The 71,918-nt window shown below is 43.2% G+C and overlaps 2 protein-coding genes across 2 annotated transcripts; one reads left to right on the top strand and one right to left on the bottom strand.

Moving 5' to 3' along the window:
* The first annotated feature begins 20,920 nt into the window (after positions 1 to 20,920).
* Positions 20,921 to 27,740, top strand: LOC146438663 (histamine H2 receptor-like). Its single transcript, XM_085059904.1, has 3 exons — positions 20,921 to 21,494; positions 24,661 to 24,837; positions 26,044 to 27,740. The coding sequence occupies exons 1-3, from the start codon at positions 21,238 to 21,240 to the stop codon at positions 26,714 to 26,716; spliced, it is 1,107 nt and encodes a 368-aa protein (XP_084916030.1). The 5' UTR covers positions 20,921 to 21,237; the 3' UTR covers positions 26,717 to 27,740.
* Positions 27,741 to 29,635: 1,895 nt separating this feature from the next.
* On the bottom strand, positions 29,636 to 71,543 carry EIF2AK3 (eukaryotic translation initiation factor 2 alpha kinase 3). The gene is made up of 17 exons (XM_085059519.1): positions 71,161 to 71,543; positions 64,357 to 64,486; positions 49,627 to 49,821; positions 47,838 to 47,968; positions 45,918 to 46,152; positions 45,502 to 45,664; positions 44,484 to 44,621; positions 43,873 to 43,995; positions 43,120 to 43,340; positions 42,673 to 42,785; positions 41,521 to 41,643; positions 40,144 to 40,293; positions 38,339 to 39,107; positions 34,249 to 34,416; positions 33,610 to 33,711; positions 31,340 to 31,402; positions 29,636 to 30,273 (listed from the first exon to the last, which is right to left on the bottom strand). Exons 1-17 carry the CDS (start codon positions 71,421 to 71,423, stop codon positions 30,097 to 30,099), a joined length of 3,264 nt encoding a protein of 1,087 aa, XP_084915645.1. The 5' UTR covers positions 71,424 to 71,543; the 3' UTR covers positions 29,636 to 30,096.
* Positions 71,544 to 71,918: the final 375 nt, after the last annotated feature.

Below are 71,918 nucleotides of genomic sequence, written 5' to 3'. Positions count from 1 at the left end.
TGACAATTCGTGTGGATAAAAGCCAGATCTGCCTGCCCAGCCTCATGGCCAGGGTTTGGTTTCGACCAATTTTTATTTAGCACTGTGTGGCTGAACCTCTGTGTGTGTTTGTGCACATGTGTGTGTCTCAGCCTGATCATAGGCACGACACTGTTTGCAGGAAAAACAGCCTGTGCACCCCACATCCCCAAAATCCACCATCCCAAGTGTCCAAGTGCACCCCACATTCCCAAAATCCAGCAACCCAAGTGTCCAAGTGACAGCTCCTCCTGATCAATCCCTTCTGCATCATACCAGACCTCCTGTCACCAGCTGCCATTTATCTATTACAAATCATTCATTAATACAAGTATTTTATCCCCTTGCCTTACACCCAGCTCCTGGAAGAGCTCTGCTTTGGGAGTTCCAGTTTTAATAGTTGGAGCCTTCTGGCTGCACACCTTGCTTGGTGCAGAACCTTTTACTGTGAGCCAAACTCTGCCCATCTTGTGATGCTCTCCAGACATTTATTCAGAGGTATTCACCAAGGATAAACATTCATCTCCTCCAGCCTGCGTCAGGTGCTGTCATCACTGAGTTTTTCTGGCAGCAGAGGCTGCAGAGAGCTGAAAAAGGATGAACACACACATGCCACAGCATGGGATGGAGCATATTTAACTGCTGGATTCCCAAATGGGGAGTGGTGATATCCATTAATGCCAGGAGCATCCCAGCAGTGCCTGCTTGCCCTTCCCCTCCAGGTTAGCAGGAATTGCTCTGCCAGGCATAGCCACACAGCACAGCACGCTGTGACAACGAGCAGCACTTTTCTTGTGAGGAAAGCTCAGGGATTTAACCAGCTGAACATAAATCTCCACTGGCAACTGGTGAAATCTGCATTTTCCCTCCCATTCTGTGTCCAGGGATACAGCACTTGGATGCTGCTGAAGCCTCTTATGGGTCACTGGGCACTGTGAAGTAGTAAAGCACTTTTTTCACTCAGTCCATTTATTGTGCCCAGGGCAGGATGGAGCTTCAGCTTTTCATGTTGTGAATAAAATATTAAACTCAATGAGTTTTGAGTTGTTTTGTGGGGCTGCCATATGTTGGTGGTTTTGTCTAACACTGAGCTGGGAACTTCAGTGCAACTCAACTTTATTCTCAGGCTTTTTCTGACCAATTTTTTTTACTGCAGAAGGATTTGCTTCCAGGTGTGAACCACTGACGGCCACCAGCACAGGTGTGTTTCACTGCTGGAAGGGTTTTGCCTTCTCAGGATTGTGTTGTACAACTGATACAATTTGGCACAGCAGCACCAGGTGGAGTCTCACAGGGTATAGTGTGAGAACCACAATGGCCAGAGATCTCACTGGGGACTTGAGCTCCTCTCAGGAGTTCCAACAACACCTTCAGGACCAGTAAGAGCAATGTAGGAAGGTTTAAATCCTTGATGCATCCCTCCTCAGACTCATGGCTTGCTTCCTCTAGGGGTTTCCAAGCTGCAGTGGGTGCCTCAGCCATTGCCTCTATGCCTGGATATATACACATATATATGTAAAAATATAAAAAATAAAAATATGCATAAATGTGTATAAGTATAAATATAAGTATGTACAAGTATAAATACAACTATGTGTAAATATAAATATAAATATAAATAATATAAATATATAAATATATATTTTTATCCATATGGATGTACCAATTACACAGGCAGCCCCTACATGCCGACACAGAGGATGGGGTCAGAGAGCTGTAGGTCAGTCCTGCTGTGCAGTTACCTGTTGTTTTTATGAACATTCCTCTGCATGCCTACAGGAGCCCTGCAGGCTCCAGCAGTTTCCTCCCCCATGTTTGTTCATCCCTGGCTGACCACGCTTGGCAGGCACTGTCAGAAGCATTTGCTAAAGGATTCCTGCAGGCAGAAAAAACCCAAACAAATTTAAAGTTGGGTTTTTGTTTTGGTTTGGTTTTTTGGGGAGGTTTTTTGTGTTATCATAGAAAATGTGTTTTATGGATGTGGGTCACTTCCCAAAGTGCCCCAGTGATTCAGAGGTCAATGGCTATGCCATAAAGGGATTTAAGCACACAAATTCTGGCTCTGAAAGCTGCTCCCAAGCAGTACTGCAGTCCATGTGCTCCCTGTGGTTTTGGTAGGAGGGGTTTTTAGGGAGCTGATCATCTGACAGAGAAACAGGATTATGGTTGTTCTTGAGAGATGATCTATGTCCGTCTATAATTCACATTTGGGACTGATGACCTTTTGAACAGAACCTGGCCTTGAACACCTGCTGAGAAGGCAGAGGTTGGGAACCAGGCTGGGTTGGGGGATTCTCTCCAAACTCTTCTGCTCCTCTTCACACTGAGCTCTCACCACAATCCAGGGCTGGCAGAACTGGTGGGGCCAGGAGCTTGCAAAGCACTAGAAAATTGTATGGCAGCAAGGTGCTCTTTGGGGAAAGAAATGCATTTCTGGGCCAGAAATGCTCAGAGCATCCTCTGAAAACACCATTATCCTCTTTCAGGCACTCATCTGCCTGGGTTTGGTTCCTTCAACCATAGTGCAAAGGGAGAATTGGGCATGTGGGAAATGTGATCCAGAAACAGTGGGAGAGGAAACAGCTGAACATCTCCATGGGGTTATGCTGAGCCCAGCTCTTCCCTGGGAAATCAACCATTTTCCCCTATTTTCATAGGCAGAAAGAAATTTCTTCTTCTGTTCATGACCTTTTCCAGGGCTGACTCCTGATGCTGGGATCTGGTGGTGAGGGCATGTCTGGGAGGAGATGACACCTGGATAGTTGTGGAAAAGCATCTGAAAACTGAACTCTGTTCATTCCTTCACCAAGTTTCTACCTGCTATCAGATAAAATATGTGAAACATTTGCTCCTCAGTTTAGAAATAAAAATTTCTTTGGGTTTCCTATTTCCTGTGTTTTTGCCAACTTGAAAAAGGCAGTAATGGTCCCACATTTAAATGCATAAAGGATGATGAACAAGAGGAAACTAAATATTTAAAAAACAAACAGGCTTTTTTGCTGAAAACACAGAGCTGGAAGGGTAAATTTAAAACCCAAGTGCTAAGTTGATACAGGCTATGTTTCATGTGTCAGAGTGTGAAATGAAAAATATAGATTGCCTCTCGCCACAGTTTTCTTTTATTCCACATTTATCCCTGGTAGGGATGAGGGTGAATCATGGGAGAAAGATGCCAAGTGTGACATTGTTCCTGGTAACCTACAAATTATACACTGAGAATTTCTGCTTGTTTAATCTTAGAGCCAATCAATACATTTTCTAGTTTGATGGAAGTTCATAGGCTCTCCTGGCTTCCTTGGGGGCATCTTTTGGGTGGGCATTGGCTCTGCTGATATTTTCCCACCTCTCAGGACTCACTTCTGCCTCTGCAATAAAATATTTCCATTATTTTATGCTACACCACAACCCAGTGAAGAGGTGCTGCCAGGTACCTCCATCTCAGGAGTCCAGAAAATCTTCAAATACATCCATTTTTCTCCTTTGAGAAGATATGAGCCCTGAATTCTCCCTTTATTGTTTTCCTATAGTTTTGCTTTACAGAAAAGCAATTTCACCTGAGATTCAACTGAGGTTAATGTATCTTTATAAAATATTCCTGTCTTTACTTTGGAGACGGTTGTTTTTCACTGTATGCAATTTGTTTCCCAACCAAATGAAAAGTATTTTTGTGCTTTAGTGGGATATTTCATTTTCTATCAAAATACATCAGCAGCCCTACCTGCAATCAAATTTATGAAGATTGAAAATACGTTTTCCTATCCCTGTTAACAAGAATGGAAAACTGGATTTCAGACTCATCCTACTACTGGCAATGTTTTCTGTATCCTGCTGTCCCAGCACTATGCAATTTTGTGGTTTTGGTGTAAGCACAAAACAAGAAGACTGAAGATTTATTTATTTTTAAATCAAAATCATCAGTTGCCTCTTCTAAACACCAAAGTCTCCTCCCAAGACATCGCACAGAGGAGACTCTGCAACAGTTTATTTTATCACATCTTTCTTCACTGGCTCTCTCCAGGCATTTTTTGCCAGGCTCAGTGTAGTTTTTCAGACCAGTTTGTTTAAAACATGGATTTATCATTCAAGAGGCAGTGGGTGCTGGCACAGATCAATTACTGCAGCAGCTCCTCCATCACCAGAATTGCAGATATTGGCCTTGCAATCCACAGAAGCACGATGGCCACAGATGAAACCCTGCTTATTTTTAAAATGACAGCATTTCTGTCAGAGGAACCTGGGGAATATGGTCAATACATAAATCAGCACGTTGGGAAAAAGAAATGGAGTTGCAAGGTTCTGCTCCGAGAGCTTCAATTTTGTGAGTCATGCAATTCACCAGCAAAGGTTAAAAATGTTCTTGGGCTTTAACTTGTTGTGATGCAGGGGCTGCCAAATTCTACTGGTTGCTGTGTCTCTTAAAAAAAAAAAAGGAAAAAAGAGACATTTAATATGCAAGATTCTCCTTCTAATGCATTTTAATTAAAAACTTAATTGGTTTGAGCTAAGTATTTCTGAGCTCTGGTAAAGTAAATGAATATTTAAAACTCCCTTGAGGCCATCATGACAAGCACAAGCCAGAAAAATAGGATTTCCTTTTGCCAAAAAAATAAAGGCTTTTAACAGAACACAATGAAGCACCAACAGCCCAAAGTCTGAAGGGCAATGGTGAGGAACATGATATTGCATGGGAGATTTTTCTCTTACCAGAAACTCTATTGTTTTCTGTCCCATTTTTTAATGTTTTGTTTGGTTGGGGTTTTTTTGGGGGGTGGGGGTGGGTGGGGTTCTATGGGATATTTTTTGTTCTGTTTCATGGAGTAGCATTTCCCAAGCAGTCACCTCACTGGAAAGCACTAAAATTGCTTTAATCAGAGCAACCTTTTGGCACATCCTGGGTGTTCATTAAAAAAGGGACAGCAGACAGTACTCTCCATCAATGCTCTGTGCAACATGAACTATATTAAAAAAAAAAAGAAAAAAAAATCAAATTATCAGAAAAAACATCTTCATGTGCATCTTAATCTTCTGCAATAATCTTTGCATGGCACAGGCTGGGCTCTGCCTCTTGTAGTGTTTGATTTCAGCACATCACAAACACAAGTCACCCACCATCACCTCCTCTTTCTTTGTACATTTGTCCCCAAGCTGCAGGAAGGTGCTTATCCCTCAGAGTTAACGTAGCAGAGAATGTAAAATGCTTTAAATTCAGTCTCTCACCTGAGCAGTGCTCAGATCCTCCCTGGGAGGTGCTCATCACTGAGAGCATCAGACCTGAAACTGGTCATGCTGCTGGGGAAGGCTTTGTTGTCTGTGCTGATGGCTTCAGCCCAGGTTATTTTCCTCATTTCATTCCTGGAACCATGTGGGATTCAGCCTTCAGTCCCAAAGGACTCTGCTTCAGCCACAGTTTTAATAGATAAACACTAATTTTTGACGATGAGTTTCTTTAAAATGATGCCACTTCCAGCTCATTGCCCAAACTCCTGGAGATGCTTTTCCAGCTGTGATTTCTTTGGGTTGGCTCTGCTGGTTTTGGAAGGGGAGAGTGGCACAGCCTGAGTGATCTGACACAGAGAGCAAAGCTTTGCTCCAGGTTCTGTTCAATCAGACCCAAACATGACAGTGCCTCCCCCCAGTGTCCTCATGAGCCTGAAAGTCACTCTGACCTTCATCTGCTTTTGTGGATGTACCTGATTTGGGAAATGCCAGATTTGTGGCTGTGGATGGTGTCAGATCTAAAGGGGGTGAGTGGTAACTTCATCATAAAGGTCAGAAAAATATAGTTTTGCAAAAAAGAAGAAAATATGTGAAACCAACTTACAACCTGTTCTCTTGTTTATACCTGATTCCTTTTCTATATTCAGATTTTCCTCCTTTACCTTGATTAAAACAGTCAAGCTGCTAACATAAATAGCCTGGATACCAATTCTTTGAATCCAAACTATATTTATCTGGCATAAGTCATATTTATCTGGCACATGTCAGTGTCAAATAAACAAACATACCCTGGCTTATATGAAGCCAGACATGAAAAATGGAATAACCAAAAATGAGTTTTAGTATTACAGATTAAGCAGTGGAAAGTAAAGAGATTATTATTGGGAAAGGAAGGTTTTGGAGGTCCTTAGGAGTCAGTCTGACACAGTTGTCAACAGAAATACATTTCTGGATTTTGTTCCTCAGCTATTGGCTAGATAAAGCAATCAGTGCTATAGTTCCACACAGAGACAGCACCTGGTGCACTGTTTTATGGGAATTCCTGGGAAACAATTACTGAGCTGGGAGATCAGGGGGAAAGGGGGAAAAGCAAATATGAGAAAGCAGTGAGATGATAGAGATCTGCTGGGTGGGCATGGCTGTCTGTCAAGGCAATACCAACCCCAATTTCTGTTGTCCTCATCAATGACATTGATTTTCATTCCCTTCCCCACTTTGCTTACATCTGTTCCTGGAAGAGATAAGGTTTTGACGAGATGGATTTCTGCCCTAGCCCTGAAGAGCTGTGCAATCCAGCTCAAAGTAGTTCATCACCTTAGCAGACAAGATGTATTTTCCTCTATTCAGCCTCTTCTATATCATAACCTACCAAATGAGTTTCCCTCTCTCTGGTCCTTGTGAGACCCAGCAGATGCAATTGTGGGCTGGCAGAGGGCACAGCTGGGCACAGCTGGGCACAGCTTGGCATCCCAGCAGAGGTGCCAGCATGCACACACACCCTGAGCAACCCACCAACTTGTGCAGAGATTCTTGCTGCCCCTCAAACAGCTCCATTGTTCCATCTGCATTCCCCAGCCTCGCATTTATATTCTATCCCTTCTCTTGCTGCCCACATTTAATGGCTGAGTAATATCCACACGTCCTGCAAAAAGAAAAATCCTTGGAGAATAACACCTAATTTCCACCACATGCTTCTTTAATCTCCCTGGGGCTTACTTATCTTCGGAGCAGAGCAGCATTTCCAGAGAGTGATTTCCCATCGCAGAGGAGCAGCATGTTCCTCATCCTGCTGCTTCAAATGCATCCTCATTTCTCCAAACACCTCCATAGACATTCAGATCAGCTGTGTGCTCTCAGCACATCCGTGGGCAATTATCCCACCATTCCCGGTGGAACAGCAAGGCTTTGACTGCTCTGATCAACTTTCCACCCATGGAGCTGAGAGGTATTTTGCAGCTTGAGTCAAGCTTAAGAAGATGAGTGAAGGGATTTTTTTACGTGAAAATGCACGTTGCACAAGTTAGTAGAAGTTTTTTTCTATATTGGCAAGGGATGTTTTGTTCTAAAGTATTTTGTAACTGTAATTGTGCCTAAAGTATTTTGTCACTGTAATTGGCATTTTATAGAAAAAGTTTTTAATAGGTAAAATGATGGGGAGGGGGGAAGATAATGTTCTTTAAAAAAATACAAACACCTTCCACTAGGCCAGACTGCACAAAGCCCCATCCAACCTGGCCTTGAGCACTGCCAGGGATGTGGCCTCCACAATTTACTGCAAAATATTGTGTAGTTCAGGCCTTAAGGCTTGTAAATAATTTTTACATCCTCAAGTGAAAATCCATATTAAGATGTGAAATATTAACCTTGCCAGACAACATTTTATTCTTCAGCCAATGAATCACATCTGTAAACAAGTCTCTTCTGGATTGAGGATGGAAAGCCTGGGGAAAAAATATTATTAATTTGCTGTTGCTGTGCTCCTCAGCATAAGGCAATCTACACTGTGTTTGTATTTATGCCACTGCACTTGCTCTGGGTGGGCAGTGACAGGATTTGAAAGGAGATACTTAATTAAAGCTAAAAATAAACCACAGATATATTTGTCAAATGACAAAAACACAACGCAGCTTTTTGTAGAGAAAGCACAATTTTGCAATGCAACGCAACATAGGATGGTCTCAGATTTAAACAGCTCGAGCTGAGCTCTTTTCCTGCCCAAAATCTCCTTGTCCACACCAGTATTTCTTCCTGATTTGTCATTTTCTGCTGTGAAACTTCTCTAAAAATAAGGCACCACTGCCCTGATGTCACCCAGTGAGATAAAATGTGTGCTCCAGGCACATGGAAGGAGCCAGGAATGCACACATTTCACACATTTCACACATCTCTCAGCTCAGGAACCTTCCCTGGCCTGAGCCAAGCCAGGAAATGCCATGCATGGGAATGGGACTGAATACTGTGCTTCAGGAATTAAACAGAGAGGGGATGAATTTTCAAACTAAAATTGTAAAATTGAAATGAGACTGTCTCTTTTTGGGACAGGTGCTGGCATCAGTGACGTGGAAGGAGAGAAAGAGCACTTAATAAGCACTTTCTGTATTTCTGTGTTTCAGAAATACACTGCCCATCTCACTGTGAAAGGATGAGTTTCTTCAGAGTTCTCCAGGGTTTCAGAAGTAACTTGGATTTTTAAAGAAGTTATCTATTTATTCAAGCCTGTCTATAGCAGATTCATCACTTCTGATGCTCTGAGACTGAGACTTACTCAGGATCCCATCTTCTACTCAGCCCAGGGCACTCTGTGGCTCTGCTCTGCCCTGACATGCTTAGAATCAGAGAATCACAGAGTGATTGGGGTTGGAAGGGACCTTAAAGATCAGGCAGTTCCAACCCCCTGCCTTGTTCAGGGACACCTTCCACTATCCCAGGTTGCTCCAAGCCCTGTCCAGCCTGCCCTTGGACACTTCCAGGGATCCAGGGGCAGCCACAGCTTCTCTGGGCACCCTGTGCCAGTGCCTCACCACCCTCTGAGTAAAGAATTTCTTCCTAATAGCCAATCTAACTCTGCCCTCTGCCAGTTTGAAGCCATTCCCAATTGTCCTATCACTCCATCCCTTGTCAAAAGTCCTTCTCCAGCTCTCTTGCAGTCCCTCTGGGCACGGGAAGGTGCTAAAAGGTCCTTCTCTTTGGGGCGAACACCCCCAGCTCTCCCATCTTGTCTCCAGAGCAGAGGAGTTCCAGCCCTCAGAGGCCCAGGTGATAAATGAATAAAGGCTTTCACAGTCCTTTCTTTAAAATAAAGGTTGTGTTTCTCCATCTCCTCTCAGCTGTACAAATGGCATCACCCTGCAGTGGGGATTGCCATGGAGGCACTGGATTGTCTTTCAGTGGTTTGTCTCCTGCACACAATAATCCCAGATGTCCAGTGAAATCTTCCTCCCATCTCCTCCCAATTACTCAGCCTAATCCTTGCCAGCCTGTAATTGAGCCAAGCAGCCTTGTGAGACACTAATGTGTTCTGTGATTGTAGTTTCCTTGCCAGCATTTATGACATTCGGAAAGACAGTGGTGAGTCATGCGAGACAAATGGTTAGTGCTGCCTCTTTTTTTATGTATGTATATAATTAGATTTTGCAGCACAAGAGAAAATAGCCCCTGTCCAGCTTGTCAGGAGGACAATAAAAAGGGGAAAGAAAACGGTCTTTGGCAACTTTTTTCAGCCTGACAAGTGGTTTCGATGATAAGTTTCTCTTTTGTTTCTCAGAGTTATACAATAATTTCAGTGCTGTTGCTAGACATACACAACAGAGCCAAGAAACGGGATTGTTGGAAGCAATTAAAATATGGCAGCTATTCAAATGGATTTTGTGTCCTGATACAGTGTCTAGGATATCCTGACTTTTTCCCTCCAGTGGTTTTGTCTGTGGGCGTTTAGTGCTCTCCTCTCTCTCAGGACACTGTTTTGTGTATCACTCTTGTCTTTTCTTGCAGGATCAACAAAAGCTTTTGCAACTCCCCTTGGTGGTCTCTGCAACAGATCTCTGGTGTGTACTCAGCAGCATTTCTGACTAGATTTATAATTCTCTCCATCCCTCACATCCGACATGGTCTAATAGATAGAACCAGGGGTTTTGCTCCAGACCATGACGTTGAGTCATTGTGCAGCTTTTGGCAGACAGTGAAGGCTTGAAAAATGTCCACTCATTCCTGATGACTCAGTTTGAGCATCTTCATTCCTCTTGGGTTTGAATTTCCTGATGGTCCTTGAGAACTCAAAGCACACACCAAGCTGAGTTGTACAACTGCTGCAAGCCCAGCCCAGTCTGGATGCTTGGGAATGCAGGAGGCCATAATTAGGGAGCACTTTGGGGAATGTAACCCACCAGGTTTCATTTTATTCCTTATAAACATAAGGGTAAAAATACCTTCTTGACAATGGGCTTCTGTTTGCACAACATGGGCAATCCTCAGGTGAAAGTGCCATGGTGTAAACACGGGAAGGGAGCTTGCCAGGGTGAAACCCCAACCATCTGATAACTGTGACATGCCCTGAGCAGGGAAAAACATTTTGCTCAGGAGCACCATCAAATTTCTGGGGAGATCTCCCACACAAATAAAAGTCATCTCCCCAACAGCTACCAGGAGATAAGCAAGCCACTTCAGAGATGCGAGCAAGCAATTTCACCAGAATCCGTGGCAGATGTGTGCACACTGCAGTGCGAGCTATCCAGAGTTCCCAGAGAGTCTGCTGATGTCTAACAGCTGGTCCTGCTGTAAAAATCATTATTGCTTCCCAGGAAACTCAGACACAGTTCCCTGCCCACCCTGGATACCTCTACATGAATTAAAGGATATGTCTCTGTTGGATTATCAGCTGGTGTGGGAGGAAAATGATCTGGCAGTATCAGATCTATTATCCTTCTGTGGGATTAAATGCCCAAGGTATCCCCAAGGAGTGATGAAGGTTCAGTTGGAATTGGTCACTCCTGTGTGGAGTGACACCAGAGTGTGGCTGAAGTGAAGCCACAACTAACAACTCAAACATTCAGGAGCACTCAGGAGCACTCAGGAGCTGTTGCAGTTGCAAGTCACGAGGCAGAGCTGGGCCATTCCTTTGTCTGAATGTGCTTTTAGAGCTTAGGAGTCTCAAAATCTTCTCTAGCTCAAGGGAAAACCCATAATAGGGCAGAATTTGGACACAAAACTTCACATACTAATTAAGTCAGTTCAGTATCTCCAGCCCTGCAGATGAGGGGTCATCAGCAGAATCATGGCAGAGTGACCAGAGGTGGTTCTGGCAAACACACACAGCTGGTTTGTGCCAATGAGAAACTGATGGAGAATGATAGGAAAAGGATTTTGAAACTCATTTTTGTCATCAAGCAGCTTCAAATGAAGCACAGACTGTTCCTTAGCCCTCTGCACTGCCCTGATCTCTGTCACATCTGGCCAGCCCTGCTCTGAGCCACAGATCACATCTGCATCCTGAGCACCAGGAAAGGCTGGGCTGAATGTGCACTTGGATGGGAGATGCCTACAGCATTTTAGGGTTTGGGTTTTGAAGATTTAAAGTATGATTGCTCTTCTTCCTCTCCAAATGGCCAATCCAATGACCCAAAATGGCCCTTAAGACCAAAATCATTGAGCATATCCATAAAAAACTCATGGTATTTACAAACACCAGCTCTCTTGAGCCAGTTAAAATTTTGAGGATTTTCTTTTTATGTTTTCTGTAATTCCATAACTGTATATTCATCTTAGTGCCTTGAATTGCTGATTGCTGTGATAATAAATGTCTGATAAACTGTATCTCAGGCTCCAGTAGTTCCCATGGATTTCACCAAGAATGTTTTGGGTCTTTCTAGTTCCACTGAAAATGGGGAGAATCCTGATTTTTCAGAGTGACACATGCTGCAGTTCAGCTGAGTAACACACAGAGACCTGGAGGTATTTGCAGGGTTGAAAGGGTATCAAGAGGAACATTGCTGGAAGGCAAAAGCAGAATGCAGTGGGAATTTATATTTATTTCCAGAATATAAATTGCTCACATCTAAGACAGAAAAAATTAGGAATGTAAGAAGCCTACATATCCACTGGAGAGAAGTGGGACCACTTTTGGGGTCTGAGGGCTGAGAGGAAGCAGCACAGAGCAGCTGAGCTGAGTTCCCACCACAGGCAACAGGAGCAATTTCTCATTTTAGGAGCGACTATGTCAAAGTAGAAAGATTACAAATCCCACCTGAAAAAGAAAATATAAATATACCGGGCCTGATGAAGGAAAATTGAAAGAGAAATTGTCAGGCAGAATTCATCAAGCCCAAGAAATGCCTCAGACACTACAGCAGCACACAAGATATTGCAAAAGCACAGTGAGGGAGCACAGCAGGTATTGTGTGTCAAAGGAACTTGGCTGCCTGGGCTGATGACTAAAACATTTATCCAGGGCTTAAGTGCAGCCTGGCACAGAGCACACCTTGCAGGCAGCTGCCACTGAACTGGTTAGCAAGCACCTCCAGAGGCTTCTGCTCAGAAACCCTGTCAGTCAGCTGGGTTAGCAAAGAGTAATTTAGCAGTCCAGGCAACTGTTGGTCCAGTTTCACACCTGGGTAAATCAAGACAGACAGGAAAGCAAATGCTCATTTCTTCCTTCTGCTTCTCCTGCCGCTGCCTTGAGAAGGGCTGGAGAGGAGGCAGTGCAGTCAGGGCTGGGAAGGAAAACACCAGAACAAACCTGCCATTCCCACAGGCCTACTTGCCCAATGCCATGTGATGTACAGGCTAATTTATCCATTATTCTCTGTGCATTTTGTAAATCTCAGTTTATCCTTTGCCAAAGCAGCACCTCCAGTGCTAAACCATGAGGTCTAAAACCCACAGAGTTTCCTTGGTGTCCTTTCACTTGGCAACACAACACACTGGTCTGAGCTCCTTCCCTCCTCCCCAGGGGAATTAGCTGTGATTTCCATGTGGCTACCAAGAGTAAAGGAAGCCTCAAACCATTCCTGAGTACTCTGCTCCCTGCACCATCTCATTTCCCAGTTTAAGGAGCTATACCTTGGAGTCTGCATAATCAGCCCCACTACTTCTCAAATTTTCTGAGAGCAAGCTGCTTTTGATAAGCAAAAGGCTCTGAAATGTACATTTCCTATTATCCTCCTTGTTGTAAAGATCAGAAAGCCAAATAAACTCTGTTTTCCCTCATTCCTCACTTCCCAGATAGCACTGAAAATACAATGTAAAACCAGAACCCCAGCATGAGACAACATCCTAGGGATTCTTGCTTGACAATATCCTTGAATTTCCAGTAAATGTTAAATTGTGTCATGGTTTTTTTGATGGTTTGTGACATGCTGGCAGGTGAACTGATCACAGATGACATTAACATGAGTGGCTGACACAGCATTTGCAGTGCTCTGTCCAGACCACTTCTTCTTGCTCTTTTCTCCCTCCTTTGTCATTTCTTTTGAGATTGGTGCTTTTGAAGAGCTGCAGGCCTTTACTATTATTCTCTACTCCATAAAAACTCAATTACTGGAGTCTGACAGCCTGCCTGGAATCTAGGAGGACAAAGAAAAGAGGAGCAAAAGGAGAGCCAGCAGCCAGCTGTGAGACCCTTTGGTACCACAGACAGTGGCACAGCCTCCTCCCACCCCCAGGAACAGACAATTAATGCTAATTAGGGAAAGAGGCAGCTTCCTTTGGGGTTTTTGGACTATTTTTGCACCATGAGTTTGAGGGACATAGAGGAGGAGAAAAAGGGGGAGGAACAGACCCAGGGAAGCTTTGACAAGAAGGACTTGGGGCTCCTGGGCAGGGCAGGGGGATTGGAACTGCATGGCCTTGAAAGGTGCCTTCCAACCCAACCCAACCCTTTCTGTGATTCTACAAAAAGGTATTTTTTAGGAAGGCTCTGTCAAAAAAACCACAACACCATAAACTACCCACTATTTAAAAATACAAGGTTTTTCTTGTTTCTGCAATTTTATATATTTATTATGCTTTTAATATATGAATATGAGACAAAATATAATTAATATCATATATATATAATTTAATTCTGTTTGTTGGTGTTTGTTTGTCAGCAACTGGAGAAATAAAAGAGCTTGGTACAAGCTTTTAAACAAAACTTCTGCCCCTTTGCTTATCTTCCCTGGTCAGATGCTCCTGTTTGGCTCAGTGACACTAACAGAGTGAGGAAGGAGATCAGAAAGTGGCTTCAAGAGCTCAGCTTGCAAGGAGGTTGGTGAACCTCTTCTTCAGGTTTGAAAATTGTTCTTTTTGATCAGAAATAAAATATTTTGCTCAAATTTCCAGTTTTCTATAAACTTTTAAAATTAAATCCAAATTAGAAGAAAGCTTTAAACACAAGAATTTAAAGTATTTTACACTGAAGTTGTCAAAGTTGATTTTTTTTCAGAAACACATGGAAGTTTGGGGTGACTAAAGTAATGGAACCAATCTAAATTCAAAGAATACTCTGCTCCACGCATTACTTATTTCTCCAGCTTCATAGAAAATATTTCATTCTTATTAAAGGAAAATACAGAAATGAGGTTGTGTTTGGGTGTAACTTTCTTCCTTCCTTCCTTCCTTCCTTCCTTCCTTCCTTCCTTCCTTCCTTCCTTCCTTCCTTCCTTCCATTCATTCCTGGAGTGGAAAATGCATGTTTTAAAGTAGATTTTGTTATGTTCAAAGGGCAATCTGCCATTTCTGAAGCAATAAATGTGACACAAAATGATCCAAACATGCTCTTCCATCACGGTTGGGTTGTTCACGTCAAAGATGAATCTGAAACTTGGGAGGCCAATGAGCTGGGCTGCTCCCGGGAGAGATCAGTAAATTTGGGTACTTTACTTTCCACCAACCCTGCTCAAGAGATTTCCTCTACAGACCCACTGAGGAAATTCTTCAGGGTCATTTTTGGTGGTGGGTGAAGCCACCTGTTCAAAACCTCTACAACAACCCTTGGAAAACAACTGGGAAAGGAGAGAGACTTGTGACAGCAATTCAGTGTGAAGAGCTGATGCACTTGAGTGAGATTTGGGAAGTTGTTTTAGGACAGGAGCTGTGCACGAGGGTTACACAAGCCCATCTTTGTGTGTGACACTCACCCAAGCATTAAAAGAACCAGATTTTGACACCTTTTCTTGCCTTGCTCATGTTCTGCCAGCTGAGTCAGCTCCCCGAGGAGCCCTAGAGGTGCCAATCTCTCCCTGAAGCAATCGGACCTGCAGCTGGGAAGAGGATTTCTGCTTTCCAGGCAGCCCATTCAGCCAGGCTTCCCCAGCCTGAAGAACCCACTGCCCAGTTCCCAAAATCCCACATCCACCGTCCCATCGCTCCCATCCCGACCAGACCCGTCGGCAAGGCAGAGAGGAGCTGGGCAGGAGATATCTCACCAACCTCGTGCTACAGGTTCTTCTTCCAGCCCAGGATTTTTCGGTTTAGTTTGTGAACAATCCGCCCTGTTTAGCAACACGGGAGCCAAACCCACGGAACGCCTCTTATTTTTTATTGCTATTTTCACGCATCAGGTCGCCGTGTGCCTGCAGCTGGCGAGGGGGAGTGGGAAGGGCTGGCTTGAAAGCAGGAGAAAAAGAGCAGCGTTTCCACGGGGAGCCCCGATTCCCGGAGGGAAGGGACATTTCCCGGCTGGAGCGGGGAGGAGCGGGCGGTGCGGGGCGGAGGAGAGAGCGGGGAGGCTCCCCCGGCTGCCTCGGTAAGTGCCGCCGGCGGAATCCCCATCCCGATCGTGAGACCCATCCCCATCCCCATCCCCATCCCCATCCCCATCCCGATCCCCATCCCCATTCCCGGCTGGGCTCCCCGGGCACGGCTGCCGCTGCTCCCCGCTCCGGGTGGGACCCCCTCTATCGCAGGCTCCCCCGAGGCACGTCCTGCACTCCCTGCCCAAAGGACAAGCCCTTCAAGCACTGTGTCCCCCCGGGAAGGGCTCCCCAGGTTCTTCCCCACCTCCAGGGCAGGTTCTCTCCGCGGCAGGTCCCCCCAGCCCCTCCCCGGGCTGATCCCGCTGCCCCGAGCTGATGCAGACGCAGATGTGCTCCACAGCATCCTCGGCGTTTTGCCCTACCTGGGGCTGGGGTTTTGCTGCCCTGGGGGTTGGAGCTTTTGCCCCCAGAGGTTTGGCGATTTTGAGCCCAGAAAGGGTGGATTTGGCACCTTGGGGCTATGGATTCACACCCCAGGGGTAGTGTCTTTGTACTCAAGGACTCGATGCTTTTGCACCCCGGGTTTTGGGGTTATTGCACCCCGGGTTTTGAGGTTATTGCACCCCGGGTTTGGGGGGTTTTGCACTCCAGGGTTTGGGGGTTTTGCATCCCAGAGGGTGAGGGGTTTGCCTCCCCCAGAGGTTGGGTTTTGTCACCCCGGCTCTGTCGCTCTCCTAACGCCAACGAGCATCCCTATATTTGCAGCGCGGCTTGAACTTTGCCTTGAGTTTTACTGCTGCGATGACGCTCCGCTCTCTCCTCTCTCTGGCTGGGAAGCCTTCCCGTCTGCCGGGAGATGATCCCAAACCGCTGTAGATGAGGATTCCGAGTGCTGCTTTGGGCAGGAAGCATCAGCTCGGCGCAGCCAGGCTGGGAGCAGCTTAGGGGAGGAATCCGCGACCCCTGCGAGCCGCCCGGAGCCCCTGGTACCCTGCAGCGGGGAAAGCACGGCGCTCCGGGCTCGGGGATGCTGCCGAGCTGCTTCAGCCGGCAGTTTTGGAGGTAAGGATTTTGTGTTCCGCTGTGTTTCCAGCCCCGGAGCTGGCAGGGAGGCTGTAGGAGTCGTTCTGCGCTGATTTGGGGGCGGAAAGAAATCGTGCCTTGAGAAATGCTGCCTTTACGATGGGAAAGTTGGATAGAGGAAGAGTGACAGAGTGACAGAGTGACGGAGAAGGGAAGTCAGTGCAGAGCTCACTCTCCGCCTGGCCTCCTCGAGTGTGTGCTGTGCTGGTGGCAGCGTCCCCAGGGATGCTTCCCCTCCTTGTCACCACCCACAGCCTTGCACAGTTCAATAAATTACTGAGCTGTTCAGCACATCACTGAGCTCTTGCAGTTTTCTCATGGTGAAGAGGAGGGAAAGGTGTGTGAGGTCGTGGGGCAGGCGTTGTTCCCTGCTGCCATGTGCTGCTTTCTACCTGATTTAGCTGAGGAGCAGAGGCTGGCAGAAAATGTATTCCCAGTAATGTATTTCCAATTTTCATCATTCCTCTCAGATTTTAAAGTGCAGTCAGCCTTGAGATTGCAGAGCTATTTTTTCCCCCTCCCTTGCCATCAAAATATGCCTTTTACAGATGAAATTAACCTTTAACTTGGGATTTGTCTGCTGAATAAATTAGATCAAACTTTCTGGGTATTAAAGGGAAACTGAAATGGTGTAGTTGCTCTGCTCAGGCAGCCTCAGAGCAGAATTCACCCCCATCAGTTTCTTGAAGGGAAGTAAAACTATAATGCCCAAATAGGAGCAATGCAAACCCTAAGGCATCTGAGAGCCCCAGGGAACCTGGGAAGACCCCACATCACGGTACAAGTGGGCATTTATTCTTTGATTTGGGAGAGCTCCTTACAGGAAAGACTGAAAGACTGATATTATAGAAATACTGTGGGCTGTATCAGCAGTGTAACCACATGGGCTGCTCACCACGGGGGAATTCAAAAGCTTCAACATTTGAAGCTGTGGTACTCCTGGGCACATCCTGGCATCCCTGGGAAGGATGACATACCCTGTTTTGTCCCAATAATTTCCAGAGAGAGGTTAAGAGGGTATCATCCCTGCTTTCCTGTGATAACAATTCTCCAGGTGGTTCGAGAGCAGCACTTCTTAGTTAAGTTAATTTAGCACACTTAGGATTGGCTCCTCAGTCAGAGGCAAAAGGGATCCAGACATCCAGCCTGGGCTGCTTGGCTGTGACAGAGACTGTGGATGAGCTTCCAGGGACTGTCTGCCTGGGGATCCTTAAAAGGGATCAGGAGCAGCAAGATCCTGTTGTCTGCACCCTGAATTAGAGTTCAGGGTTCAAAGCTGATGTTCCAAGCATCCATCATCCCTTCCTTTTGTTGTCAGAGTAATGGATGTCAGATAAAGACAGCCTTATTTCCAGTCTCTCAGTCCTAGTCTTGATTTAAAAAAAATACGACAAAAGAGTGTTTCTCTAATGTTTTTCCAGTGTGGGCACATCTGTGTGCTGTTTTCGTGCTTTGTTATACTTCTGGATGTATTCTGCATTAAGGAACCTGCTGTGAGTCTCTCACTTGAGAAGACCTTTTAACCCAGGCTGGTGGATGAGATGGTGCTTGAAGAGCACAGAGAGCTGGCAAAGTGGAATTCTAATAACCGTGTCCTACTTCTGCTCAAAGTTTGAGAGCTGTGTGTGTTCACAGAACAGTGTAAGTAATGATCTGCTCTAATTGGAATTGTGCTAACACTGATACAGACTTAATGACTGTGTGGGAACAGGCATTGTTTGCAGGAAGGTGTGACTTCAAAACCTTCTCGTTTCAGTGCTACATCTCAAAAACTCAAATAATTACTCCAGAATTCTCCTCTATCATTCTCATCTACCCATGGACAGAAATTTGACAGTGATTTTCTTAAAACCTTGAGACCTGATGTTTTAGACTTTAAAATTTGACATTGATTTTTTTTTTTTTTAACCATTGATTTTTCATCAAACCTGATTTTTTGCTGTTTATGTCTTAGGACCTAAACAATGCTGCATGCTCTCCTGGGAGAACCAGGGGCTGACTGGGTGGTCCTCAAGTGTTTAAAGTGGTTAGGGGTCACCTCGAGGTGGAGATCAGAGGGCATTTTCCAGCCCCTGTGGAGGTAGCAGAGGTGTGAGGACAGCAGCAGGTGTGGGAGATGAGCTGGGGGATGGATGTGGAGAATGAGAATGCCATTGCAGAGGCAGGTTTTGGCTGCTGTGTGGCCACATGCTGTCTCCATGTGGATTTCCCATCCGGCTGTCCCTGAGCTCTCTGTGTGGAACACGCAGGGAGGAGAATGGGCTGAACAATTTTCCTGCCACACAGGAAATGTGGCTGCATTGCAATCCAACTGTTCCACAGGAGCTCATCCAGCCTGACAACATCCTCAGTGGAGCTGTTAGAAAGAATGGCACAGATTATCCTCTTTTCTGTCAATTACAGGAGAGCTGGAGACAGGATTTTTTATTTTATTTTTACAGTGTTACCAGGATGTGGAATGCTGTCCAAGGAACATTTTCATTAAGACTGAGGCACTTAAGACACCCTGCAGGCTTTTAGCAGTGTTGCCTGAGGGTGCTGGCAAGGAGATGAAGTCCAAAAACAAATGCTTTTTCTCTGTGCTGGAGGAGCAGGATAGCTTCAGGTCTCAGTTAGTGAGTCCCAGCTCCAGTGAGAAAGGACTTTCCCTCTTTTTTTTTTTTTCTAGAGAGCTTGAGTCTTTTCTTTATTTTATTTTTCTTTTTTTTTATATTTAACTTAAAAGAAAGGAAACCACCAAATCCAGCAAATAAACAGAGGTCAGGGAACAGAGCTTAGGATTTGGAAGGATGAGTAGGTGCATGTATACATGATTACATCCAAGGACAAGGTCACTGTTGCTTTTGGAAAAAGCAGCCCAGCTTCACAACTTTGTAGGAATGCTTGGAAGAAGTCAGCAGGTGGGAAAGAAGCACCTAGGTGATGTAGGCTGCTTGGAATTCTGGAAGGTTTTCAGTATGGTGCCCCATGGTGGGGGCTTTTAAGGAAACTTAATAGTCCTGAGTTAAGAAGGAAGTTCCCTGTGTGAATAAATACTTGTCTGACAGGTGAAATGCAGGAGGGAAGTGGATAGTGAGTTACAGAGAGTTACAGTGATGCTCCCTACAGGGATAGGGGCTGGGATATGTGGGATTCTATAAACCTCCAGCTGGAAAAACAGTGAATAATGAAGTGGTGATATTTGCTGGCAAAAGAAAGTTTAATCAGGGCATGAGGGTTAATGTCTGACTTAATGAATTGAAAAAAAAGGTTTTATGAGGCTCTTTGAGCATTACAGTAGAAGAAAGAATTTGACTGTGAAGTGATGGAGTTTGGAGAAGATGGAAAGAACCTAATTTCGTCGTTTCATCCTATTTTCCCATCTAAAGCAGCAAACTCTGAGCTCCTTTTGCTGCTCAGGAAGAAGCCCTTTGGATGACCACAACCCAGGGCAAAGCCCATGATTCAGAAATCATTGAAACCATCTCCAGATGTAATTCTGGATCACAGGCTGCAGGAAGGAAAAAGAGATGTTGGGAACATTTTGCTGCATGCTTCCTTGTTCTTACACCCCTCCTAAGGCAAAGTTTGGCCTGAGATGAGGCATGTTGGACCACAGGGATGTTTATCCAGGCCCATCCTCACATTGTGCTCAGGAGTGAAGCCCTGGAGATGTGGGATTGACCTGAGGGTACAGTGGAAGTAGATCCCAGTCACAGGAGATGTGATGCTATTTAAATATAACAATCTGACATCTGGAAATATTTCTGTGATTCTCTTTTCCCCACAGGTTTTGTCTCTGGGTTCCCTCAGCTACACCAGCGAGCTTTGAGCTGCTGGAGTTTTTGCAGGGCATCATTTCCAACTTCCCACATGGCTGAGACACCACTGGGTCAAAGTCTGGGAACTGGCTGTGGACACAAGCACATGGATTTCCTCAACTGAAAAATCCCCCATTAGGGAGAGTATAATCTCCCATCTGGGCACAGAGAGAACATGAGACTGGGCTCAGGGCTGAACCTAAGACACGTCAATTTGATGATCTTTAAGGTCCCTTCCAACCCAATTCCACGATTCTACTCCCTGTGTTGTTGCTGGCAGCCCTGCTTGGCCATTCAGACTGGGGGATGGAGCTGCTCACCATGGCAGTGAAAAAAACTAAACTTCAGAGCCTGAGAAAGCACCAGATCAACCCAGGGCAGAGCAGGGACTGATCAGGGGGGTTATGGAAGCAGCCGCAGCTGTTCTGAGTGTGGCAAAGATGATAATGAGACTATAGAACCACAGAATGGTTTAGGTTGGAAAGGACCTTAAAGATCATCTAGTTCCAGCCCCCACATTTTGTGGACTTGGCATGCTGTTCAGTGGGATTTAGCCCAGCTGCTTTAATTTTTGATTTCATGTTTAATTTTTGTTTTCTTGTCCTCTCGCTGTTCTCAGTATATTTCTTTTTTTCTTTTTTTCCTTTTTTCCCCTGGTCCCACGCTTCATCTGATGATGCATTTTCATTCACAGGAAAGCTTTTAATTGCTGTGAAGGACTTCAGTCAATGCTGCACATTTATCCTCACCCTCAGGATTTCAGACACCTCTAATGGGCTGCTAACCATGGGACACTGATGGCACAGGCACAGCAGGGTGTGTGGATTTTCCCTGGAGCAAATTAAGCAGAAACATTATTTCTGTCCTTCCTTTCACACACCTACAAGTCGAGCGTTGAAAGTAATTCTGGTTCTCCCCTTTTGTCCCTTTCAGATTTTAACAGCGGGAAGATGCTGATGGACAGGAACGAAACCTGGCTCTCTAATTTCTCCTCTGCTGCCTCCTCCTCTGCGAGGGGAGGGGTTGGGCTGCAAGAAGTGCTCATCGGGCTCCTCCTCACCCTCATCGACCTGGTGACACTCCTGGGGAACACCATCGTGTTCCTGTGCCCGGTGGTGGAGAGGAGGCTGCGCACTGTCACCTACATGTTCATCATGTCCTTGGCCACCGCAGACTTCCTCGTGGCCTGCCTGGTGATGCCCTTCAGGTGAGGATGGGGTGGGAGCAGAGAAGGACAAATGTCCTTTCTCCCTGCTCTGCATCTGCTCGAGGAGCAGGGCTGGGATTCACCTGCTGGGCTCTCCAAAGGGCTGAAGTGTGGGCTGGTGGTTGGATGTGCTTCCCTGTATTATGGGAATTACGTATTATCCCTCTGCTTCTGTGTTATGGATCCCCTTATAGTGGATGGAGACACAATTCCCAAGGGTATTTTTCTTGTTGGCCACATAGGGATCCTGGCTGCTGATCTGACCTTGATAGCCAGCTTGGCACATGGGGCTCCAGGCGTGGATTCCCCTCTTCTAGGACTAGTCCTGTGTATGGAATGTAAGGAATTTATTCAGTAGAAACAGAGTAATTTAGGCTTCCCCTGTATTTCATGGAGGAAGAGGCACTTGGGAGGGCAGGTGTCCCTGCATGAGGTTTATATTTATGAGAGTTTCACTGTCTGGCTAAAAGAGTGAAACAAATGCAGAAAGCAGCTGACCTGTAGTCCTGGCTGTCTTGTCCTGCATGGGTTTGGATAAATCAGGGAGCTGCACCCTATTTCAAGTTCCTGGGGCGGTATGAAGAAGCTGAACTCTTTTCATGTTCTTTGCTTCAGTTCTCTGCCTATTCCTTTGAATTTGGCAGTGAAAAATACTGTCCCGACAAGCAATTACAAACTGAGTTCAAAGTTCCTGATATCAGGTGAAAAAAAGCAGTTAATGATGCTCTTTTAAAAGAAAAATTCCTGCTAATTTAAATTCCAAGCTCTGTGAATTTTAAGTTCAGGTTCTGAAATTATCATAGAACCATAGACTGGTTTGGGTTGGCAGGGACCTTTAGGGGTCATCTAGTCCAACCACCCTGCAGTGAGTGGGGACATCTGCTACTGAACCATATTGTTCAGAGTCCCATCCAACCTGGCTTTGAACACTTCCAGAGATGGGGCAGCCACAGCTTCTCTGGGCAACCTTATGGTAAAAAATGTCTTCCTTGTGTGTATTTTGAATCTTCTCTTAGTGATGTCCTGCTCAACCAACAAAAATTACAAAGGGGAGCAAAAGTCAGAGTGTGGCTGGTGCTTTGTGAATGTCCTGGTGTGGCCTGGTGGGAAGCCCTGCCAGCTCCTGGTGGCCCATGTGGTGAGGAATGGACCCTGTTGGCTCCATCAGCATTGTCCAGCCCTGCCAACACAGTGGCTGTTGTTTCACATTTTCCCACTGTTTTGGCTTCACATCTATGTTGCTCTTTTGGATTTCAGTTTGCTCCTCAGCTGGCAGGTTATTATGTGCCAAAGGGAAGGAAAATAAATGATCTTAGAAGGCAGTTTGGCTCAGGGAAATGTGACAGAAAGGAAAAACCAATTTGTTGCTTGGTGTCTTAATTTCATAGGAGTAAGACTTGTGTTTTGTTCCTGGCTTGGCTGGTTTGCAGGAGCAGTTCAGCTGAGCTTAGCTCATTGTCTGAGCCTGTCAGCCTCCAGCCAGTCTGTCATTTCCAGGCTGAATTATTTCCTTCCATCTATTCTTTTCCTCTGCAAGCAAAAGGGCAAGGCAGAGGTGACTTCATTGCGTGTTTCTTTGGGCTTTTACTACCCCTTCTTATCCAGCATCATTTCCAAGCTGCAGAGACCTTTTACTTCAGAGAAGGGGGGGGTCAGGTATCCATTACCCTGTGCTGTGAGAACATCTGCATCCCCCCAGAGGTGTGCAGGTGCAAGCTGGGCACCTGCTCAGCTGGGATCAGTGTGAAAAGGTGTCCTGGCAGCAGCATGACTCCTTCTGGGAGGCCAAGGTACACCACAGGCTCTGCAGCATCTCTGGGGATAAGGAGGGCTCTGAGGAATGGCAACAAGACACCCAAGTCCATTACTGAGCCAGTATTTCAATTCTAATGCCTCATTTCCCCTCTGTAAAAGAGCCATGAAAGCTTTCCAAGTGTGTCCAGTGGGATCCTCCATGCTGCCCACAGTGTAGGGACAGGCTCTGCTGGAGTTTGCTGGGATTTTTGCATGGAATCCCACATAGTCCCAAGGGCTGGGAGCCTTCAGCAGCACTGCACCCACCTGCAGCAGTTGCTGTGCTCTGGAACAACCTTCACGAGTAGTATTAATGAACTGGTGCTAATGAGCTGTAGATCAGGCATTGTTTTCTGACATCAAGTTGAATCTTTCTGCCCTTGCTGGACACCTGAGCACTGCAGCAGAGCAGCCCTGATCTCACTGCACTTAACCAGCAAGCTGGGAATTTACAGGATAATTAAAGCTTTTCAGGGCTAGGGAGTTACTCACCAAATTCACATACAACAGTGATTTCAGCAGCACCCTGGGAGCTGCAGAAAGCTGGTGAAAGAAAGGATAAGCAATGGCATCTCACTGAATGCTACAGAAACATGCATCAGCCTTCCTACAGATGCCATATGTTCCTTCCTTCACTGCTCACTTCTCACAGGCCATTCTTGACTTTGTTAGAAATATTTTTGGTATCATGTCTGCTTTTTGCTGGTGTGTTTACCTCGCTGAGGCATTTAGGAGCTACATGAGGTACAACTTGCATAGGCTTCCTCCTAGAATGTTGTTGTTTTGTTGCTGTTGTTTTTTTTTAACCAAGAGTGGAAATCCTGTCTGGTTTTGAAGCATAAGATTGGATGTGAAGTGAGTTTCTTGGAGATCATTCATGCCCCAGGAACTGGGGAGAAATCATTAAAGTCTGTGCTGTGTAGAGCACAGGGAAAATGCTGTGATAGAAAAAGCTGTGCAGATGTAAATCTGGGGAGCTTTGTGGGGCAAAGCACCTCTCTCAAGGCACCCACTTAGGCTGCAAAAAGCACAGGTTTGCTGTCCTTCAGCCATGCTCCTTCTGTGGGCTGCTCCTTCGGTTGTGTTTGAGGATCAATCCCTGCTTTCTGAGCTGTGTGCCCATCTTCAGTACCTGTGTGATAAAATATGGCATTACCTCAGTGCAGTCATAAAGAAATGGAGTCACAGAATGGACTCCATTCTGCTTAGGAGGGACCTTAAAGCTTGTCTTGTTCCAATCCCCTGGCCTGGGCAGGGACACCTCCCACTAGACCAGCTTGCTCAGAGCCTTACCCAGCCTGGACTGACCATCTCCAAGGAATGCCCAAACTCAGCCCTTCCAGCTCTGATTTCCACCCGTTTTCTCTGGCAGCATCATTTACGAGGTGACAGGGATGTGGCTGTTTGGGAAGCTGTTCTGCAAGGTCTGGATCTCCTTCGATGTCATGTTCTGCACTGCATCCATCGTCACGCTGTGCTTCATCAGCCTGGACAGGTACTGCTCTGTGGTCACCCCCTACCACTACTCCAGAAGGATGTCCCGTGGCAGGTGAGTGCAGCTGCTCCTCACTTTGGGTCCCTCCAGATTGTCACTTGGCCGTGGCACACGTTGATCTGGGGCTGAATGAGCTATTGACAGGGGCTGCCCAGAAACAGAGTGATGTGGCAAAAGGAACTTTGCACCGTTTAAAACTGCAGAAAATGTTTAATGCAGTGCAGGAGAGGACAAGGAGGATGCAGCTGAGTGGGTTGGATGATGCTCCTGGGAGAGTATTTTTTGAGCTAAGGATGGCTTGCAAAATGGGGTAGAAACCAGTGATATGGGCTGAGTTGGACCTACAGCTTTTTCCCTTTGCAGTCATTTCATGGATATTTCGTAGAATCACAGAAAGGCTTGGGTTGGAAAGGACCTTAAAGATCATCTTGTTCCATCGCCCTGCTGTGAGCAGGGACACCTTCCCCTAGACCAGGTTGCTCAAAGCCCCACCCAACCTGGCCTTGAACACTTCCAGGGATGGGGAAGGACTTTGAAGCACTTCTAAGGACTAGGTGAAAGGAGACCCAGAAGGATGCACGTAGCAGTAGTCTTCCCTCTCTTAAGCTCACTATCATTTCTGAAGTGATATTTAGGGAAAACAGGGAGAGTTTCTAAGCTCCCATGAGGATTTCATGTGAAAGGCTGAAATGAGGACTCAGGGTGGGGGAAGTCATCTGAGGATGGGCAGAGAGGACATTGCAGCACTGGGTGCTTTACAGGGTGGGCTCAGGCTCTTCTAGGCACATTTTTCCCACTGTCACTCTCCCTGTGTCTGATTTGGGGATCACAGGCAAAGCAAGGAGAGGGCTGTATGGCCCCCCTGCACAGATTCTGTGATCTGGTGTCCCTCAGCTCCACCCTCACCATGCCCCACAGGGGGAGATAATGGCTAGATACTAAAGCTGAAACCAAAAAAATCTACATGCTGTTGTTTTAAATACTAACATCTTCTGTAAAACCTTTCCTCATCTTTTCTCAGCCAGCTGTGAGCCCTCCTTACGCTGACCCCAATTCCGTCAACTGCAGACCAATTACCCAATCCTTAGACAGATTCACATTTGGACTTGCTAAACCCGTTTTTTCCCTTCTCCAAGCCCTGCTGGACTGCTCAGCAGCGATATCCCACACAGGTTACCATGGGGATTGAATCGTACTGGATGTTCTCAGTTCAAAATTACTCAGACCCTCTCTCCTCTCCCCGTCTCTCTCCTTTTGCAGATGCATCGTGATGACCTGCACGGTTTGGGTCTATTCCTCCCTCATTTCCTTCCTTCCCGTCATGCAAGGCTGGAATGAGATCCCCGGGGTGGACTTTGATGCGGGCAGGGAATGCATCTTCGTCACCAACTGGGTTTTTGCCATCGTGGCTTCCGCCCTGGCCTTCTTCCTTCCCTTCACGGTCATGTGCAGCATGTATTTCTTCATCTACCGCGCCTCCCGCCTCAAGGCCACCCGCATCATGTCCCAGACGCTGGACATCCACTACCACCCCAACAGCAAGCGGCAGAACCACCTGCAGCTGGAGAACAAAGCCACGAGGACCATCAGCATCATCATCTCTGTGTTTGTGCTGTGCTGGCTGCCCTACTTCGTGCTGAATGTTTGGTTGGCAGCCAGAGGCAGCGACTCCAGCAGCACTGTGCTCATGGGCACCTTCAAGATCATCACCTGGCTGGGCTACTGCAATTCCACCATCAACCCCCTGCTCTACGCCTTCCTCAACAGGGACTTCCAGCGCGCCCTGAAGAAGCTGCTCGTTTGCAGGCACAGGTCTCAGGTGGACATTGGGGAAGACATGGTTTCCATAGCCACGTTTTCCAAGACTGCTCCAGAGCTGGAGTACAGTGTGACAGTGCCCAACGGAGCCCCAAAGGGCAAACCCAAGTCATAGGGATTCAGGATTGCTCGCTGGAGGTGGTGATACAGAAAGTGCTGGAGCACAGCTGAATGGAAAAATAACGGGGAGGAAAACAGGGGAAGGAAGGTCTGGAATATTACAGCTGGGGACATACAACAAAGATGCATTTCTTCTCTTTCTACAGTTTCAGTAACAAGGAACTTGGATATTTTAGGGGCAATTTGTTATATTAATGGAGTCAATTCATTCCTGGGTAATTATTTTTCTAATGAGCATTTCCTAAGGCAAATTCAACCTTCATGTTGAGTAAAAAAACCAAACAGCATATGTGACCTCATCTCTGTGCATATCCTGGTGATCTGTGTCAGGTGGGATGGTGTTTATGAAGCCACTGTACCTCTCATCTCGCAGCTTCATTACAGATTTGATCAGTTTTAATAACTCCACGTGTGTCAGTCTGTGTATGGGAATCAGAGGAGGGATGTGGCCAAAGAACAGAGCTCAATTCCTAAAGAGGCACCACTCTGCAGCCTGGGCAGTTGTTTAGGCTTCAGCTCACTTGCTTCTGCAACATCTGGATATTCAGAGCTTTCCGTGGCTTTCTGTGAATTATCTGTGACCTTCCTTCTTAATTCTGGGAAGACATTCCATTTGGCAGACCCCAGGAGATGAGGAAGACTTTCTGTAACACCAGGAGCACTGAGGTTTCAAAGGCAGCTACAGGTGGTCAACACTATCCAAAGAGGGGCTGTCAATAGGAATTACTTGTGTGTACACTGTGATATCTACCAGAGAGACATTAAAAAATCATGATAAATGGAAATGATTATTTTTACTACTCCCAAGTGCTTGTCTGGACTTCCAGCAGCACTGGCTCCCTGCAAGAAAGCCATGGAGTGCCTCACTGAAGGGTTACTCTGAAAAGGTAGCATGGGATTTGTCCTCAGAGGTAGCAAAGTGCAGTAGGACCTGCCTGGAGCAGCTGAGCTACTGAAGACACCAGCAAAAGGGTCAGTTCTCTCTCAGGAGCTTGAAAAAAACAATCATGACCTGGGGTTCAAATGACTCACCATGGAAAGGGTTAGGTGTGCCAGATCCTACGTGACTACAACTCCACTAACAACATGGAAGTGGTAAGAAACTACACCTTATTCTGGGGGAAGCATCCTGTGGGCACAAAGGTGGACTAGGCAGGAATCCTGCTGCTGCCACCCAGTTCATTTTGATAGAACAGGACAAGGAATGGGGTTTTATTCTCCATGCACAGCAAAGCCCCAGGCCAAAGCCCCTTTTGCAGGGCTGTGAGCTCACAGCTATCCCAGTTTGGGTGTTTTTCCACAAAGGGAAGTACACACCATTCAGAGGAAAACCTGTCTGGTTAGAGAAGAGCCTTTCTCGGTCAAACTCTGGAGCAAAAAGGGGCAAAGTTAGGGACAACACATTCCAGTGCTTAGAGAAGCAAAGACTGAGCAGGAAGTCAGGAGCTGATCATGGCCAGATGCTTGTGTGGCTGGACAGGGACCACATAGGGGAGGACTTGTCCACACCTTTGAGGATAAGTTTAACATTCCAGAATGTGCAGACACACCTAGTGTGAATGCATATACCAGTTCTGGTACTGAAATGTTGCAGGGCCCTTGGAATAGGCAGCTTCCCACATCCAGATACACAACCAGTTATAAATACCTTATTCCTCATTTCCTGTGCTCCACCTGTAATCACTGAGCTGGCAGGGAAGGCAAAGAGGCTCCACATGTGGCCATTTCTTTGTGCAGTTGTGGCTGATGCAAACAGGGAAATCCAAGGGAAGAAGACACACTTAACTCTTCTGCTTTAACCCAGCTAAACACAATTAAATTCTGTTTCTGACCAAATCTTCACTGCAGCATTCTGGCTTCACCTGGACAATGCAGTATCTAGGAGAGTTATCCAAGAGTACATGGAAGACAATCATTGTAATCTACTTCTGCCTCATCATAAAGCTGCAGGGTGTCAGCTGGTTTAACTGCTGGTCACAGTGTCACAGCAGAGCAGTGATACCCAGAAGGATTTGAATCCAGATCTTTTTAGGAAACTGATTTCAGAGACTTTAACAAATTTAAGTCTGTAAACCCAAAGAATACAATTACACAAGAACAGTTCTAACAGCGTAAGAATTAACCCTGCTGTCCTCCATAATCCACCCAGTTCAGAGCTCAAGTCTCTTCTTTCTCCAGATCTTATCTCACTTCCAAGCAGCACGTTCAGCTTTGCGTCATCACACAAGCTGTGGCCAGTGTGAGACAGGGAAGCAAAGGAAGTTTCAGGAATGCAGAATTCCCACTGCACAGGGCTGCCATCTGCAGCACACACAGATGCAGGCTTCCAACAGAAGCAACTACTATTTTTGTCTTATAAATAAAAAAAGTTTATTAAATCATTTAGACTTGAAAGAAGTCACAATAAACAATGCACTCAACAATTACAGCAAGTGCATCCTGTACACCACCAACCCAAATGGATTGATTCCGTATTTTATAAATAAAAATTAACATATTTACAGTGAGAAATAAAAGCATGGCATTAGGCAGTTAAATTAGCAGATTACACAAATGCCTACCAGTTGATTTTTTTTAAAAGTACAAATCTACAAGATTACATACGACACGTATGACTTCATTAGGTTTAAATTTTCAGAATCACAACATTTTTGTACATAATTTTGACTATGGCTCTTCCAACCACTGCCTATAAAACCCCCCCCATGTAATGGCAAAAAGCCCTTTTTCCTTCTCTATAGCTTCATCTGTATAAGATGCATTCCCTAAGATCTACTGTAGTGCAGAAGTATGAAATGATTTCCTCTAATGACAGGCTATGGACAGTGACAATATGTACACCTATGGTACTTTTTTGCTTTAAAAATAGTGCAGATTCCCAGTTTACCCACCAGGGACAAAAATGGAGTCAAAGTTCATTTCAAAACCATCTTCATTTCACCAAAGAGCAAGTGATCCAGATAGACACTCACTAGGCTTAGAGACTGTAATTTGCTCTATAAAAATACAGTATTTTAATTCTATTTACATGTTACAGATCTCTCACTCACCCAGCAAGCTGACATTTACAAGCTTCAAAAAAACCCAAGAAACCCCCAAAAAAAGGAAAATGGAGCACAACATTGGCAAGCACAGCAGCTGGACCCGTCCGCCTAGGAGAGCAAAGGTAAGGAAAATGGAATGTGAAAGGTTTGGTTACTGGGCTTCGTTGGCTGTCGAAGTAAATGAAAATCTGTCCAACACGTCTTATACTTTAAACATGGCAAAAAAGGCTGAAGTAAACTATTCCCAAGATAAACATTCTGCATCATAGGATCCTTCTGCTGAACAATCCCTGTGAAACCTGCCGAGTGGAAGAAGTGATCCTGAGGATAGCTATTTGCTTGGTTGTCTGGAATGTTTATTTCCTGATAGACTCATTGTCCGTGACCTCTGCCTGAGCACGGGTTTGGGTGGGAGCTCCAAGTCTTCAAAGACAGGATTTTCTATGATTGCTGCAGCCTCTGGTCGTTCAGTGGGGCTTGGGGAGAGCATGTCCTTCACCATGGTGTACTGAAAGAAAACACAACACATGTTACATGAACCAACCCATAAATTCTTTCTTTTTTAATGCCCTGGCTTCGACTGTGGCTTTGTAAACAAGTGGGAAATACCCCCAGCTGCTTTCTGAGTAATTTGGGTATTAATGCTTTGGCTCAGTAGTTAATAGTGCATCAAATATTTTTAAAAGTATCACTGTGCTTCTCTTAAAGTCTCTTTACTGTCAAGGACTACAAGCAATTTGGCAAACCAAATCTGACCAAAGATTTAATAGTTATAAACCCATTGCATTACTTTCAATAATAGTTATAAAAAAATATGAAATATAATGAGTAAGTAATTTTTGGCTTCATGTTTAAGCCATCACATTTTAAGCCACACAGAATTTTTTTCATGACCAATTAGAATTTTTCCTTTAAATATACAGGTAGTTTGAATATTTGTTTCAAATTTAATCAGAATTAGTGTCCTGCTCCAGCTGAGCACAGCACAGCACCTTCCCCCAGGCAGCCTTCAGCTGTAAAGCAAGAAAGGATGGTCTCATTTAGCTACTGGTCTGAATCCACCTTGAACACCTGAAAGCATCTAAGCTTTGTACTGCAGAGGTTTTGTACATCACCTCCTCTTTATCTGCCATCACATCACTTTACAGACCTGACTAATAAGAACACAGCACGATTTGCTCATATGGTTTCCCACTTGGGAGGTCCAGTTCTGGAGGGGATCCCATACAGCCATGGTGCTACCTACAGCCTCCTCTTTACCCATGTGAACTCTGCACTTTCCCTTTGGGAATATGGGTTTGTTGCAGGAAATCATGACAGGATTTATGTGAAGTCAATGACTGCAAGTGACAAAGGGAAGCCAGGAGGAAAACTGTGACAGAAGTGTCATTGCGCCCATTATTGCAATGTTACAGGGTTGAAATGCAGAGCAGAACAGGGATAGAGAACTGCATCTTAATAACATGAAAGCTACTTGGTTTCTCCATTTTTACCTGCAAAGCAATTGGAGAGCAAAGAAAAAAAAGCTACAATTATTAATGAAATCTACAGTTAACAGCATCAAATGTACATACCTCTTGTGCATATTTCTGAGTGAACAATGGTGGAAAGTTCAAATTTCTAACATCACTTAAGGTCTGCAAAAATATGAAGAATGACATGTAACTTTTCAAAAATATCATTCTACAATAATATTACCCTACCCTTCAAAAATATGCAAATTATACAAACACATCTGCCTGCTGGAAAAAACTCTCTTTGTTTTAAAGTGCTGCTTTAGTGGTTAAAAATCACAATATAGTTGAACAGGTGATTTGCTGCTTCCCTAGGTATACAGCCTGCAACAGGAGCTGTGTTACAAAAAATTGTGATCTCTCAAGTTTTGTATCAGACAGACACATAAACTTGTGCTTTCTCACTTTAGTTGAACAAAATCTAAGCACCACCCATAAATCCCAAGGTGGCCTACATCAGTATTAAGACACATGAAATGACTGTCTCTGCCTTAATGTAAGCATCAGTCTTTGTTTAACATTTAAGGAGGAATGAGAAGATTTATCAGCAGTTTGGAAAGCAATTGTCTTGGGTATTTCTGTGTTTCTTGTGTTCAAAGGCCACTGGCTCCATCTAGTGACAGTATTTTTCCCATGTTCAGCCAGAAGCACAGTATTTTGCACTTCAGTTTTTTGGGAAGGATCTCCTTTTACAGAAGTATGAGCACAAAATACATGAGCTCTTAAGTTAAACCAAAACTCAATTCACTATTACTCCACTGAAAGTATAAAGTGACCAGTTAATAATGATGGACAACAGACAAACTCCTGTTCAAGTGAACTGAGTTTTATGACATTAAAATGCTTCAAAAAACTTTTCTCATTTTCTGCCAGTTCAGTCTGCATTTTAGTGACTGTTTTCAAACATCTAATTTGGAAATGAATTGCACTGCTACAGACTAACTGCTCACAGCTTGAGACAGAGGCAGCTCTCACGCTCCACCTCTGGGGATTTTTCCAGCCAGTTGTCACAAATTCCTAGAATTTGCTGGGTTACTTGGTCAGGCAGAGCATGTTTTGCTTCCGCAAGCAGTGCTAATGCTTGGCTGATGCCAATGAAAACCTCAGTGTAACAACTCAGAAATAACTACTGAAGTAGCCAAACTCTTGAACTTGGCAATGAAAGGGCAGGGTTTTCCTTTTAGCAAAAGGAATGAAATGACAGTGAAAATCCTGGAAAGTCAGGGCACTTTTTTAACACCCTCTTGAAGTAAAACATTCAAATTAGATGGAATTTAGGTTTCATTCTGATTACTTGTTTTGCTTTTATTCTTAGGAGAGAAACTGGAAGGGCAAAGCCTGTAGTTACTGCTGCGAGAGATCAGAGAATCCAGGATTGCTCCTTCCTGGATATTTTGTTTCAGTAAAACTGATCCAGAGAAATTGAAATTGGTTTCAGTGCAAGGGGTTCAAATTAAACACCAATTCCTCCTCTAGACTATGCTCTTTTGTGTCATTAAAAGCCAGAGCATTTTAATAATGAGAATGCAACAGCTGAAGCCTTTGGTCAGGCTGCTGTTCAAGTTGTTTTTACCTCTCTGCTAAACACACTCCATCTTCACCTAAGAATATAATCCCCCAATGCCCATTTAAATGACAAATACAAGTTTTAATGACTCTCTCTTTCCTGCACAGGTCACTGCTTGCCACAGAGGAAAGACCTTTCTGGCTGTAGCCCCTGTTCTCCATGAACTTGTTCTGAGCAAGATGGATCCTCACACATTTTAACAGCAAGCAAGAGCTGTAATGCACCATCAAACATCCCAAATTCACATTTGGTGCAATGGTAGCCATCAGTTATGGGAAGATTGTGCTTGAGGCTGAGCAAGACTCACAGCTAAGACTCACTACAGGAAAAGGAACAGCCATTTTTCACCAAGTGCTCTAGGTGAAAAAGCACTGCAGATGCAAATGAAGAAAGAAATAATAAAAATGCACAGCATGGTTCCAATTCTTGAATGAAAACCAAGCTGGTATGCTTAAAGTCACAAGCTATATTTGTTGTTTGAGTTCTTGGATATCGTAGTTCAATAGTTTCTCTTACTTGGCTTGACAACAGAGGAGCTTTGTAAAGAAATTAAAGCCTCAATTCAACTGCACACATTAGGAAGACTGCAGTTTATTTTCAGTGATTCAGGGGGTCTGCACAAGGCTGATAAAGAAGTTGTGCTCCTAGCTGCAAGGCTTTTTTCCAAAGAAAACAGAACAGGAACCCCTTGCCAGTGTTTCACCAAGCAGATAGCTATTTTAAACAAATGCTCAAACTGAGGATAACCCAACACCACACATACCTTGACTCTCTCCATCTGTGTACTGAAAGGGTAAAGCAGCTCAAAGAGAATCAGTCCCAGAGAAAAGATATCCACCTTGTGCGAATAGGTGTTCCCACAGATCTGAAAAGGCAAAATCAGGGTCAGGGCAGTCAAGCTACTCACTGCATGTAATTATCTACGAAGTAAACAACACCCTTGCAAGTCCACCCCTGGAAGTGACCAGCCCTGTGCAGACCTGAGAGCTACAGCATAGAGAAGTTGGCAAACTTCAGCAATGAGCACCAGGGAGCAAGGTCTTGATCCTCAGCTCCTCTGTGCTGCAAAGCAAAATGTTTCACCTTACTTAAACCTCATGCACAAATGTGTCCTTCCTTGGTTAAGTGGAATCTTTTACAGTTACCTCCCTATACTGCATTGAAAGCAAGCAAAATGAATGCATCCGGTCTGAATAGTTAGCCACTTTTTTGCCTACAACAAATACATTTATTTAAATACTCATTTTGGAATTCCATTTTGTTCAAAACTCCATTTTGATGAGAAAGAATTTAAGTAACTTGATCGCAACAGTTTACTAGAAGTGCCTGATTTTTGAGCTCCCAAAAATTCAGGACTCTTCCAGGCACTGCCAAATACAGTTTTGGAGAAGAGAGCACAAACCTGTTCTGGGCTCATGTAGAGTTTGGTCCCTACTTGTCCTGTGTGCCTGGCATAAGCTGGCATTGGAGTCAGTACTGATTCTTCCTCCTCATCTTGGTCCATAGCAGTCACCAGTCCAAAATCCCCAACCTTTACTATGTCATCCATTGTGAAAAATATATTGGAAGGCTGAGAAAACAAAGAGGTGAAAAGAAGGGGAAAAGTAAGTAACAAACTTAATGTCTGAGTTTCAGTGGTTACAACACTTGGTTTTAATTCAGAAGCCAAGCTGCCAGGGTTAAAAACACTTATTGAACTGCTGAAAGAACAACAGTTAAGAATTGCAGCTATTCAGGAGAAAGCAATTACTCCTGCATTAACTATTGTTCTCTTCCTGAAACTCAGGCTGCTCATTTCTTGTCATTCAGCAGAGGTTTACCAGCAGCACACAGGTAGGGAACATGCAGAGTCAACACTGCTGGGAACAGCACAGCTGTTATCCAGCTCCCCTACATGGCACATTCACACCACATGCTGGAGCAACAACTCCTCAGCTTTTTTATTTTAATCTCTAAGTGCTAAAGTTGTTTGCTATATTATTAACCAGCACATGGCACATCAGTGTTAAATTATGGACAAAATGAAGTCTGGGAACAAGGTCTGCTTTTCAGTGCACTTGTGCAGTTTAATAGGGGAACAGCTGTTTGCGTAACAGAATTAATACCTAATTTTTAATAGAAGCTTAACTTTGCAATTCACAAAAGCAGCAAGAGTGATGGTCTGGCTTAACTCTCCTTTAGCCTGTTTGCCACACACTACCATCCTTGGCTTAACCTACTGATACAAGAGACTGGAACAGAGATGTCCCTTTGCTAATGGTGCACATCCCAGAGAGTTTTTCAAGAAATCTGCATTCTGGCTGATAGAATAGCACCCACCAAAATAATGATTATTTCTTTGAAATATGAGTACTCCAGCTGGGTTACAAATACAGAGAGAGTTTTGGGGGAAGAACAGACTGATCCTGCAAGGGGAAAGAAGCAGCAGGATGTTGTACAGGACCAAGCTGTGGTGAAGAGGCAGGTGGTGCTGGGTGAGCTCCTCTCAGAGCTCCTGGACCCCCAAGGCTGGGAGAACATGGTCTATGGTTTGCTGACATAAACCCTGAAACAGGAGCAGGCAGACAGACAGAAGGCAGTATTTTTCCATAAGATAAAGGACTACAAAGCTGATCTATTTCAAAGTCCATCCAACTTCCTCAGGTAAAGACAAACCCACTGTGTGCATGAGAAACAAGACAGAGAAAAATGGTTTTTTTATGCAATGGCCAGCTCTGAGATAAGCACTAGAGAAACAGCTCCACAGTGCCACATGCTGCCTCTGAAACTGCCTTCTGTGCCAGGTCTTATATCCCACTGTATTTCCCTGTAAGGAATGTCAAGCCCTTTGGAGTCACAGTGCATTCAGGGTACAAAAGCCACTGCCCTGTAAACCCACAGCATCTCCAGGCTCTGGCTGAAGCATTTACAGAACAGCCACCCCCCCAGTGCACACCCACACTGCCAAAAGTGTTGATATCAGAATTTTAATGCTCAAGGAACAAATATCTCCATTAAGAGTTTGTATCCCATTGCCTTGATGTCCATTCTTCTCCTCCAAAAAACATTCAAGAAGTCAACAAGATCTCTCTTGCTTCCCAGGGAAAAACTCTTCTTAAAGGAAAGTTTTATTTCAGTATTTCACTGGCTGGACACAGATTGTCTCTGAATAGGCACACAGTTTCTACAGATAAGGGAATGGACTCTCTACTATTGCAAAATACCAGCAAAAATAAAGCATCAAGATCACATTTGGGAAGAAGCAGCCTAAGGCAGATGCACACAGTTTTGATTTAAATCGTCAGAAGAACACAACAAATATAACTACCCTCTAGTTTAGTTATCTTGCCACCTGCACAAAGAAATTTCTCTCCGTATTCTTCAGTCAGAATAAGAATTCCCTTTTATTCACAGACATGAATAAGCTTCTCACACATCTGGAAGAGCCTGTTTAATTCAATTAATGCTGCAAAATGTATCCAAGACTGTTCTTCTAGTTCTGTGAAACTGATAATTTCTTTTGAGCTGCCAAGCATGACTGACAACTTATCCTGGGAATAACAGTAAATTCACTTGACAGACACACTTTTGTTTCTGTACTTCATTTTCTTCAAAAGAATTTGAACTCTGACCTCTTCACTTGCCCACATAAATTCCTGCCATCTCGTCATTACAGTATCTCTGATTAGCAGGAGCCTAATTAATGCATTTTAATGTGCACTGTTAATTTAAACACTTAAAATTACTTCTTGAATATTTTAATATGCACACATACAAATTATTTTCACATAGATCTACCAGCTTTTGTTGGTGCCAATGGGAGCAAGAACTGGCCTCTGCTATCACTGAGCTCTGCCTGTAGCCAAGCCAAAGCAGCTTTGCAGGTTATTCACTTGTTAGCACTGGCAGCAGCTCAGGGCTGCATGACCAATCTCTTGGAGAAATTACAAAATTAGATGAGATCTCTTCCTAGGAGCTTCTGAAAAGTACAGAAAATAATTAAACATAGTGGCTGTTGTTTTGACCAAATTAACACATAACAGACAAATAAACTCTGGGATCCAAGAATAACATCTATACAAGCATAGAAAGTTTCCTGAAGGAGGAAGTTGTTCATCCAGGGAGAGCATTTCCAAGTTGGTTGTAACAAGTAAACAAAATTAAATCTCTTGTTCAAACTGCTGCCAGCACTGAACTTTTAAGATGTTCCAACAAAACACTCCACACCTACTGATTAAGACTAATACAGTTTTAAGTGAAGATCTACATAAGGTTTACGGAACAGTGAGCTCAGTGAGGACTGCAGAGGGCTACAACTGACAGTATTGCTAAGAAAGGTTATTAATTAACATGTCTAGCAACATATTAGTACAGGGATTTAATTACTTTTATGGTCAGTTTCTCAAGCACTAAAGATTTGTCTGATAAATGGTTGAAGGTAATTGCCTAACGTGGATGGGAAAAGAAAATACTTGGAAGGGCTCATGAGTTTCTCTGACATATCCTTTCAAGATTATTGAATTTGAACCCCCTTTTACTGCCACATCTGAGATGGCAGCTTTTATTTTTTGCTTCTGCTGATACCAAACAATTACCATCTGAGAAGCTACAATCATTTCAGTAATTATTCCATTGAGGAAGGTATTAATGACTCCTCAAAACAAGCAAAGAGAAACACAACTGCCTCTCCACATTTGGCAAAAAGAATCCATTTCTCAGGGCTTGTCCCAGTAAAACTAACTTCAGCTTCAGCTACAAATTAAATTTGTGTATTTAGCAACACATACTGACGCTTTCAGTGCATTAAGTTTCAGCAAAATTAGGCACTAGCATAGGAGGTAAAAGTAACTCCTGACTTCAGTTACACTAAACACCAGAGGTTAAAACCATATTTCCCAGTCCTCACTGTCTGGATGCTATCAGACATTAAAAATACTGTGAGTCCTTCAGAAAGCTGCATTATGATAGCTGGCATTGGCTCAGAATTCAGCTCCAGGGCAGTTTACATTTCAATCCCAGAGCAGTAATACTTAATTTTTACTTTCTCTAACCAAGAGTAACACTGCTCCTTTTAGGCTGTATTGCTATAGAAAGAAAGAAAATACCAGAATTAGAATCACGGAATTATTTAGGTTGGAAAAGACTTTTAAGATCAAGTCCAACTGCAAGCTCCACACTGCCAATTATCTGCTTCACTTGAAATCGTAGAACAGGATCCAAAACAGCTTTGTCACACAGCTCAGCACTGAATAACCCTGTATAAAGAACATGAATTAAAAATACCATAGAACAAATGCATCTGATCTGTGCCAGGTACAAGAAGTCTTGCTGTAAGAAAGACTTTAATTGCAGTAACAAGTGATGAATGTTTATTTCCTGGAGCACTGCACCTCCAGATTATTGTACAGACATTAATTCAGCGTTTTTAACACTCATGCTGAGGTCAACTATTTTAGCAGGCTTTGTCTCCAGTGCCATATTCCTCCCACATGCAGCAGCCTATGGATACAAACCTTGAGATCCCTGTGCATTAATCCTTTGCTATGCAGAAAATCAACAGCTTCAGCAATCTGCAGAAAGATCTGCAGACACTCTGTCCTTTCCCTCTCCTCTATGGCACATCTTCTGCTCATCCAGTCTTTAAGGTTCTCTTTCCGGCAGAGCTGCATCTGGATGTAAAGATACACCTTAGGAGAGGTGGGTTTGACTTTTTCTGCAGTATTTTTAGAAAGGTCCAGGCTTAAACTTGTTGGCCTTGGAGGAGAAACGGAGAGGGGACTTCCTGAAACAGATTTCTTGTTATCAGATTCCTTTGTAGTTTTCCCTTTATCCTCAGAAGGACTCTCATTATGTGAAACATCAACTTTATCTTCCTTACTAGAAGCATTTCCACAGCCAGAATCCTCAAACACAATAGAGGAGGAGGTCCCTTCCTTCAGATGTACAAGAGGAACAGCTGAAGAACAAATTTCCAAGGAGTGTCCCAGCTCATTACTGTTGATGGTGCTGTCTTCTACATCACAGCCGGTAAGGACACTGTCCTGAAGGTTTAACAGTGGATCTTCTGAGTGCTGCAAGTCCCTGTTGTCTGTGTCAGAAAATTCCAGAGGAGAAAACTGGCTTCCAGATGAATCTGACTGACCACAGGGTATGCCCACAGACCTCACCCTCTCTGATGAAGCTGCAGTAACTTCAATGTGCTCCTTTGTTGAAAATGGCTCTGTTCTGATCTTAAATGATGGGACATCCATCGGGCTGGGAGAACTGAGTGGCCAATCAGTGCTGGAAGACAAAACTGAGAGATCAATACTAGGGAAATTGTAGTAGATTACATCATTCCAACTATTCCACTAAAAATGCACTTCCAGAAGCCCAGATTTTAATTACTACTACCCTGAGACCCACACCGTACCACAACAGGGCATGACTACCCAAGTGTGGGAATCACTAATAACCAGGATTTAGCATCTGTATCTTAGCAAGGATAATGTTTTCTCATTGAGACAAAAGCATTGATAAAGGGATATTTAGCAAGCTCCACAGTTTAGATTCCCAATGTGCAATCAGGCTCATCTTCAGTTTGAAAAAATCCAGCCCTTTGGAACATGCATTGCAAGGACTATTTAAAGTGCCTTGGAAGACTTACAGCTGTGAAATGTTAATTTGATGCCTGAAATATAAAGGTCACTGTATGCTAAAAATTGTAAGGCATGTTAAGATGTTATTATGAAACCACCCAATAGTCATGTATTAGGCTTCATTCTATAAATGCCAACATACACCCACTTTTTCCTCTCTCTTCACATTCTCTAACTCCTTTATCTAATTTTCTATTTTTAACCTACTTCTACCAAGTTTCACAAATCATCACTCTGATTTTCCCTCACGTATTTCTGCTGAAATAAATTCATTGAAGCCTTGAAGTACTGTATCAGGTCCATCTAACTCAAGACAATCATAAGGAAGAAAGCAGTAGAAAGGCACAAAGACAGAGATGCCGAAGTTTGAAAATTAATCACAGTAGCAATGCTCCAACCTTCCAATCACTGAAAGAATCAGTTACACAAGTTCAATTATGAACTACATGATATTTCCTTAGCTGAAAGGACCTTAACACAAGAGAGGACCCATAAACTGACAGACAATGTGCAGAAAGGTGGTTTATTTGTATCTTGTTCAATTCAAAAGTTGGTAGGGTAAGTTAATAACCATCTCCTCCCTACACAGTCTCTCCATTTTCCTGGATCCTCTACCAATTTTCCAGTTCTGCTGAAGTACAATCTCAAATTCAATTGTTAAAAAGATCCCTATGAGTTACCTTTCATCTTTTAACCACTGTTCATCCATCTTTTCCTGCCATCTCTCAGGAGGAGCTTCCAGCCACGCGTTGAAATAGCGAACAATCCCAGGATGCTCGAGCTTAGCCAAAGCCTTGACCTCCCTCATCACTTTTTCACGAGCCAGCTCCCTATGGTTTGGGGTGAGGAGAACAAGAGACATGGTCACAAAAAGCAACAGCACAGCACAAAAACTTCTGCAAAGGAATTTAATCAAAGCTGGCCCAGCAAACACCAGGCCAGTAGTATTGCTTTTCACATCAAAACAAAAACATGTCTTAAATTCCCCAGAGCAACTCCTTTACGTTACAAGTGTGGAGGAGCAGTATGTGCTTAAAATGGCTTAACATTTAGTCTTCCCATTTCTCATTATTACAGGCAGCAAAACAAAGAAGAAAAAGTTCATCTTCCTCTCAACTCTTCTCAAGGATAGAAAATAAAGATTACTGAACAGCAATATTCTACAGGGATGTAGAAGACACTGACACAAAAGACAGACAGCAATACCTTAGTATTTGTTTTTTAATTGGCATAACATAAGGAGACTGCATAAGGACTACTTCTGTCCTGTGGACAGGAAAGCAGGCAGCATCTTGTCTTACTGAAGTAATTTAAGTCTCTTTATAAGACTGTAACTGGATCAAATAAAGTCTGATCATTTTATTTAATGGGTTTGAATATGCATGGAAGTGAAGAATTTAGGCTACCTTAAATTTCTGAACAAAACCTTTAATCTTAAATTGTCACGCTTATTTAACACATTCAAAAAAAATAGTAATTCTAGATTTCATGGCTTTACCCCCTCCCTCTTGCTGTTCCTAACTTGAGATTTCCAGAAGCAGTGTCTCCCATCTCCCACTAAAAGGAAGTGCTGCAAGCTCTGGGTAGGGTAATTCAGCAGCATGGCTTGACCACCTATGACTGAGAGAAAAGGTAGGGGTTGTGGGACCAGAAAAATGAAACAAATGGGCAAATGGAGTCAAAAACGTAGGTGAGGGAGAGAGAAAAGGAAGAGGAGGTGAAGCAGGAAAGGTAAGGAGAGGAAGGAGAGAAGCATATTAACAGCACTACAAAAGCTGGTCCTGTTAGCAAAGGCACTACTCATCAAGGAAATCCCCATGGAGCAGCATCCTCACAAGAGCTCTGCTATGCAAGTGTTTTAGACAAGCAGGTCACCTCTGCTGGGATTACATATGCCAAATTCTCTGTGCCAAAACTAAGTCAGCCCCCCCATTAAAAGTATGTCATTCATCCAAATGAAGTATGTGGGAAATCAGTTCAGGAGCAGATGGTTCCGTGTAGGATGGGATCCCACCATTCATTCATCCCTTCTGTGTCTCAACAAACCCATTCATTACCTGTTGGGCAATCGGATCCTTTTGATGGCATAGTTGCAGTCATCTACTTTATTTCTGGCTTCAAAAACCACTCCAAAACCTCCACGACCCAGACACTGAATTGGTTCAAAATCTGTCAGATATCTGGGAACAGAGGGGTGTGAGGAAGGGGCAGAAGAAGGGAGGGAGGATAGAGGAGAAAAATACTTTAGTATAAACAGCAAAATAAAGACATTTATGACCACGACTGAAGTAGTTCTGTACAGCCAAAATATGCTGAAGGACTTGAAGCATTTCTTATTTTTCCCTGCTCACCCCCTGTGGCAGTCAGATGGTTCCCTGTCTATGAAATGGACAGTTCCTGTTTATGTATTTCTGCAGTCTATCATAGGCCAGAAAGATCCATTCTGCTGCACTGGCCAAACTGAAGAGGTTTTTCAAAATACCAGGTTGCATGCTTACTGAATCATGAGGATATGGCCCACGTTTCTAGAGCTAAGTGTTTTCTAAATCATTATTTGCTTTTAACCCCACCCCAAATAACTGTTTCTGCAACTAGTCCTTCTTAACATCCTTTCCAAAACGTTGCTGTTCTTAAATATCACCAGCTTTTTTACTCTTCCTCATTTTAAACACTCCAGTTCTTACTTTCATTGAGTAACAAATGTAGAGGAAATGGTCACATTTGCTGTGGAGCACAATGACATACGCCTATTAAACCTTCTGTCTTAACCAACTCCTTTGTAAAACCAATAAAAGTTTTATTTCAAGTACAGACTGCTTATTCTGCAGAGTATATAAAATATCATCTGTTTCCATCTACAGCTGTCTTTCTCTGCCTTACACCATAAACACAGGAACAGATGGAGCAAACACTGATTAAGACCTACAAGAATCAATCTCCCATTTTGTGTACCAGCAAGAAGCACGGCAGCAGTATTTCTGATCACATATAACCTGTTGACTCTCTGGAATTTCTGAGACTAATTGTAACTGCAATGTCCCATGAGTAATGGGGTCACAGAGCCCTTTGTGCCAGTTGATTACCCTGTAGTCAGAGGACTGGGAGTTCCTAGGTAAGAACAGGTGAACACCTACTCTTTCTATCTCCAGACAGCATTAGTAGCCACACTGATTAAACATCCTGTATATGTTGTGTTGAACAGACCTCACCTTGACACATATCCAGAGTTCTTGGCATCACTCCAGCTGTTGTCTTTAATGTCTCCACAAGTGGGCTCATACTTACAATCAGTCTGACACTGTGTTTCAGACTCCTTCCGCAGCTAACAAGGGTTTCCAAAACAAGAACAAAACAAACAAACAAACAAACAAAATCAACTCCTTGAGTGCCTGAGACTGGTTTGTACCCTAGATATGGCATTAAATAAGTATCTCCAGACACGTCAGAAGCAGTCTAATCTGCTTGCTGAAGCAGTTAAGCAAATTGTATGTGGCAGCTGGCAGCCTTCACACACAGATTAAACAATAAATTTAGGCTTTTGATTTTGTTATCTCATTAGTTATTAACTTATTAATATTACTTATTGCAGACTCAAAGCTGAAAGAAACAGCTTAAATAATAGTGTCTGTATCTGGGATTCAGAAAAAAATACTTACTCTGCTGTAAGGGTGGGGATGGAAGAGTTTGCGTACAATAAAAGTTGTGGCCACGATGCAAAATATAATGGTGCCAACAATTTCTTTCCACCAGTGAAGCAGAAGAACAGGATCCTTTTTGCGAATGTTCTTGTAATTAGTGTCATCAAAAAATCTAACCGTGATCTGGTTGCTACGTTTATTTCTCTCCCTCTTGTAGTAGGGTAAGTAATAACCATTATCTGTGTATTAAACATACGAAGAGGACACAGATTTACTTGCAGGTACATACAAAACAATTCTGGCTTGTCATTAATAGGTCTCCTCAACTGACATGGGGTGTTTCTATTTCCATGCCCCATGATTTTAAATGGCACATAAGCAAATTCAGTTAATCAAGGCTGTGGACAGCAACTAGGTCTCCCTAGCTTTAAACCAGAATATCTTCCATAGGGAAAACTCCTGACAGCCACCCTGAGTCTTCAGCACTGTTAGTAAATTCTGAAAGAAATAATCCCCAAGGTTTTTCCACTCCAACCAACTATCAGAGGCAACAGCAGCACACACAACAGCTCTGCAATAGCAATTCCTGGCACTCTGATGTGCTTTATGTGACACTAATTGTACCTACATCACAATCTGGGAATACTAGTTTGGGCAATAATTTCATTAAATGTTAAAAAAAATACATGTATTTGAGATCAAGCAAATGGTCATTCATTGGACATCACAGATAATAAATGGGTAAACCCTGCTATTTAAAACTTCACCTACCATAGGGATACTGCAGAACTGACAGTGCTCCATTGCTGTATTCCTCATGAGAGTACTTGTCATTGCTGAGACACTTATCAAACTCATCAGAGCCCACCAACACTGGAGTCCTGGAAGGAGAATCTAAGCATACAAAAGACACAATTTTCTGAGCTGAAATGTTTGTAAAAGTCTATTCTCACATTAATTTAAAGAGAACTCAAACTGCATAATCTTAGAAAATGCCTCTTGGACCAGACCACAAGAACTTCATACAAGTAAACATTAAAAAAAGTACTTTAAAGCAACAGTTACTTAACAACTCTCCCCTGACAAGTCAAATCACTCATATTCACATCACTGCAAAAGACTTCTTCCTCTTTTTGTAGAAAAATTTGATTGAGAAGACCCAAAATTTCACTACTAAAAAATACCCTGTGTCAAATCCATAGTAAAAGCAAGCAGACATTAAACACTTAGTTAGAAAAAAATAAACACTTAATAAAGCACAGAGTTCCTGAAGTAGTTTATGGTTGGAAACATTAGACTAGTTTGAAACACACTGAAAATCAGAAAGATGTCCTGTCTTTTCTGAGCTATTGCAATAAATGAAACTCTGATTTGTTACTTACGGATTAAAGGTTTCCATTTGATTTTGGGAAGAGGAATAATTGCATTATCATTCCTGGATTCCAGAGCCTTTGGGTTCGTTGGGAATTTCTCAGAAATTCTGACTGATGACTGAAGATACAACTGGCCCCTGAACATACCTAAGTAATAAACAAGGAAGCATATTAGTCTTTAGATCTGGCTCTCTTCACCCCTGGAATAAAACTGCCTACTCAAAACACATGGTTAAAAACATTTTTGAAAATACTCCTTAATATTCTGAGAACCTGAGAGACTGACTCTGATTGCTAGGCTGGATGAATTCAAGTAATATCTTCCCTCAGTTCTAGAAAATCAAGAGTTCAGGACATCTCATTTCTACTGCTGGAGAGCTAGTGCTACAGGAAAGTGCCAGCAGTTTTTAAGAGCTATAAAGCAGTTTGGGATTTGCATAGGTAAGGCCTCTTTCAAACTTCCCACCCTTGTTAATGCTGCAAAAAACAGCCATCCAGGAAGGCTGGAACCATCTGACTTCTTCCTAGTGTTATTCCTTATCTGTCATTCTAACCACCATCTAGAAAGCTACAAGGTGTAAAGACTTAAGAGAAAAAGGCTAAGGCAAACCAAGTCTTAGAAAACCAAATCACATTTAGGTCTCAGAGACAGACAGCTGAGGAGGAGCACCTCAAGCCACTCTATTTCAAACTGTCACAAACCACATCCAATGAATTCTGACAGCTGGATGAAAACAAAGCCATATAAAATCTTATCTGAATTTTCTTCACAGTAAATTGCTGTAACCAATGCACAAATTAATGGGCAATAAGGCTGCCTTTTTAGCTGTAAATCTGTCTTTTAAAATTTCAAGACTTTCAGTCATCTCCAGTGTACTGCAACTACAAAGTAGTGAACATTTCAGAATCAAAAAGGAAAAGATTCATGGGTTTGAACTCTACCAGTACAAAAAGACCTGCTTTACTACAACCTCAACAGAGAAATGAATAATGTTTACTACAGAAAATGCTGCAGTTGGTGTCTCACCCAAATAGACACTGGATTCTGTGGCCCCTCTGGCAGCTTCCACAAGATCTTCTTCATCTTCCAGTACTTCATTATTTGTTGTGTAACTTGTGTCATCAAACAGACTGATTGGAATTACTTTGCCATCCTTAAGCAGCCATGCAGAAGCAATTGGAGTGCAAAACTGAAGGGGAGAGAGTTAATTGGAAAATTAACGTTGTATTAACGAGCTATTAAATAAGAACAATGAAAAACAATGTGCTTAAATTCCTTGTTTAAATTTTTGTAACAGATGCAGCAGCTCAAAGTCAGAACTTCAGTCAAAAATTACAAGCAGATGTGTGCTCCTTTACAAAGACAGTGCCTGAAACCAAAGATGAAAGGCATCTTCAAAACTTCTACTTTTGTGATATTTAATAGTCTGTCTTCTCCCCTACCTGGTATTCCCATTCCAGATGTCCTCCTCGTCTGTTAAAAGCCATCACCTTCCAGTCAGCCACCGAGACCTTTATCACAGTGTCTTTCATCACAGCTTCCTGCTCATCCACATCTGAAATGATTTTTGTTTCTTCTTTGTTCATAGTTGATTTAAAATTGCTCTCAATGTATCCTGCTCTAGTTTCAATATCTGGGACATAGCGCAGCTCAAAGTGACCAACACTGAAATTCCACCTCAAAGAAAAAGACAAAACCTTTGTAGAAACAGCTTGCATACTCCAAGGAAGTCCCAAGTACAGTCCAGAAGATTTCTAAACTGAATTATCTATATTTGGCCCATATTTTCACAGTAAACTCTCTCAGACTGTCAAATGAACAAAACTGTACCAGGAAGGGAGTGCTAATCCAGAACACAAATCAAGGTGAGAAATCTTCTCCAACATGCTGGGTGAACTAAGAAAAAAAAAGCTGGTGAAGTAGGGCCAATAGCATTAAAGGTTTAATGTATGAAGAGGGAAATTAAAATCAAGTACTATTGGGTCTGCTTAGTAAGAAAACATTCTGTAGCTGATGAAAGCAGTAAGTACAAAGCTTTCAGGAAGCAGCATTCTAAGCAAGACATCTTTCTCTTCCCTAATTAAATGGATTTAACTGGAAACATAAGATTTTTCAAACTGAGAAAGGGGCAATGCTTTTTTCTTTAATCCCACATACAACCTGACACAGATTCCTTGCCAGGTGCTTCATGAAACCAGGACTGCTCATGTCCCATAGGTTAATGCCAAAAAAAGACAAGTGTATGATGAAATATATAAGGAACACAGTTTTCTTAACTAGCAAAACCCTCTTCAATTCTTGTAAACCAACAAAGATACAGATGGGAAAAGCACAGCAAGTTTGTGTCTTGAACAGCATGAAGGAGTAAATATTTCTTGAACATTATGTTCAGATACTCAAAGTTCCTTATCAGTCTGGCAACCACCAGGAGCCCAAACTGGCTCCTTAAAGAATTTACACCCTTATGGTAAAAGTTTGGCATATTTTATATACTTGGTAGATTTATTAAAAATGTTTCTTTCTCTAGATTAAAACCCCAGATGTTTCCTACCCATTACATGTCACCAGGAAAGCACCTCTGTTTCTGACCCCAAAGACAGGAGGATTCTGGTACAAAAAACTAAATGCTATGGTTTTGACACACCTCACCTGGCTAGTATCTTTCTCCAAGAAACACAGAATCCAAGATTTATCCTCTAAGACATCTGATCTGTTAATCTACTGAGTTCTCATTAGGTTCTCTCTGATAGGCTACAGACTCACAACCTGTCACATCCTGCTGCCAACAGAAGAGGGAGCAGGGGAACAGGGAATGATTTGTCCTCCACTATGTTGCTGGGCAGTTATGGAGCTCAGTTTTTAAATTTGCATTTCATGAAGTGAGTTTGGGTTTTTTCTTCAGTAGAATACATGTCTGTATTTTTACAGAAATCTTGATGTATTAAAACATCAATGTGACAGCATTAGGAAAATCACAGATTGAACCAGTTTCTACAGCTTGGAAAGAACAGACCACCTACATTATGAAACGAACAACACAGATGTAAGAATGATTTAAAATATCAACTTAAAATGAAAGCTTACCACACCAAGTATAAACCCTGCCCCGCCCAGTGACAGTTACCATCAGTAGATAAAGATCTTAAAAGTGAATGAGTAGGTTACAAGAAGACTTTTACACCGTCTTCTCTTGTACAAAAGCAAGTTAGAACAAACATTATAGTGACATTTGCCTTGAGCAGAAGAGCAGTGACAAACTCCTCTGAGGTAAGCAAGGACAAGGGAAGCAATTGTCATTTGATTCCTATCTTTTCTGTCTCACCATCTCTACATGATTATTCCTGGACAGTTCTGAGACTCACTTTTCATTGCCACTGCGTGGCCCAACTGCTCGGACGGTTTTCTGGGTTCGGTGTAGCAGGAGTGTCTCCTCCTGCTCTGTCTCCTCATCATCCCAGCGGCGGCAGCCCACGGCTGAGCAGATGTACTTCACCTGAGGGACAAGGCAGACTCACATGTGCAACTTCAAAACAAATGTAATCAACAGCAATATTCAAAGCTAACAATCCTCACAGCCTGTTCTTGGCTCGCAGGCAATTTGGAACTCCATGACTTTAGATGTTCGACTGGAAGGATGTTGAAAAGCCTGGTTTAAGAGATAACGGCTTTTCAGAACTAAAACTTTCAAAGGATTCTAGAAAGTTTACAGTCTGTGGTATTTTGACTACCATTTGACTATATTTTGCATGTACTTCTAACAGAAAAAAATCTGAGCTCTCTTTTCTCACTGTTTCTATGGACATCAAAAGAACATTCCTACAAGACCCACTGCATAATTCTGCTTTCATGTCATATTTGTCTCAGCATAACTCTATCAGCTTCAAATGAAGTACTATTGATTTATATAAAATACCACAAAGCCTTCCCCCTTTGCCTTGTCAGCTATTAAAAGAAAACCTTAATGAACTCTCAGAGTCACACAGACTTTCCAACAGTCCCAAACTCAAGCAGAATTTGCATTATATGGGCAATGCCAAAGACAAGAGACTGCTCAAATCTTAAGAAGGAAGAGTCAGGCACTATTTCCTCTAAGAGGCAGCTTTGCTACTGTGAGTATAAGCCAGGAATCAAAACAGAAATCAAAATCTCCTTTTCTGAGCACTGTGGGAGGAGCAGCCTATTGGTGCACAGAGACCTCTGCTATCAGTGAGGAAATCAAAAGTTATTAGTGAACTCTAGTTTTAGGTTTACGCTCTTTATCATTAGTGACAACTCCACACCACACCAGAGAAGTGTTCTACATTAAAACGTATGGTGAAAATGAAAAGAAAAAAAAACCCCCACTGATTTTGTTGAAAACAAACATTGGGAACTTTAAAAATTTTTAACTGAATCTATTTTTTAACTTGTTTTAAAATGCAACAACGTTTCTCAATCAGCAAATCTCTGTTCTTCACTACATGAAGTAACTACAAGCACTTCAATGACATCTGACATTTAACTTTTACAAATGACTTTTTAAGGAGAACTTCTGAGACAGCAAACACAGTGACAACAACTAAAAGTCTTAAACTTTTGCATATATCAAATGTCTTTTTTTCGCATTAGTTTTGAAAAATCTGAAATTAGTTGTTAGAAAAGTGTCACCTAAGGCCTTAACTGATACACAGTGAGCTGAACTGCAAAGTCTACTTCAAGCAGAGCCAGATGATAAAGCCGAACTCCACTCCCACAGAAAGGCGTCATCCCTCTTATTGTCTCACTCAGCTCTGGTGACAAAGCCCCTGTCCCTTCCTTTGTGCTGGCTCCGGCACTCCCCAACCCCTTGCTACAGCTAACCCAGCACAAAACTAACTCAATAAAAAGTGAACAGCGCTCTGCTGGGTTAGGAAGTTGAATCAGCTTAGCAAAAGTTTAAAGCCAACACAGTGGACAGAGCAGGAGCTCCCAGGCAGGAGATTGCAGTGAGGAGCTCAGCCATTCTCCCTACTCCTTCCCACTGCAATTTGTAGCCCAAGAAGCTCAGGTTCTGCCCTTTTGTGCCCTGCAGTTGTACACTTGAGCTGTACCACAGTTTAAATCTCAGGAATTACCTGTTTGCAAGGCAGTGCTCAAAACATACAGACACAAAGCAACTTTTCAGGCTCTTACCTTCCCTGAATAGGAGCTCAGCCCATAAGTGGTCAAAGACTTTCCCCCGACTAAGACAACATCCTCGCCAAATTTGTAGGATGACTCAAGGAGAGATTCAACTGTGAAAGGAACTGCTTCCATGCTCTCTCGATCCCGATCCCACTGGAAGAGGTCGCCATCCAAGGAAGGGATAATCATCTTATTTCCAAATACCTAAAATAATTGAATTCAAGGTTAGCTATGATTTAACCATAATTTTATCAAAACACACAGACCACAAATGGAAACAGAAACGCTGTATAAGCAAGTCCAGTGTGTTATGCTCCCATGTCCTAATGGTTTTGTATCTCAGAGTCCTACTTTTCAAAGTTATACTGAACACAGAAAACTTTCAGGCATTCAAATCAAATCCATATTTCACTATCCTTAGTTAAAAACAGTTCAGTGTGTGACACTTGTTCAAAACATTTGAAAGCTCGATGAGTTGACAGGTTTCATCCAAAACTGCAGAAAATATGATGCGGGCTTGAAGCATTCTCGAAGAAACAGTCACTGGTTAAAGTGAAAAGTTTTGCAGATTATTTGTGATAGTTTCAAGATAGTGGCATTTCAGAAGAAAAACTGAGGCTGTTTTCACAATTAATGACTATTCCAGACTATCTAACTTTCTGTAAAGCAGAGAGAGCAATTATCACTGAGATCAGAGCTCACATTTCACCTTTGGCTCTCCAGACAGTTAAATATGACTTCTCAGAATTTTCTTATCTTTCAACACACTGTTCCTTTAAAAATTGCCTGGCTTTTCCCTAAACACACAAGTAAAAAAAAAACCCCAATCTTTAGTGGGATACAGTATTTCATCCATTACATGGAGATTTTCAAGGAGATCCTAGTTCGGAAGTATGAGTCATTGTCAATGAGTACTAAGGGACTTATTAAGAAACTCATTATCAGCATGACGGACCATAACTAATGCTGTGGAGCCACAGTGGCTGTGCCCATCAAGAACAGTGAGAAACTGTAATCCACATAATCTTAGCTTCTGAGGATATGGATTAACATGGGAGATTTTAGTGCTTTTTCAGAACCTCTGTCCATTTGGGCAGTATCCTACAATATAATTACATTAAATTGGGACACTTTACACACTAGGAATTAAAGACTACTTCTGGTACATGGGTGTTAGTCACTTTGAAAAACATATTCCTGCTCAGACTCCAAAGCACAGTTGTGCATTACAAAGTGATACAAAAGATGCAGAAGGTTTCTGGTTGTTATTATTTCTGGAGCCACTGTGAGGATCTGAAACCACATCTGCATGATTCAAATTCCATATAACATGGGACTTTTTATTCCTCTAACTGGGTCACAGTTGAGCAATCAGCATTAAGCAAAGTTGGGATTCACCTGAACAGCGAGGGAAAGACAGATGTTGTAGATGTATGCATGTCATGACTAATATCTCCTTTTACACTGTTCAGCACACCTCATTCAAAGAGAAAATTCAGGTGAGATAGCCCACAATGCCGGTATTTAAGATCCCTAAAGGATCCAACACTGATGCTTTCCAGCTTTGAAAAGCCTCATGGCGACTGACAATTAAAATAAAAACTCCTCTCAGGAGCACAATGTGTAATTGAAGAGATGATAAAAATAAACCTCAGATTAGCTGTGAAGCTATTTACAAAGCAAAACTAGGTGTGCTCTTTCCCTCCCAGATATTTACCTTATGGCAATAAAGGCCAAACATCCTGGAAAAGACACTGCATGTGATACAAAAGTATTGTTGCATTATAACCTACTATTGGAGAGGAAAAATAAACACACAGAGCTCTATACACACAGAGAGAAATAAACCAATAAAAAAGCAAATATTCCAGTGGGGGTAGGGAGTGTAATTTGTCAAAATCACCTCACTGGTGGACAAATAAAGCAAACAAATACGGTTTATACAAACATTCATTTTCAAGAGCAACCTTGTGATCTTAGGAAACAAAAGGTTAGAGAGATTTGGAAAGCACCTTTTTAAAACCAAAATGCCAGTGCCAAAGTTGCAGCTGTAACCATGGTGGAGGTACCTTGTTAAAACATTCAACAGAGAGGTAACATCACAAAATGTTTCTGTAATATATTCTCTGAGAAGCGCGTAATAATTCTTGTGACAACTTTTAGCTTGTGTAGCTGTTACTTTGCATTAACAAATCCTCTGGATGGATCTGCATGCGATCCATATTTGTGCAAGTAATCTGAAGGCCCATACCAACCTGGGATATTCTGCTCCAAGGGCTGCAAACCATCCCATGGTTTGTGAAGAAAGAAGACAGTGGTGTAAACTGCCCGGGAATTGCTGCTGAGCAAGGAAGACTCTCTGTGGGCAACTGCAAGTTCTGGGGACAGCATGACACATGTCACCTTAAGCGCTTCCCCTGTACCAAAGCTCATGCTCCAGGGCCCAGTAGGAAATTTTCCACTAGCAAACAGCACAAACACATTGGCCATTTCTAGGAACCACAGCCACATTTTCAAGATGCATGAAGCTGACTCAGCAACACACACCTGTATGGTGTGTTATATATGGATCAAATCAGGTCATGGCTTCAAAAATTCCCCGTCAGGGGGTCACTGCGTGCTCAACTGTTAAACCTTTGGTCCCCATAAGCTGCAGTGGACAGATAACACCGTGTTGGTCAGATCTGCTGATCACCTGTCCGTGTTCCCTGCCCTGAGGGCATCCACAGGAGCAGCACATCCTGGGTGATACTGGGAGGGAGAAGCTGAGAAAAACACAACTGTTGTCTATGAACATATCAGGAAAGGAAGCATGAAGGGCTGTTGCAGTGAAGGACAATGCCAGAGCAGGAGTGGATAAGGTTAAACTGACCCTAAGTGCAAGCGAGACATTTGGGTTACTAACCATCACAAATGAGGTATTTCACTACAGAAACAGAACAGGCAGAAAAAATCACCTTTTTAAATGACCCTATTTATTAGTGGGATTACATGACATGGTGCTGACAAGAGACGGCACCCGATTACCACGAAGGTCTTCTTTCAACAAAATAGCTTTATTTGAAGAATGGGGCAGGTATGCAAATGTGCCACTTGCAGGTTGTCCACACACATGTGTAACAAAAGGCATTTGTGGCCACTTGTGCTGACATTTGTTTTTAAAAGAGCAGTTCAGCCAGAGGCTTTGGAAGGACATTAATAACAACTCTCTGAATTATGCAGCTCATTCTCTAGTACATCAGAAGCAGAAAAGGGACTTTCCTTGAAAGTACTAGCAAGTAGCATCGGCATGCAGCTCAGGTAAAGGAATGACATCACCCTGTATCTCAAAAGCATTACCTCATCTCCTAATCCAAGGAGTGAGTCACCCAGGCAGTCAGCTGCAAATCTCTTGGCACAGAAAATGTAGGTTACCACGATGCACTTACACATTCCTCTGATCTGTCAATGTAAATAGCTATTTGTTCAGCTTCACTGGTCAGCAATATGGCACATAATTGTTAAGTGGCTTGTCTTTCAGAAGTAACACTTAAAAAAAGCCCCCACATTAAGTATGGAGCCCTAAATGAGCCGCTGCTCTTTTGCTCATTAAGAGTTTGCAGCCCAAGTTCTCCATTGGCTCCGCGCGGGGTGCTGCAGCCCTATCAGCGGCGCGGGCTGCGCAATCTCCAGGCCGACGGGTGAGGTAATGCAGTTTCTAAAAAGCCTCCACAAAAAAGCAAAAAGGCATAACGATCCGGAATGGCATACGCTTCCAGGGAATTTGCTGTCTAGACTCTTTACTGGAAAGGAGGGCACCGTACGCCAGGTGCCACGGCAGGTTGATCGGCGTAGGAAGCCGCTGATTTATAGCGGTGGAGAAAAGAGAAAAAGAAAGAAAGGGAAAAATTGTGTAAACAGAGATCAAAACAAGCTGAAGTACTAAAGCTTCCAGGAGCTGTTTAACAGCAAGCGTGACATTCTACCCCGTTCCTAACACTCTTTATCATCTGAAGCAAAAATCAAGCCTGCTCACGTGCAGACACATCTGAGCCAAGTCTGGTGCCAAAACAGTCAATATTATTGTTTACAGATGGGCTGGACTATCTACCAACTCCAAGGAAATAACCAAGCACAAGTGAAACATTTTTCTTAAAATAGGATTTTATGCCTTTATGTTTTTCTAACACTTCTGCTTGTAGTTTTCAAATCTCACTGTTACTATAAGCTGCAAGAGCTTCATTTCAGTTACTAATTAACTAAGACCAACCTACATGATCCTAAATGATAAGGGTACCAGTTTTTTTCCCCTCTATGATTATCCCTACAATTGGATCACTGTAACAAACAGGATCAAAGCCAAAATCAAGCACGCTCTTAAGAAAGCTACTTCTCACTGAGAACTATGTCTTTTAAGCCTCTTTAAAATTAATCTAGGCAACATATTAAAAGTCACATATGGCAGCTTTATTCTGAAGGGTAGAAACAAGAGTCTGCACAAAGAAATATGGGAAAGAGAAAGCAAGCTGGTATGCTCCACATTAAAAAACAAACAAATAAAAACCACAAACCCACAGACAGTTACACAGGTATCCCTACAGTAAATGTTTACAGATTTTTCAGGTGATAAAGATATAGATACATATAAATATATATAGATATACATACACACACACACAATTTAGAGATGTCCCTAGGTTGGTAGAGATGTCCCTAGGTTGGGCTGGTCTGGAACTGATTTATTATCTGCTCTTTTTTGCTATGCATGCAGGAAGGTGATCTGCACGGATCCATTGGTTTATGACTTCCTTCCAACAGAAGAGGTTATTTCTCCTCTTCACCTTAGATTTCACAATGCTGATTCATCTGTTTTCCCTCCAGCTAGCTGCAGAAATCCTGAAGCACAGGGCACGACAAGGATGACAGTGTACACTGGGGGCCAACCAGAGTCTTCACACTTCTGCAAAGTCCACAACACCCCCACCTCCTTAAGGGAACAAAGACCTAGGCAGAAGTACAATCTTTTGAAACACAAAGGCTGTTGAGCTATTCCACTGCCTAAAGCACTGGTGAAAGAGAAAAGTAGTCTTCAGAGCATACAGTGCTGTTCAACCAGCCAGGAAAAAGAAAATTGACTGCAAAGAGGAGTCCATGATTTACATCAGTACAACAACCTGAGACATGTTCAAGGGCAATGAGGAAGTTGAGGCAGGAAATACCAACAGACAGGTTGTTTGTCTAGAAATTTTTTTCTTCTTGTCAGTACCATTACGTCTGATCCCAGCACTACACTTGTTTACAAAGTGCATACCTGTCCTGACCACCTCCTGTGCCTGTTAAGCACTGAACATACCCAAACCACCTTTTGAGACCAGGACCGTGAGAAAGGCTGCACCTGGACATCAGATAAATCAGTATTTTATTGAGCTGTTTATGGAGGTGAGATTAGGTGCCCTTCCTCCTCTGAAGAGGTGAGAGCCAGCCTGTGCCCGGGCGGCACATCAGAGAAGCCATGGAAATAGGTTTCATCTCAGCTGGGGTGTGACAGCCTGAACGAGCACACCAGGTCTGCACAGCAACAGTGAGAGATGTTTCTGAAACCTCGGGCTGATTTTTACCATCGGGATGTACAGCTCACCCAGCAACAGTTCAGAGCATCTATCAAGTGACCAAACCTGGTCCCTGACTCCTGCCTGCATTAAGTACCTTATGACACAAGTTTATATATATTACAGTCTGTCTTCTCCTTCCACCATCCCCCAGCTTCAACAAGCTGGTAGTTTCTATTTCATTTTTCATGAATACATGGAAAAAAGTAATAAATTCAACTTCTGTGGGCCTGTATTTTGTGTATGGTGAGTGTGTGAAATGATGCTGTAACCCAGTGCCTGGATTAGTACTAGAAAACTCATTTCAAAACTCCTTTCTTCTGTCTCTTCAAAGCAACACCTGCAACATCCTCCCAACAACTTTAATAAAAGACTAGAGCTGGTACCTGTGTCAGGATTCTACACTTCAGATCTTAAAATCTGATTTGGTATAAGCACCAGGGTCCCGACAAAACTGTCTTTTACACAGCGTAAAAAGCAACAGATGACAGCAGCACAGCAGCTTGAGAATTGTACTCTCCTTTCCAACATCAGGGGCACAGTACCTTGTTCATCTTGAGTTTGCCCTTACAAGAATTATTCCTACTCTGCCCTCCCCTGAAGGGCCATACAGGGAATCTGAGGAACTGCAGTGTGTTAACTAGACCACCCCAGCTTCAAAAGAGATCAGGAACCCAATACTGTTTGCTGTGCAATCAAACAGGCCAGTCCTCTGAAGACAAGCAAACTGAAACACCACTGTTACTTTAATCACAGTCAAACAAGACTTGGGGTTTTGAGATACAGAGATGCCAGCCTGCTCTGCTGCCATGGTAACAGACTTTTAAAAACTGTTCTCCTTAATAATAATAAAAAACCCAACTGCACGGTGCTTTAAGAAAGACTTTATTTTGACATTATTCCATCCCCCTCTTTTACACGGCAAGTTTATTAATAAGCCTGCAAGTCTTCTGAAACTTAGCAGTGCTTTCTGAGACAAACCGATGCTGCTGCTACCGAGCAGCACCGAACTCCTTGAAACTAACAGAATATAAGGGAGTGGATCATTGAATAAAGTAAAAGTTACCCAAAGCCTTGTCTCTCCAGAAACAGGCCCCACACATCAGCCACCACGGTAAAATTTGTATTTGGCTTGCATAGCAAGTGGGGGCTATAGGGGTGGGAAGTACTCCACACTGGAGCACGAAAAGAGTGTGAGGGGTCCTGCCCTCACAGGAGGAAGAAGTGTTAGAGAATGTGTGATAAACTTACTGCAGTCCCCAATCCCCATCCCCCTTCACCATTCTGGGGGAGGAGGGAGAGAAAATCAGAGTGAAGTTAAGTCTGGGAAGAAGGGAGGGATGGGGGAAGGTGTTCCTAAGATTTGGGTTTATTTCTCATTATCCTAGGCTGGTTTGATTGGTAATAAAACTGGCTTCCCTGAGTCGAGTTTGCTTTGCCCATGATGATGCCAGGTGAATGATCTCTTCCTGCCCTTATCTTGACACAGGAGCCTTTTCAATGTATTTTCTCTCCCCTGTCCAGCTGAGGAGGGGAGTGGCTTCGGTGGGCACCTGGCATCCATGCATAGGAACAGCAGAAGCTCATGGCACTTCAGGGGGCCAGGATTGAAACTGATCTCTGCTGGACCCTGTGTGTTTCTTCCGCTGGCCCTGCCTGGACAGGATGGTTTTGCAGATAAGGACACAGAGACCATGTGAAAAATTAAGTCATAGAGAAACTGCTATAGGAGAAGAGCCCAATACAGGAGGACAGAACACTGCAAATCAGTCTCCTCTTTCAAGGATGCAAAGAAAGAGTGCATGAGTGAGTCTGACAAAGATTAATTGTTACCTCCTTATGGAGCACAAAGTCCAGAAGAAATTCGGAAATGAGATGTCAGTGGCTGTGCTGCTAGAGGAATGATTTGCTAAACTGTCTAAAATACTTAACCCTTGAAACAAGACCTTCTTTATACAGATAAAGATATAGGCTGAAAGTTAAAAAAGGCTCTAGGGTAGAATAAATTACTTTTTTGTGTACTGGGCAGCTGAATTCCAACTGTCTAAGTTATCCATTACCTGCAACAGGTATTTGTCTAGGTATTACTAGAGTTGATCCATTTTAGTATCTGTAAACACCAGAACTCCTAAACAGCCAATACAAAACATGCAGTGGGCGACATGTAATTAAATTACAAGCTCTCTTCCTACCCTTATCTTGACCCATGAGGTGAAGGGTCCAGACCACAAGACCTGCAAGAAATGGCTGAGGGAGCTGGGGTTATTTAGCCTGAAAAAAAGCAGGAGGCTCAGGGAAGATCTTACTGCTCCCTACAACTACCTGAAGGGCAATTTGAGCCAGGTGGGAGGAGTCAATCTCTTTTCCCACAAAACAAGCAATAGGACAAGAAGGAAAGGCCTCAGGTTTCATCAGGGAAGGTTTAGATTGGCTATAAAGAAAACTTTCTTCACTGAAAATGTAGTCAAGCATTGGAATAGTCTGCCCAGGGCAGCTGTGGAGTCACCATCCCCAGGGACATGTAAAAGCCTTGCAGATGTGCCACTTAGGGATGTGGTTTAGTGGTAGCCTTGGCAGTGCAGGATTAACACTTGGACTCTGTAACTCTGTAATATTAGAGGTCTATCCCAACCTAAACCATTCTGTTAGTCTACTACAAAGAAAATTAAAAACCAAAGACGGTGGTGGTGGTAAAAATCCTTTCCAACATTTGGAGCATTTTCACTATGGCTGTGAGAATGAGATGAAAGCTTGTTGTAAACAGAGTGACTGAGAAACTTTCTTGGCTTTGTTCAAGGCAGAGCATCACCTGAGGACTGGAATTCAGAGCTTCAGTATCGTACAAACCACAATATCCTGTTCTGTAGCTGCCCATGTGTCTCCTGACGGAAGTTGTCATCCCCCAAAACGTCCTTAAAGCACATGAAAGGACACCTGTCAGCACTTCCTCAGGGCTTTATCAGTGCTAACTCCAAGTGTCAGCAAGGCAGCCACGAGCTGCAGCTACAGGAAGTCTTTTGGGGTTTTTTAATTGAACAAGACACTGAACTAAGATGACTGAAGATGTGCAGTTTTGATAAATACATAACACCACTTGCCTAAGCAATAGCCCTACTTATGATGTCAACAAATGATGATGGTATGATGGTGCTGCATCACATTAACCACCAACTCAGCTCAGGCATCTGTCAGCAATTCCACTTTTCTTCATGTTTACCACTTGCCGCTAAAAAAGTTGGTTGCGTTTCCTAGAAAAGCAAAACTTCCAGCTATCAGGGTACTTTAAAACCATTAGTCTTTTGCTGATGACTTTTTGTTCACTAAACAACATTAAAAGTATTTTTTCAGGAGAAATGTAAATTATATATTTTAGTTTCACCGAGAAAGCAGCAAAAATCTGTACTCAGAAATCTACAGGTCTCTAGTGAAGTTTCTCAAGCCTATCACCTCTTCATACCCACACATGTGAGTGTTTCCAGCAACAGAATTGAGAAGCAGCACTTGTGCCATCAGGAATCCTAATACATCCGTGTAGTTAAAGAGCAGTCACATCCATTCTCTTTCTCCAAAACACAGGCTCCACTCCCATTGATAGCCCTAACAGGCCTTCTCTGCCTCAATTGCAATTAGAATTTATCTTCCTTTGAAGTACAATTCTGGACACTCACTTCTTATTCATTATGAGCTTTTCCAGGACCATTTAAGACACTAATCTGTCTCTCTCTCTCTACCCGCAGGCCACACAGAATCACATTTCCTTCCCCTGCAGTGGAATGGAGATGGCAGCTGATAACCTGTCATGGGATCTCTCAGTACACAGTTTTCTCAGTTTTAAACTGGTCATCTTCAACCTCCAGCAACAAAACTACTGTTATCAATCCCCACATCTTGTATTTCATTTAGCACAGTTTAATTTCATGTCTATTAGAGAAAACCTGTATGACTGAGAAGCAGCTGATGCGCCAGTCTTTCTCTACAGGAATGACACCTCCAACTATCTAAGCATCTGGTGGTTCTACATGTCTCAGTAGTACACAAAAATAAAGGTCACCACAGGACACTAGAATACACTTTCAGACAACTAAAATTATACCAGTTTACCTACAAGGACATATATTTTCCCCAGATCAGTAACCTCAATAACCAGACTACTGATTTACACTCTGCCTGCTTGAACAGAGTGGAAATTCATGGCTTTACATCTGGTCAAAACATATTACAGCTGGAAAGTAATTTTACAGCGTGAATAGGATTTTTTACAATTTTATTCTCTGTAGAGTAAAACTGTCCTTTAAAAGCTTTTGTACACACTCAAACACTTCAGAGAACCAACTTGCTATTCTCTGTACATGAAAGCCTGACCCTCCTGCAAGCTGCCTGGATGGTGCACAGAGACTCTTCCAAGTGCTAAGCAGGAAAGATTGTTGTGGGGTATCCCATTCCACATGTTTTAAGATGCACACAAGATTAAAAATTAAAATTAACAACAGTGAGCTAGACAGAGCCAATCATTTTTAAGCAAAATTCAGAAGAAAGCCATTTTCTCTGAATGTTTTTGTAGTTTGAAACGAATCTCCTTTTTGTTTGGCTAGTGAGCGTAAGCAGAGTCAAAACAGATTAATATAAATTCCTAATATTCATCACTGTATTTAACAGCTGCTATAATAACCTTTCAAGTGAAAACACTCAAGTGACTGATGGTCTTAAGTGTTCCCCACCCATATCCAAGACAAACACTATCAGCTTTTCCTTGGATGACATTTACAGACAGTGACTCAATTGAAAAATAGCTATAGTAGAAAGCCATGAACCAAACAAACACCTGATTTTTATTCAAACTAATGAAATGCTGCTGCAGGGGTGCCCTAAGGCGTTGGCTGAGGCTTTCCTAATTCATTCAAAGACACTATTAAATTATTTACCCTCCCCAAACCTCTGGGCGGGCACATAACAGAATTCACAATTCAACCCCTCAAAGGGCATTTTGACCTCTTGCCCTGCCCTGACTCTATTCAGTGTGGATTTTGCATTTTCTTCTATTCCAAAGTCTAAGAGGTCAAAGGATGGGAATTACTGAGTTTCTTCCTGTGTTCCCAAAGCAACCCAAGACAGATTTTGGCTCTTCTCTGGCTTGCCTGGGTACAGAGGTTGCCTTATCCAAAGTGCAGGAAAGTGCAGGCAAGTCAGTGCCTCAAAGTGAGTCCCAGGTGCTTGGACACTTCACAGCAGAACTCTCTATTTCTTTTGAGGAGCCAAATTACTGAAAATTTGGAAAGACAAAGAGAAGGGAAAAGAAAGAAAATACATTCATACTGTATATTAAATCCAGTCACTAGTGGCATTTTTTGAGATTTTAAAATCCTTTTCCAACTCACTGCTCTAAGCAAAAAAGGAACAATCTGCTAAAAGTCTTTGTAGGTTTGCTTCACCTACAATGCAGTGAGTTTTCAGATGACTTCAGTATAAAACTTCTTCACCTCTCCATACTTCTCTGGAGAAAAAAATGTAATACTAGGCTATTCTATAAAAACATGCCACTTTTATGTCTAAAAAAGATGACACAGATGTCTAAGTTTGTAGAAAAGTTGATTTTATGTGGTTATCACAACAAAAAGATTAAGATATATTTATATATATATGTATATACACACAATGCAATTCAAGGGTCACGGGAATCTTCGTAAGAATAAGGGCGTTGACAGATTTGGTGACATGGCATAATCCAATTGTTCCATTTTTCCAGGATACAGTGGTATGTTTACCCTGCCTGCTATAAATGTCAGCCCTGTGGGCTGAAACTGATTTTGTCCCATGATCTTCGATGTCTCAGATAAGGAAATAAGATGCTTACTTAGGGATTAGTCTGCAAGAGCCCAATCCCGAGCCAACCAGGTACTTTTATCAAGTCCACCCCAGTGTAGCCACTGCCCAGAGCACTGAAACAACTCTGACTGGTGCCCATTAAGTAATTTAGTATAAAGCTATGCAGGTAAGAGAATGCATCACGCTCATTAGTAAACCATGTGCTATGGACCTTTCCCACTGCTTCAGAAGCACTTCTTCACTTTCACTATAATTAAATATCATTATTTCAACAGGCTGATTCTCCCAAAAGTATTCTTTTTTAAGTACAGACAATGTATTAATTACAAACCCAAATTTTAAGGAGAAAAACGTTTTTATTAAAATTAAGCTCCCTATTAGAAAAGTTGTGATTCAATGACTTTACTGTGAACTTCATCCGGCAATCTTTACGTGCAGGTAACAAAAAAACTTGGAGTTGTAACCATACAGCTTTTATGGAGAAGTGTTTTCCAGTTTAAAACAATGGCTAGAGAAACAGTTTTTAAATTCTCAGTCACAAGTCTGAACTGCAGAGTCAACTTTTCAACACTGGCACCCTGACCATGATTTGTTTATGTTGGAACTTAGAGCCAAGGAAAGAATTTTAGCATTTTAGTTACCCAGACACACAATTAGTACTTCAGCAGCCTTTCCTTTCTAATTGATCTGTTCACATGACAAATGATGAACATCTCACTTGTCAGTGTCTTGAGCAGTAGTTTCAAGATCTGAAGCGTTTGACAGAGCTGCTGGAACATTTGAAATTTCACTGCCTCACTTTCCTAATTAACACACGAGCTCCAGACAGCCAGGTTGACATTTTACAGTTAGGCAAAGGAAGTAACTACAGTTCTGTTAAACACTGAAAGATTGAAGATCTCGTCTATTCTTAAAAGGCACTTTGAAATTAAAGTCACACTTTTGCACCAGGACCTAGAACTACAGTTCATTACACTAACACTTGAGATAGTTAAAAAGTCCCTCATCAAAACAATTCAGACCCAGCAGCACACACTTTCCTTGCTCTGGAAAAATCCTAATCTTTATCACTGCCAGCATAACACAGAAAGTTTCTCATCTACCATTTCTTGCAAGAAGATGTAATTTAACAGCTTACATAATGTTACTGTTTTATGATGAATATTGTGGTTGCTAGCACAGAAACCTTTGTTACCTCAAAAATGCTGGAAGAGGAAGGAAAAGCCTCAAGACTTAGTCCGAGAGAATAAAACTTGTCACATGCCCAAATCAGTATTTTGACCCAAACCAGAATTTTCCCAGCAATTTTAATGAGGTGAATTATTCACTTAAGTGGTATCTAGATTCACTGCATGAAGTCTTTCAACTGATTACTGACAGCAGATTAAACATTTAAATATTTAAATGCAGTTTATTCGGAGTATTCATCACTTTTCATCATGTTTCTTGTTAAATTCTGTCTTATCTTAACAGCATTTGTTTACATGACAGTAAGTCTAAAAAGGCCCATATTCATAACGCTTAACAGCTTCTAGAAGGCCAAAATGACGTTTTCCTTCCAAAATTAGTTATCTCATAGGCTTTGCATCTTAACTGCCAAAATCCCTCAGTGTCTTGGGCCACAGCTGTAGAAATGAAACAATATGAAAGCCCATCTGAAAGTCCAACTTCCTCTATCCATAACAAACGCTCTTTAAAAGTGTATTTTTGTGACTGCCACAACCTACTGACTTGTAGTCACAGTAGAGAATTAAGTATCACATGGACAAACTAAACCTTTTGTTGTCTAAACCCCAACCTTTTGTTTCTACAGTCACACCACATTGGAAAAATATCAAAACCCTAGACAGACCAGTTGAGTGACAAAAATCTAGCTATGCAAAAACATTCTATAGTTGGAAATGCCTGCATTCCCAAAATCTTTAAAAAAATGGGCTTGTGACTTAATTTATAGTGAAAAAATAAAGTTTATATTTGCATCTTATAACAGGTGGTTCTATTTTCATGTGGTCATCAAACTATTTGCAGCAACAGACCAATATATTAAGTACTTATTATTGAAAACATTTGTGAAGCTTCACACTATCACTGACACCTTCCACCTGACAGAGCTCTTTACAGTTCTTTCACAGTTTCTATATTTTTTTTCAATTCTGCTCTTGAACATATTTTCAGGGAAGGTTCTTCTTTCCTACAGTGTCTTTTCTAAACCACAAAAATCCACCTGAACAAATCTCACAAAGCTGCATCCGTAAATAAAATTCTCTCTCAGAAACAAGGGAACATGACTTAACATTCTCATTACTTTTGCAACCTGAGATACTCATTAGCAGCTCTCATACATACACTACCACAGCAACAGACCAACTCCTTCCTTAGACTTCTTTAGACCAAAACAGAGGTCATATCCACAGACAGCAACAAAGAACCACAAGCAAGAAGCTCATGAAGTCTGAATAATCCTGAACTCAACTTTCATTCCCTGATGCTCATTGTGCAAAAGCATGACACAGGACTGGTCATCAAATCCAACCATCCCTGACAGGAAAGGGCTGTGTACTTCTGTGGTGTGTTATCATCACAAATTACCTCTCTGTTGGTGTTTTTATTCCTCCTAATTCTAGGAGAGAATGACTCGGAGATCTCACTTCCTCAGTGCAGGAAAAGAAAAGGAAAGGAAAAAAACTTCCTTCTAATTTTAGCATAAGTTTATTGAAACTGATGGTGGCCAATAGCACCAAACAAGAACTTGAACTCTAGATTTTCTTCTTACAGTTCATCAGCAAGAAGTGATGCAACCCTTTACTACTCAGTACTTCAGGGTGACCTTCAGCACTCTGTTTAATTGCTAACACATTCTGTTTCACAGGCAGCCTGCTTATCTAGTATAAAACACCCAAAACAATCCTTTGTTCATTTATTAAGTCACAAGGACTTTTGCTTTTCTTGAGGGGAAAAAAAAAGCCAACACTTGCCAAGACATAGTCTAGTAATACAAAGCAGATGATCCTTCCATTTGCTTGAAATTACATGTAACTTGTTTTCAATCAGCAATTACATACAATTCCCAAACTCAGTTACATCATCTAGTTTGACAGTCACCAAATACATCAATCCCAAGGCTAAAATGCTGACACACTCCAGTTTGAAATGGCAACATGATGTAAGCACTCAAAAAAAAAAAAAAAGTTTGAGAATAGTACTGACAAAGTTTCATAGGTGTTCACTCCATTATCTAATATTTACCAACCAGGGAGGAAGCTGCATTCATTTTATTACAGACAGCTCCATTTTTAAAGATTTAGTCAGGAAAGAAATTAAGCCTTACCTCTGGTTTACTGAGGCTGGATGACACAAGAGAACCTGATCCCACATCCAGATCCCACTGTTTTCGCCCACTGTTTTCTGGATCCAGTGCTGCAATTCGTCCATCCAAAGTGCTGATAATTACTAGAGATCTGCAAGTTGGAAACATTCACAGTCAACACTACAGCCCATTATAGTATGGACTTCACCTATAAATATAGCTATTTATGTGCAGTAAAATCCAACTCCAGCCCTTAAATCTCTATATTCTACAGAAAAGCAATTCAACTGGGTAGCTCTATCCAGACCAGTAAGGGAGAGCAGAGCTGAAGTCTCTGGCTGGATGTCATAAACAAATTTACATGTTGTAAGACACTTTCAGAGCTCAGATTCAGGAGAAGACAGTTGACTTTTTGCTCCCATATGTAGATGTAACCACTGCAACACTGAATGAGATCATCTTTTTTGAGATATTTATACAAACAGTATGGATGCCACTTCTTCCAGTCCCTTCCAAACTGATCTTTAACACACCCCATCAAAACAACCTAAACCTGAAACTATTAACCCAGCCAATTAGGATGTCAGAAATGCTAAGTTGCAATTAAGTTTTCAGTGATTTTGGATGAAACATCAAACTCCTGGGACATTTCATAAGTCTCTGAATAAAACAAGTCCCTCCAAAGGCATACACAGGGCACTAGAAACAACCTCCAACACCTGCTGAGCACAAAGCAAGGACACTGCTTTTTGCAGCCCGGGCTTTAAGCAGCTGATGTCTGGGGGTACATGGTCATGGCAGGCTGACTGCTGATTTCTACAGTGCCTGAAACTCCTCAATTTCAGTAAATCTTGTTCCTTACCGAGCTGTACAATTAGAATAAGCTTTTCTGGTTGGGCTAGAGCTCTAGCATTAAAATCAACAAACAAAATAAACAACACATCAGAGACAAAGCACTGACAAGGCATTTCTGAAGGGCCTTTTTTTTTTCCCTTGAAGATTGTTTCTCTCTGACCTGAAAAAGCTGGTATTGTGTTGTCAGTTTGGCTTGCAGCAGCTCACCAATCTTCAAAGGCAGAGGGAGTAGAACTTGATCACTTTACAGGCTGCTTGCACTGAGGGGGGCTGGATCCAGTGACCCAGAAGGACCTTTATAGTCACTGGTTTCAATGAGAATAAGGAACTGTGCAAATAAACTGATGGGGAGATTAGCCAGTTTCAGGTGAGGGTGAAAGGGCAGTGGGCTGGTAATGCACACACAGACATGTATATTAATCTTTACTTTAAACAATAAGGGACTATAAATTATTGTGTAGAACTGAAGCCAAATATATTTGCTTGTGCAAAGTTAATGGTCGAGCAGCATGGAATTTAGGGAGGAAATGATGGGGGTTATCAGTTTGCTTTAAGGATGGAAAAACTGAAATCATGATCTAAAAACATGTTCAAGGATAGTGACTCGTTACCTTGCCTCTAATGAAGGTCATGTAAAACATGGCAGTTTTACATGTAAAAGTATCCCACACAATTGATAGGATTTTATAATGCTTATAGCACTATACTCCTAATAAATAGAAAAAATATATCTTTAACCTGTGCCAAAAATGCCACAGCAGCTCCTGCTTCTGAAGGTGGCCAAGCATCACATTCCCTCAAAAGCTAAGTTTGACAAACTGTTAGAAAAATACCAATTGTGCAAATATTTGCACAGTGGAAGACATAAGTTTTTATAAGCTGAGTACACTTATTCCAACTGTACAGAAACGAAGACTGGGTTAATAATAAACCAGATTGCAGGAGACTGACTATTCTCAAGTACTGTAAACAAGTGCTCACACACTGAAGGCCTTGGACACATATTTAACACAATCTGTTTGTTTTATGGTAAAGCAATTTATCTGAAACCCTCTAGCATTGCATAAAAATATTATTCCAAGCAGGTCTACTTAAGTTTTATGTTGATCCTCCTGACAACTAGGTTATAAAAAGAGGTGGAAATGCAGCTAGAATGAAGGGAATTTTGGCAGCAATACTGCAGAGAAGACAAATCCTAAAACTGTACTGTGAAATGTTTTCTTCCCATGTACTCTCATTGTTTTCCTTTATCTAAGTCTCCCTGTTCGACTTCTCCCTCAAGTAACGGATGTTTCATGCCTTTATATCTTACATTTCTGGATTATCTTTCCCCACCAGATGCAAACCTCAGCCTTCCCTACAAGTTACCTCATTATTTCAGCCTCCCCACCACCACTCAAGTGGTGGTTTTGGAATCTGTACCTGCACCCTGACCTCCAGTCACCTAAATTGTGTTGTAACCACACTTCAGCTTTAAGTCTAGCTGATTAGGAAAGCAGAGGGGAGTGTGGGGAACCTTTGTGCCAGCAGCACACACTTGGAGAAACTGGTTTAACCAACCACTTCTGCACACCATAAAAATTCTGGCTTTTCTTGAGTGCAGTGGCCTTCTTGGTTTGTCCCCAGCTGTAGAATGGACTTTGTTTCACCTACTGAGCAAACACTTCCATGAGACACGGGAACAGGACCAGCCCAGCTATACCTAAATCTCACGTGTGGCTACCTTGAGAACTGCAACCAGGTGTAAGAAAAACATGCATTTCTCTCTGCTTTTTAACAAGTGACTCATTTTCAACTAAATAGCCACATTTCTGGTTTTAATTTCATCTTGCTCTTCAGCAATAATACCACATGTCAGGACAAAAGTGTTAAAAATCTTTCCTCTTGTGATAAAAACCTTCATTACTTACTTTATTTGTCTATGAATTAAAATCTTAATACCTGTTCTCCTCTTCTCTGATGGACTCCATTAAGTTAAAACCCTCTCACTTGAACTGTAATTGGAGCAAGATCTGAAATTTGTGCCCAAGACCCTCACTAGTTACACTTTCTCACTACCAGATTTTCCATTCCCTTTTCTGTGAGATTCCAGTGCTTGCAGCTTTGTGTACTGAGAGCACGAAGTGGTGACAAGAGATTTTTCCTTTGCTCTGGTCTAGTCAAGCACTAAATTAACACATTATGATAAAAGCAATTTAGGCAACTACTTCAAGGAAATATTTCAGAGCTTAAAAACAAACATGCAGGTGACTCGCTTTTTGTCACCTAACAGTGCCATTGTGGCTCTACTGCAGTGTATTATGTCCAATTCTTACAACAAATTCTTAGAAACCCCAGCAGAATACAGCCACAATTCCAGAACAGAGAGTCCTTTCAGCCACCTGTTTGCAAGCCTTTGCTGGCTCAAGGTGTCAGGGCTGCACCTGAAATGCCATTCAACTGAAAAAGCAGTATTTTTGATACATCTTTGGGACACCTGATTGACTAGCTGAAAGGAAAAGGAATTCCTGAATCAGTTTCTGTTTTGGTTAGGGCTGATAAACTCTCTAATCGTCGGAAAAACAACACCTTATCACTGGTTTTATCAACATCACCTCCTGTCTGGGGTAAAGCTGAAAGACTACCCTGACCAAAGAAGCAGCTTCCAGTAACACAGAACTTTTCTGAGAACACTACCAAACCAGATTACCTTCTGAGAAGGGAAAACACAAAATATTATCCAGCTTAAGGTCAAAAGTCACAACTATAACACCAAGGAAGTGAGGAGAATAGAGACAAACAGCAGCCAGGCTGCATCAATACTTGTTGACAGTAAATCACAGACTACACTGGGGAGTGAATCACATCACAGAGATACTAGAGAAGGAAAAAAAACCAAAAACCAAAAAACCAAGGACCAATACCACAAAATCATAATTCAACAGTCTCCACAAATGTGGGCCAGAATAAAAAAGATACAAGAAGAAATTACTCAAAAATAGGCATTCACTTAAATCCCAGGATCCATCAATGAGGCATCTGAAAAATGAACATCAGTAAAATGAAGACCTGCACTTCTCCCTGCCTCGAGCTGCTGGTCCAGAATAAATTGTGAATCAAGGGATGGAGGAGCAGAAAATCCCTTCTGTGCCCTTACAGATGGCCAACAGCAGGACTAAAGCAAGGGGCCAGTACATGGAGCATGCAGAGATATCAGTAATCAGAGCAGCTGGCAGAGAACAAGCTAATGTTGTATGGTCAGATTTTATGTGCACTTTGTCACTATGAAAACGCATCTGGAACCACTTCCCTGACCCCAACCATCTACAAGCAGCCTCTCTGGCTGAATGAAAATGTTTTCTTACCATTTCCTATCCTCTTGCACTCACAGACAGGAACTTGTTATTCAAGTGCAGCGATAATGTTCCCCCTTGAAATAATGCAAAATATCTACTGCAAACTTCCACATACATTGACAAAAGGCCAGTCCTGGGTCTTAAAACCTTTGTTTGTACCCAATAATGAACACAGCCCACTTTTTGAGATCAAGTGGCCTGAGCACAGCTCTGTTCTCCTTTACTGAAGTGAAGGTATCTGATTTACCTACAAACAGAAGGACTAAGCAAGGGAAGATGTAAACAGGACAGAGGAAGAACATTTCTTTAGTTCATCTACACCCTTTCACTGCACCAAAACTTTGCATCTATTCAAATAAGTTGTTTTTGTTAGAAAAACAAAGCAGAACTTATCATCATCTTGGTACATTTACACTGTTCCTGGTTTGGTTTAAAAGAACCACCAAAACTAATACCTTCAACCCTCAAAAGTCCATTGGGACATTGTAAATACAGCTGTTTGTCAAACTTGAACTCTAAGCAGCTGTTCCAACAGCAAACCCTGCATGTTTGTATGGAAAAAGCACAGTAATTCACTAACCCTCATATCTTCTTCTAGGAAAATAAAAAAATCTTCAAACCCAGGATAATTATATTCATTTGCCTACAGCAAAAACAGTTGGGATTTTGGTTTTGTTCTTTTTTTTCCCATATTATGCTGACCTTTATATTGCATGGATATTGCTGAAGAACAATTAGCTCAGACAAGGAGAGATCTCAGAAATACAAATAAAAAAATAAAGAAATGCAGGCAAACACTATGGCCAGGCAGCCATTCTATTTTTATTTGATGACAGCAAATCTGTTCCTACATACTAATCAATTACAGAGCAGCTACATTTAATCTCAGGCTTAATTTACTACACTGAACATCTTTAGTGTATTCTACTTAGCTCTAGAAGGCAAACAAAATGTATTTTTAAAAATTTTCAAGGCTAAATAAATGAGGGTCCTATTAAAAACTGAATACAGTAGAATTGCAATAAACTAGGTGGTATTTTGATAAGCTGATACACAAAAGAACGATCCTGTTGCTAACTGGTGAGACTGCCCTCAAAGAAAACAGGATGCCAAGTTATCTGCCAGTTTCTTGCTCTGAGTGAATGCTCAGGCATACTAGGAACAAGCTTTGGGCTATTTTCATGTTTTCAAATACAGCAGGCATTTAGTCATGCTGTTCTTCCTTTAAACTCTAGCTGTGGCTTATCACCTCATCGTTCTCAGCCAATTCAGAAACAGACTGGAATCAGCACAGTAACATTTCTGCACTTGAGTCATTCATCTAAGTCTTCCTGTTGCCAGTGCTTCTTGCCACACACACTTATTAAGTATTTTATTTCCCCTTGTTATATTCTGAAACTTGTTCATCAATTTGTCTTGCATGTTTGGCTTCCCCTCAGGCACACCCTAGTGTCTGTGCTGAACAGACAATTAAGTACACAGGAGAACTGCATTCTCTTTAAAACAAAAAGACGACAGAAAGGGACACAGTGCTCTGAACAACTGTGAGCTGCAGGTAGGTGTTGGGAAGAGTTTAGACTACAGATGCAGCGCTTCAGGGTCTCCTTCCCGCAGGCACAGAACTGCCACCTGGGACCAAGGCAAGGAGAGGATCGAGACGTGGTATTACCAGGGTAAGCAGACGGGCCAGATGTCACATAGCGTGACATCCGGCAGCTTGTTTGTCTAAGACTAAGACACCCTTTCTCCTTGCTAACAACCGCGTAAAGAACAAGCATCTCAGCGCTGGTGAGGTCCCGAAGTTCCCTTTCCTCATTGTCACAGCCTCCCCCTCGGTCCAGCCTGTCCATCCCTGAAGGGCTACTTCAGCCCCATCACGGGATTCACCTCTTCCACGCCCTTCTCCCTGCACCTCTCCTCCGGCCCTGGGACACTGCCCTGCGTGTCCCACAGCCCAGCCCCACGCACCAGCCGGCGACACCCCTGTTTCACCCCTTTCCCAAGCACCGCTCCATCTGCGATAACCCTACCGTCCAACTCTGCCTCCTCTCCGCTCTTCCCACTCCAACACTCCCGACCCATCCCAGCGCTATTCCCCTCCAAGCCCACTCCTTCCCCACACGCGACCCCCGGGACCATGTAGCCCTTTTCCCACGCACTGCCCCCCTCCCCAACACCCCCTGCTGCTGATTCCCAGCCTAGACACAGCCATGTACCCCCAGCACCCCCAGACAGCGACCCTGGACAGTGCACCCTTCTCCCCGAGGCACTGACCCCACACCGGACCCGAGCCCCCTCCCCAGCATCTCCACGCTGAGATGCTGACCCCCACCCCGGTCCCGGACAGCCCCAGCCACTGACCCCATCCCAGTCACTGGCTCTGCCCCTAGCCAGCCCAGACATTGATCCCTACACCCCTCAGCCTCCCCAGGCACTGAGCCCACCTCGGCCGCCCCCACCGACACCCCACCCAGCCCCCGACCCCCATCAGGAGCCCCAGTCACCGACACTCTCCGCAGCCAGCCCCACGCACGACCCCCACCCCAGACACCGACCGCACACCGTCACCCAGCCCTGAACCCCCCTTCAGCCCCAGGCACTGACCCGCACCCCGTCACCGCCTCCTCCCGCTCACCTGCTGCCGCTCCGGGCCTCTCCGCTGCCCTCAGCCTCCTGCTCTCCGGGCGCCGCGGGAGCCACACCGCCCTCATCGTCCTCTACTGTCACGTCCGCGGAGCCAGCGGGCAGGGCGGCGGGAGCGGCGGCCGCCCCCAGCCCGAACGCGGCCTCCACAGCCGCGACATCACCCGGCGGCGGCTCCGGGCCGCCCGCCGCCACCCCCAGCAGTATCAGCAACGCGAAGGCGGCCAGAGCGCTGCGGCCCCGCGGCCCCCGCATGGAGGGGCCCGGCTCGCCCGCCGCCGCCACCCGTTAGGACATGAACGCCGCTGTCGCCGTCGCCGCTGTCGCCGCCACAGAATGGGCGCCCGCCGCGCGCGCAGCCCTGCCCGCCGCGCCACGCCCGCCCGCCACGTACCGGCACCCCGCGCGCACCCGCCCCTGCGAGGCGGACACGCATCCCATTGGTTTTCCGACACGTCACTCAACCCGCCGCTTTCTTCTGATTGGGGCGACTGGCGGCGAGGGGCGGGGAGGAGCTGGGTGTTTGTCAACAGAGCCCGCCGGGCCAATCGGAGCCACGCCGCTCTTTGCCCCTCCTCTACCGCCGCGCCGACCAATCGCCGAGCGCATGATTCACCGGCCCGCTCGCCGATTGGCTGTCTGCCGGCGCGCGGGCGGCACAGCCCCGCCCCTTCCCCGGCCGGGCTGGAGACGTGGCTGTTCCTCTGCGCCGGTAGGGCGGGGCCAGCGGAGCGCACCACCCGGGGCGGG

The sequence above is a fragment of the Lichenostomus cassidix genome, chromosome 4 (assembly GCF_008360975.1).
Source record: "Lichenostomus cassidix isolate B80296 chromosome 4, HeHo_3.0, whole genome shotgun sequence".
In the NCBI taxonomy this organism is placed as follows: domain Eukaryota; kingdom Metazoa; phylum Chordata; class Aves; order Passeriformes; family Meliphagidae; genus Lichenostomus; species Lichenostomus cassidix.
Note: the sequence above shows the minus strand (reverse complement) of the source record. Positions and strands in the feature narration are given on the sequence as shown.

Bases quoted from the DNA above. Each gene is read 5' to 3' on its own strand.
- LOC146438663 (XM_085059904.1), top strand. From the start codon at position 21,238: ATGCTGATGGACAGGAACGAAACCTGGCTCTCTAATTTCTCCTCTGCT. The intron at 21,495-24,660 runs GTGAGGATGGGG...TTTCTCTGGCAG, and splicing joins TGCCTGGTGATGCCCTTCAG to CATCATTTACGAGGTGACAG. The intron at 24,838-26,043 runs GTGAGTGCAGCT...CTCCTTTTGCAG, and splicing joins AGAAGGATGTCCCGTGGCAG to ATGCATCGTGATGACCTGCA.
- EIF2AK3 (XM_085059519.1), bottom strand. From the start codon at position 71,423: ATGCGGGGGCCGCGGGGCCGCAGCGCTCTGGCCGCCTTCGCGTTGCTG. The intron at 39,108-40,143 runs GTAACTCATAGG...TTTGTCTTCCAG, and splicing joins CAGTGGTTAAAAGATGAAAG to CACTGATTGGCCACTCAGTT. The intron at 31,403-33,609 runs GTATGTGTGGTG...ATATTTTTGCAG, and splicing joins CACAGATGGAGAGAGTCAAG to ACCTTAAGTGATGTTAGAAA.